At 38.7% G+C, this 56,927-nt stretch overlaps 3 protein-coding genes across 3 annotated transcripts; all 3 read right to left on the minus strand.

The window, feature by feature from the left end:
- Positions 1-10,462: 10,462 nt before the first annotated feature.
- Positions 10,463-11,161, minus strand: LOC122672008 (glutathione S-transferase zeta class-like). The gene is made up of 2 exons (XM_043869517.1): positions 11,134-11,161; positions 10,463-11,074 (listed from the first exon to the last, which is right to left on the minus strand). Exons 1-2 carry the CDS (start codon positions 11,159-11,161, stop codon positions 10,482-10,484), a joined length of 621 nt encoding a protein of 206 aa, XP_043725452.1. The 3' UTR covers positions 10,463-10,481.
- A 10,763-nt stretch (positions 11,162-21,924) lies between these two features.
- On the minus strand, positions 21,925-39,133 carry LOC122670598 (transcription factor MYB1R1-like). The gene is made up of 4 exons (XM_043867541.1): positions 39,123-39,133; positions 22,724-23,006; positions 22,432-22,640; positions 21,925-22,337 (listed from the first exon to the last, which is right to left on the minus strand). Exons 2-4 carry the CDS (start codon positions 22,998-23,000, stop codon positions 21,957-21,959), a joined length of 867 nt encoding a protein of 288 aa, XP_043723476.1. The 5' UTR covers positions 23,001-23,006; positions 39,123-39,133; the 3' UTR covers positions 21,925-21,956.
- LOC122670597 (pentatricopeptide repeat-containing protein At1g74850, chloroplastic) lies at positions 36,694-52,987 on the minus strand. Its single transcript, XM_043867540.1, has 4 exons — positions 51,065-52,987; positions 38,023-38,337; positions 37,836-37,943; positions 36,694-37,518 (listed from the first exon to the last, which is right to left on the minus strand). Exons 1-4 carry the CDS (start codon positions 52,912-52,914, stop codon positions 37,182-37,184), a joined length of 2,610 nt encoding a protein of 869 aa, XP_043723475.1. The 5' UTR covers positions 52,915-52,987; the 3' UTR covers positions 36,694-37,181.
- Between the last annotated feature and the right edge of the window lie 3,940 nt (positions 52,988-56,927).

Genomic DNA, 56,927 nt, shown 5'->3' on the forward strand with positions numbered 1-56,927 from the left:
AAACAGAGTAGCAAAGTTAAAGTGTGTTCTCCAAGAACTCCTTCGAAGAGAGAGGTCTGCAAAATAAAGAGAACCGTCTGGAATGAAGAAAAGTTGGTGAAATTGGGCCCTGAAGGTGGGAATGGGTTTCGATAGCAGAAGAAGAAGAAGAAATTAAGCAACACAGAGGATGACTAGAGACAACCAATTGATATTAGAAGAAGAAGAAGTAATTAAGAACAACTGCATGTGTGTGTTCTCCGCGCCTTTCTTCTCTAGCCGCAGAGCATAAGAGTAGGGGGCATATCGCGGGCGATTTCACGGTTCAGAGGTTTTTTTTTTTTTGGTAGAAACGGTTCAGAGGTTGAAGATGAAGTTGGAGATAAAAAGAAATGGCAAGTCATTCTCCCATCTTATTTTCGTTTTTTATCACAAGGGTAAATGAGTCATCTCACAGTGACCTAGGGTTAGTTTGGGCATTATAAAAGACTAACTACGACATATCAGCACTTAACAGACAAATATTAACGGCAGGGGAGGTCTTAGTAAACTTTCAGAAATTATAAGGGAATCGTATAAAAGGTGAGAAAATCAAGAAGAAGAACGTGTAATTAAGACAAAGCACAGGGGAGGTAGATGTAATTTTCCCTTTTTTAATTAAATCATCTTTATCACCTAATTTGATTGAATCTCTCTACACATGTTTTTGGGTTAAAGAATAGACATTAGTAATATTCAATTAATCTTGTATAAACAAAGATTAATGATATTATAATGATCATTAATAATAAAAAAATATTCTATTTATGCAAGAATAGAGAGGTTCCCGTCAATGTGGGGTTTGAGAGGACATAATGTATGTAACCTTATCCCTGCTTCGTGAAGAGGTTATTTTCTAACTTGAAATCGCAATCACTAGGTATTATAGAGATTTTTATGTAAGAAGTCTTCTCCTTAAATTTTTTTTTTGCCTGCTAAACACTTCGAAAACTGGTCATCGGTTGAGTCAATTTCAAGTTGACAGAAACTTATTTATATTGAATCCTAAGATATGTTTTCTCAATCACAATGCGTAAGTTGAATTGGTTTTGTATGGTTTAAAAATTAAGTAGTGTTAGTTATGCTATTTTTCAATGAAATTGTTATAAAGAAGAACCTTGTTGTGTGGATTCCTTTACACGCTTTCTCACAAACTATCAAAGGGCTACAGTCTTTCTCATTGTCAATTAAAAACCTCCTTAGTGTATAGTTCGAATCCCTCTGCTCCCATTAACCCCAAATTCACATGAGATCTTCTTTCAAAACTTGAAATCGATCATTCTAAATTAGATTGATGAAATCAGTTGGAATAGACTAAAAACCTACATATTAGAATCAAGAAGAAGAAGCAAAAAATCAATCTAATACATAATCGACTTGGAAGAAGCAAAAGTTTTTTATGAATATATATATATATATATATATTGAGTTTTTAGTTCTGTTAACTTGACGATTTTGCAATAAAAGGTAAGTTCAATTCATTGATTGTCTGCAATTTTACTACTTTAAAGAAGGAAACAATGGTTAAAAAAAAATTTTGAAAATTAAATATGACTAATGGCTTATTCAAAAAAAGGTTTCCAGAAATCAAATGGATTGAGGACGAGGGTTGGCCAATTCCGATTCGAATCGATCAATTCACTCGGTCTAACCCTAATTCCTCAAACTATGATAAAGTCTTTTTCGGTACCATACTTTGAAGCTACCATGATAAGGAAAGTAGGTAACATAAACTTTAGTAAGAGGATTACTTTAATTTTTAAATTAAGAAAGATCGTTAGATTGGCTTTTCTACATTTAATTGGAACTTTCTATTTCATAGTTATCTCCTTTTGTTATTGTCATTTTCTTTAAGATGTTTTTTTGTATAGAAACTATAAATACTACAAAGGAGAGGGATGCTTCATGCTAGTATTGGAATTATGGGAGAGCGTTCTTTGTGGGGGAGTATAGGGACCATACATGTACGATAGCCAATTAGAGTACGCGCACTAGCATCTCAATCGGGGGTGGAATTTCCACCTTTCATGGGGGTGGGGCGATCATTTTGCAAGGCATGCCTTCCCCCCGGGAAGGTCACAACATTGAATTGAAAAAGAGGAGAGAGAAATGTGAACTTATAATTTATTAGTTACAACTTACAAACCCATTATGTTTTTAGGGATAAAGTTCCACATAATGTACTATTGCCTTCTCAGTGCCTTAAATAGGATTCTTTTATTGTTTTTTCTCCTTATTCTGACGATCTTGACCATGTGGATGATACTATTCTTCGTGCCACCATTAGAATACATGACATCATGAGAAATTCCCCCACTCGGGCTTTGCGGGGAACCCTCTCCCCATATATTTGTTATACTATATTAGTTCTAAACCAAGTTTTGGTTTTGTTGTCTTATACAAATTTACTAAATTATTCATAACTTTATTTTTATAGTAGCAATATTATAATTTTGCTTTTACTGATTCTTTTATTTTCTAATTCCTCTAACAGTCAATGATTCAATATTCCTAAATTAGCCCTAGGGGATATTAAATTATCGTATTAACTTCATAGTATTGGATTTCATTTTGTGAAAGCTCATCACCTGAATTATGAATGAAAAAGAATTTCAAATGAAAAGAAATTTTGATCACAACATCATTACTCTTGAACACATTAAATAAACATAATTTGTAGCAAATACTGACATGTTAGATTCTTAGGAGTAGTGTAGATATATATAGGGATTTTCTTATTGACACTCCTCAAGGTGTCAAATTATTTATAACTTATTACAAAAAATATATATATAATTTATAACGTTAATTTTTTACCCTTTAGGTATAATACCCAATTTTTTCGAATGAAGTTGATAGAGTCATTTCACAAAGATCTTTGTCCCCCTCCAGTTCCTTGCCTTGTCCAGTTCCATCAGTGCTTCTAATGAGGGAGGGTACAATGACCACCCTACTCCTGCCCAATTGGGGCCCACCCCCCCTTATTACAGGTACTGGGGGAACTGGGCTGAGCAAGGAACTAGAGGTGATAATTATCCTCATTTCACATGCCTATTCGAAAATGTTCATCATAATGACATAATAATATGTTACTTTCAAATTATTTTTGAAAACCCTAATAGACTCAAAACTTCAAGAACTTTAAAGAATAAATCAAGGGGCAAATAAAAAAAGGTATTAAGTTCTAAATACACTTATAGGGGTTTCATACGGACACTTTTGTCCATGGCCATGAGAGAGAGAGAGAAATTTGAGGAAAGTGAACCTTATGTGGGACAGATAGAAATGCCAAACAGCAAAGATTGGTGTACCCACAAAGCCAAATCAAATCAGTACATAAGGCACTACAGAAGAATCTTGAATAATCACACTCCATTTCCTGAATTAAGCAACGTATATACAATGAATTTGATACAAAATACAAGTAAAATATGATTACTTGTACTACTAATTTAATTAGCTTAAGATTACTGATTAGCCATAGAAGTGACTGGAAGTAAAATATGATTACTTGTACTAATAATTTAATTAGCTTGTGATTACTGATTAGCCACCGAGGTGACTAGAAGAAGCTCACGAATCTATTCTCTACTTTCTTTGTGGGCTGGATATTCAAAAGGAAATGGCACAAAGTCTCCTCCTTTTCCTGTTTTTCTTGAATGGAAGTCCCATCTTAGCACTTAGTAGAATAAAGATTTTGAGAGACTTTAGAGAAAGAAAGGAACCTTCCATTTATTATTGAGACTGTCTCTTAGTTTCAAGGTTGCATCATCTGATGTATGAGTATATGCTTAGTAGATGAAACCTGAACCAAGTTAATATAATTGTTCATGTTTAATTATTCTCTTAATTTTAGGTTTATCTAATTCTAATTGTTAAAATCCTGATTCTCCACTGGATCAGATGTTTTCATGTTGGTCTATGAGAATCTAGGGGAGATCACTCACAGTCTCACAAAGGTTCCAATTTGGGGTGACCATTGTTTGTTGACCTGACCCGACCTGACCCAACCCGCCAAATCACTATATCACTACTTGAGAAACCATTCTAGGGTTCAAATTATTAATATCTGCTATAGGTCATGAGCAGTTCTTTGGCTAATTGACTAGCCTAATTCTATGTCGGGGGTTTGGGGAGGGTTATAATGTACATAGCCTTACCTCCGCTTCAGGAGAGAGACTATTTTCATACTCGAACCCGCGACCACTATATCGCAATAGAGCAATCCATTACCCCGAGGACTGCCCTCTAATGGGTTCTCTCACCAATCTATTGTCATAATTACCTCCAAATGAAGGGACTCCCGTATGATCGTAGCTTAATTAAAACTCAGTCCAAGAGTCTATATACTTCTAGTCGGACTAAGTTTCCCTCCATCCATAGAGGATAGTTCACCCACCATCCTATGGTTCACAAAACCCTTTCTAGGATTTTTGTATGTTTCAAAATACCCTCCCAATACCCTTTCCAACCCTCTCCCACCCTGCGGTAAATGGGATCCCATTCACCGTGGGTGGAAGGAAACTTGGTCATTTCTAACCAAGCTAATAAACAAATAGACCAACTTTTTCTTTTACCATGTGGTAAAGAGAATCTCTTCGATCTAATGGTTTGATTAGCATGAGAAAGGTATTTCAAAACCCATACAGTTCGGGTGAGAGTTAATGATGACACAAATGTCGAATCACATCATCGACGGTGATGGAATTCTTATTTTTCTACGGTAAAGAGAACCTTAATCCTAAAAGAGATCTATTCTGAATTTTGTTTTACTGTAATATAAAGAAAAGGGGGGGGGGGGAGATCGCTACCAGACTACATGGCCCCTAGGGGTGCAAGTTTGGCTTTGATAGCCTGAGCCCACCTTGGCCTGCCCTGAGCCCGAACAGGGCCTGGGTTGAGATACCTTGGCTCTAAGGGTGGGTCAAGGTTGGGAATTTCCACCCTTGAGTCAGAACCGGGCCAGATCAAGGTTGAGGCCTCGAGCTGAGCCCGGCCCAGCCCAACTCTGTCTTCTTTTTCCTATTCTTTTGTCTTTCTTTTTTTCTTCTTCATCTTTTTTTGGCCCTGAGTATCAAATTACATGACCCCTGCATTAGCATAGGATCAATGAGATAACACGTAGGGACGTCAACATGGATGAGATTTTTTATTTAAAAAAAACAGAACAATAATTTCACGCGCTTATATATCTAGGCACACAGGCCAAGGTAGGCTCCACGCATCCTGATCTTTTTCAAAAAAAGGGAAGAGAAAATAATATACATTTTGAGCTTCTGTACCCGACCCGGCTCAGACCTTTGCTTCAAATGGCAGCCATATGTCGGCTACTTGGGGGGTATAGATTCTTTCAAACCCTCACGATTGAAAAAAGAAGGAAGAAGACTTGGACTACATTATTGCATGGACCAGAGAGTCACATCTAAGAAAGAGAAGTATTAAAACAGTACTACTGGATCTACCTTTTGCTGTAAAATCGAAATAAAAAAATAAAAAAAAAAACCCTCATGAGCCAAAGAGAAGATACCAAACTGAAATTTAAAAAATCCAATCTTCCACCCTCTGTTTACTTGAAGAACAAGAATTGTGACTTATTTAAATACCCATCTCATCAGTTAATCTACAAAACTTGATATCAGTTCTTTAGTGTGAGCAGAGCAATGACCAACGAAGCTAGCTATGGAAAGAACAAGTCCCTCTGGGAGAAATCCATGAAATTGGTCATTAACATCACCAAGGTATCAGCACTAACTCTTGCAGAGAAGAGTCTTGGAACAAAACCAGCACTATTACCACCACCACCACCACCTCCTGCTGCTGCTGCTGCTGCCACAGTCTCAATTCCTGAAAGCAGAAGGTCACAAGAACCTGAGAGTATTTCAAAGCCTTCTTCATTTTTGATGGAGTTACCTGAGGAGATTTATGTGATCCGTGAAGAAGGAACTACTAATGTTGATGGAAAAGCTTCAGATTATATCAAATGGTTTCATGAAAGGATAAAAAATGATTCAATTGATGCATCAAATCTGCAGTCTCCAGTCACAGTGAAGTAATAGCTTTTATTTTGTGTTTGCTTGAAGAACTTCCCTTTGTTCTTTAACAGATTTAAGGATTCTAGCTATTTTGAATTATGGGTTTTCATTAGTGTCTTCTTCTTTACTGTTGGTTAACTTTATTCCTTAAAGATCAGATTAAAAAAAAAAAAAAAAAAAAACAGAGGATAATGGTTGGTCTAGAAATAGTAGAGCTCATGTGGTGTTGCTTTGGGTAATGGGTAGTCTCTCGCTCTCTCTCTCTCTCTCTCTCCCTTCTGTATATATATTCTTTCTTTAACTTATCCCTTTCTTTTGTTAGGCAATCATGTGAAGATCAAGTGTCTGTTATTGTTAAGCTTTTGTATGTATCTTGTCTGCTTATAATGTGAGCCACTAAGGAAAGCTGTTTCTGTCTTTTTTTTTTTTTTTGGGTCTCTGGAGTGAAATAGTACTTCACAGTAATGGGAGCCAAAGATTTCATGAATGAAATCTAGTCATTTTTCTCAGCTCAAATTTGAAGCATAGAAAATTCCTTTTAATTGCATGGCTACATGATTCAATAATTTGTGTTACATATACAGACGATATGGCAATTCTTTCTTTTTTGGATTTGGAGAAAAATGGATTGAATTAATCACATGTCAAATTTCATTATAGCTTAATTTAATCAAATATCTTTCTTAAATATCTATGGTATTTTGATTGTTGATCACTATTATGCATTCTTTCATAGTTTTGGATTTTCAAAGTTTTATTATCACTTTAAAAAAAAATCAAATTTAATTAAAATTTAATATTTTGGGGTCCTCGGGGTGTCAGGCTCCGTGATCCTTGGCCATCGTTTTGCCCCCCTCTTATGTTTAGATGCAAACACCACGCAACCTATAAGAATTTTTTTTTCGAACTTAATATATGAGGGGACCAATGAGTCTTCCAGTGAACAAATTCGGGCCCCACTAATCTGTCCTTTTTTTTTTATTTGTGTTGGGTAAATCAAAAATCAGATCCCAAGATGTGGCTACAAGTCTAGAACCAAGCTAACGCCCTTACCAACTGGCACAACTGGTACTTCCATGTTGAACTAAGAATTGGTTGGCTTAATTTTTCCTTGGTCAAATGTTTTCTGTGCAATAGCGCAGGTTACACCCAGACAAATAAGGGTGGACAAAATGATCAACCTACCCCCTTGAATGGGCAGCCCATGGGTCTGGGCGTAGCCTGCGCTATTGCAAGAGAACTTCCGCCCTTTTCCATTTCTAAATGATTTTGAATTTGTCATTTGGACGTCAAAGCAAGGGGGAGGAGGAATTTGTCATTTTGGTCAACACAAAATCGACACTGCTGGCTCCATTTTAGATTAATTAGGGTCTGTTTGGCAATATTTCTATTTTATATAAGTACTTTTTAGTCAGAAGTATATATTTTTGATTTTGTAATTAAAAAAAGGGTTCTGCAAGTTAGTAACGTGTTTGGTAGAAAAAATAAATTAGAGAAACACTTCTTTCTTCCTCTCATCTTCTCCCCCTCCCCCGCTTAACACTATAGAGACACACGGAGACCTCCCTCCTGCTTTTCTTCGTTTTTGACTATTAATACTAATTATTAACAATTACTAATAAGAAAACAAGAGTGGGGGAAAACTTGGCAATTCGGCTCTGCTCTAGCAGTGGCGGGAGCTGGAGCCCAGCCAAAAAAGGGGTGTTTGGGTTATTTCACATGTGGGTTCCCTGTGAAATGACTAACCCCCCCTGTTTTAACTGGACTGAATCCTTTAGCTCCTGCCACGGCTGAAGGAGAGCTTGATCCAAAACTTGGTGACTGTTTAAGGTTTCAGGAATCAATGAAACCACTTTACATCTCTGATCCAAAGGGAGAAGAGACGAAAAAAGATTGATGAACGGTTAAGGCTGACAAGTTTTGAATGTGGGGAAGGGGGGAGGGGAACCCTACCTTTTCTTTTGTTTTTCGAAAAATCAAATTTAAATGTATTTTTTTCAATCAACAATTGTGTTCTTTTAATCCGGTTCACTGCAAGAACAAAAAAATTGAACTAGTGTTGCCAAACAAATTTTTGTTCCAAAAGTATGGAAGAATGGAAATACTTACAAAGAATGTTATCAAACAGACCCTAAGTTGCAAGTAAGGTAGGGGCTGGGTTTTCTTGGTTGGGTCCACTAGGAAAAACTGTTGGGTAATTGTATTACAATTCCTTACAAATAATTGAAATAATACGAATTGCAATACAATAGATTAAGCAATAGAAATTAGGCTTGACCTTTGGCTGAAATGAGAAGACCAAAGCTTGGATTTGATGTAGAACCACACCCGCAACAACTTGAACAAGCTTGAGGTTGAGTCACACTTGTGGTGCTGCCTTTAAGGTAATTGATGCCTCCTACTGCCAAGGAGTGTTCTGCATCACTACCCCAAGATAAAACAACCTCCAACTAGAAGATGAAGCAGTCCTTCTAGTCCCTTGAAGGAGCCAAGAGCTTCAACACAGCAACCCTCTAACACAATTAGAAGAAAAGAGAGAGAGAGAGAGAGAATAATACTCTTAGTGATTGCTAAGTATGGGTATGAACATGTATCCAAAGATGTCTCTTACAAAGCAATTGGTTGGGTTTATATAGGCCCAAGACCAATCCTTGCACTCCCTTGGAATTCCCAAGAATAATCATCCACTTATGATCAAATTGAAGAATAAGATTTATGGACATGAATATGGACATGAATTGGAGGTTAATTCCAAATTCATGGTCATTCCCCACTAAGGGTCATGAATGACCTTAAAATTCATTCATTCTCCACTAAGACCATAAAGGCCTTAAAATCCCATAAATGGTCATTCTTCACTAAGGACCATAAAGGCCTTAATACCCCATAAAGGGAGAGACATCACCTATGGCCATGAATTGAGAAATCAATCTCATTCAATATCCTTAACCCACCTTCCCACTCATGATAGTGACCATGAATAGACTTTAGGGTACCCATAGAATGTTACAACCTTTGAAATTACTTCTTTGATCACATGGGTCCCACACCATAACAAAGCAATCAAAATATTTTGAAACTTAAAATAAAATAAAATATATATTAAATATATTTTAAATCTAACAAAAACTTCATCTTGATAAGTCCTTAATTTTCTTAAGATATATACCACCAACTTTCCATGGGGCAATTGCCTCTAGGTTTCAATAATTTGATCTTCAAATTTGTTTATATTGTGTGGGGGAAGGGAGGGGTGTTGTTACAAACCTACTTTTCCAGGATGTAGATAAAATTCGGTAAAATTAAGTTTTGTTTGATAGAGTCATAGGGTGCAAATTTGACCTCGAGAGCCCAAGTCCGTCCTAAGCCAGCCAAGGCATGGGCTGGGTTATGGTTGAGATTTTCAAGCCTAGGGTAGGGTTGGTCGGACTTGGGTTGAACTCACCCCGGCCTAATCCTTTATATATATAAATTATACATGATAATATCATACATACAGCCCATAAAGAGAGCTAGCTTAGCCTTGCCCAGCCCTTAAATAATAATAATAAAGGCTACCAGGGTCAATTAGGGTCGGGCTAGGATGGGTTGAGTCCACTATGGCTGGGCTAAGGCTGCGTTAAGAGTTGGGCCTAAGTTAAGCTAAAGGTACCTAGGGTTGGGTTGGGGTTTTAAAAAACCTAACCCAACCTAGCCAGTTGCAACCCTAGATAGAGATTATTTAATTATTTATTTTTTGTGATAAATCTGCACCACTGCCATACCACTTATATTATATTCAAGTAATCTACTCTTAAACCTATGGAGATTTTTTTTTTTTTTTTTTTTTGGGTTACATAGAAGCCTCACGAAGGGGGAGACCGTTGGTTTATTCTTCCTCAACGAGAGATAAAATTTGATTACAATAGACGCGAAAGACTAAGGATTTGAGTTCTCCCACCGACCAAACTCAAGAAAACAAACAGCCCAAAAACTCACAAATGTGGAAGCCTTGTTGAAGATGCCTGATATATGGCACAACAGACGAGATCGACAAATTTGGCAGTCGATCTGAATGAATAATACGAGAACAATGCAACCTTGTAATAACCCTTTGACTTAGTCAATTCAAGACCAAATCTCAAGGCAAGGGCTTCACCCAATAGTGTAGGAGTAGGGCCAGCTAAACAAAAATATTGACCTGAAACTTCGGATAGATTTGAAGGAAACTACAACTAACAAGTAACAACAACTCAACATAACACAACGAGGACCCTATTGCCAAGACACAGCAAGACAGAGAATGACCGCCTTACCCCTGCCTGAGCGCCTTATCCTAGTGGGAGTAAGGCGGTCATTTACTACCTTGTTGTGTATTGACAATAGGATCCTGCCGGGCAGCTCAACAGTAGAGGATTAAGGATCCAAATTGCACAAGGAGATGGAACAAACCTAGGTTTCCACAAAATCAGGCTGCTTTTCTGACATAGCAGCTTGGAATGCCGGTAGCTCACAATATGCCTGGTGGAGTCTGAATAAAATAGGGAATTGATTCATGTCAATTTTAAAACGTGTAATAGCTCCATGAATCTGTGGTGCCAGAAATAAATCTGCCAAGAACACTTCATTCCCTGTAGCATATCTTCCAGCAAATCCATTTAACAATTTTTCAAGTGCTACAAAACCTTTTCTGATATGTTTCTGAGCCCAAACAAAATTTCCATCTGGACTAACTTTTTCTTCAATGTATTTAAGAACAGAAACATTCTGAAGAGGTTGTATACTCGAAGAAACAATATTTGCTGCCTGGAAATTGATGATTCTTTTCTGAAGATCTTGAGGTAATAATGGACGTTGATGATGATATTTCTCTTCCAAATACATTAAGATGGCAAAAGAGTTGGAAATTACTATTTCCCCCTCATCCACCAGAACTGGCACATAATTAAGAGGGTTGAACTTTGAAAAATCAGAACTGAATTGCTCTCCTTTCAATAGGTTCACTGTCTTGTACTTGTACTTCAATTCTTTTATAGTATGCGAGCCTTATTGCTGAGAAACAGATCACGAACAAAATGATAGTCCACCTCGATATGTTTAGTACAAACGTGAAGAACTGGATTTACAAACATTTGTGTTAAGAAAACAACGCCCAAAATGGTGATTTGCAGAAGAAAAACGAAAATAGAGAGAGCACACAAAACGCCCAACATAGAGATTTACGTGGTTCACCTCCAAGATGGAAGCTACATCCACGATCGAGCAGTAGAACATGTTTCACTATCTTTCTCTAAAAATGTTACAAACCCTCATAACCCTATCTCAAAGAGATAAAAACATTATATAGGGAAGCCCTAACCCCAAAAAGTACACAAATACCCCTAGCTCAAAAAATGCCAAAAAATCAGAGTCGGATCAAAACATAACACATGGCTCAAAAGTACTCATTTCGAAGATCTCGACGAGCCCAACAACTCCAGCCTTTGGGATGGAGCCCCCCCATTTTTCGGAGGTCAAAGTACTCATTTCGAAGATCTCAACCGCACTTTCTGGGCCAAATCAGGCTTCGCCAACAACAATTTGTTTAGTGGAGAGACTATCACAATGAACCAGCATAGGGAGAGGTACAGCCACATGAAGATCACGCATGATATATGAACGTGAGACTGCCTGTTGTTTCTTGGATGACCAGGATATCAGGTTATCACTAAGATATGTACAAAACCCACTTGTTGATCAGCATGTATCAGGACAGCCAGCCCAATCTGCATCATTGAATGCTCCTATCAATGTTATGGTACTTGGTTTTATGTGAACACCAGCCCCTATTGTGTGCTTGACATAACGGAATACAAAGTTCTAAAACTCAGGTTTCAACTAGGTTTTGATCAACCAGAAAAACGAGTTCTTCTCGGTTTCGACCATATCTCGGTCGAAACTTGCGACTTTCTCCAAGTTAACTCGAACCTTGGTTTCAAGGCCCAAAAGTTGTTTTTTTACCTTGATTCTTGTTGTGCTGCTTATTTTTTACATTTTAAACTCAATCCATGCATTAGTTTCACATAGAGAACACTACATATATTACTTGTGGTTTTGATCCAAGTTTGATACTGTATATTGTTCTTGGACATAGTATCAAATAAGATTTGACCGGAACATAATTCCTTCAATATAAATGAGATTTAAGCAATCTTGGATTTGTTAGAAAGCTTTGTTTTGATAGCTTTCCAATAAGTCCAAGATTGCTTAAATTTGATTTATATTGAATGAATTATGTACCGATCAAACTTAATGGGTGTGTGCGAATGCTGTCAAAATTGCTCTGAATGAAAATACATTTTTAGACATCAAAACAAATGAATATTTTATCGCACTTTTGGTTTTTAGCAATGTTTTACTATATTAAGATTTATGGAATTTTTAAATTTGAGAAAAACTCCAGCATTTGAAAGTTGAAAATTGCACCTATTGTAGAAAATCCAGTTTTTGTTCTTGAATTGGGGGTTTGACTTTTTTTTCTTTTTGAAATTTTATTTTTTAACTATTTTTATTGGATTCAAATAGAGGTATTTGTAGGGGTGTCAATAAAGCCGGTGGCCCGAACCCGCCGAACCCGCCCGAGCCGCCCGGCCCGACCCTAATTTTTGACACCGAGGCGGGTTTGGGTTTAGTTATAGTCCGACCGGCGGTTGGGTCGGGTCGGGTTTAGATCCTCGGCCTAGCCCGCCCGCCCGACCCGACTGTATTAATTATAGGTATATAATATTACATATATATATATTATATACTTAATATAAGTATTTTCTGACAAAAAAAAAACAGAGGAGAATTGTAAGAGATAACTACTAGCTTTGTCATCATCATGAAGTGGGAACCCATAAAAGAGTAGATCATCTACTATTTTGATCGACCATAAAAAGAGTCACGACATGATTGTTATTTAGTTGTAGCCCTTATAAGGGCCTATTGAGGGGCTACAACGAGAGAGAGTTTATACACACGTCATTTTTTCAACATATTTATTAGTTGTCCCATAGGTTGAGATCCTATGTTACAAAAACATGGTCTAATGAGACACGTGGCGGTGCCATAAATCAAGACCAACCGAGCCGACCCCGGGTCGGTCGGGGAGTTTCTTGACCCGCGTGTCGGGGGGTCGGGTTAAGGCCTCTAGGTCGGGTCGGGTTTAGCGCGGCCCACCGACCATTGACACCCTAGGTATTTGCTTATTTATGAATAATATCTTAAGTAAATGATGCTTTTGTATTTGTATTTCATTTTTTTTTTTTGATAAAGGTATTTGTATTTCATTTATTTAAATGATATTAGACATAACTAAGTGTCTGTCCTGGTTTCTAGCAATTTCTGGCATAAATACCTGTCTATCCTATTTTTGAGCAAAGTTTTCCCTAGTTTCGATGGGCATATGTGTCGAAACCACTGAAAATGGGTCGAAACCATCAAAACCCGATCGAATCCAGGGATTTTAAAAAATCCCCTTTCAACTGGTCTCGGAAACCTAGGAAACCGAGTTAACTCGGTGGTTTCGATAGGTTTCAGTCGAGTTTTTGTTCCACGACGTAATATACGTTTGACAGCTTGTAAATGTTATGCTTTTAGAGTGCATTTGTGTGCATGCAATTTTTCAATTAAATGTTTTAACTTCTTTTATAACGTCTTTCGGCTTTTTCTTTAAATGGGAGAGAGTTTTCTATATTGCTAATGTGTGGAAGGAATTTGCATGCCACAGTAATGGCTGTCTTAAAAAAGGTATCATTCACATATTTTGAGTAGAAGAGAAAAAATAAATGGTGTAAGAGGAAGATTGCACTCTAAAAATGCCGGAAAGTTTTTCCCTTTTTAAATATAATATGTGTAAACTAAAACAAAACATAACCCAAAAAAATAAAACTGGTAGCTGCACTCTACTTCCATCATAGACTGGATTTTCATCATACCATGTATTAAAAAGTGGGAAACAGAATGTTAGCTGGTCACGTGGTTCCAACACCTAGACATACGAGGGGTCGAGAAAGTACCACCCAGCCCCATGAAATGAAAACCGCATCTTTTGCGCTCTCATTTAACCCATGCGCTAGAGCATAGGCTACACAACCAGACAACGATCTCTTGTCCTAAAAGAAACGATTGATTTCCACTAATTTGGTCATCTTATGAGTAGAAGTTGGTACATAAGATTTGTATCCCGGCCTTACTACCTCGAACAAGGCCCATTAGGTGTATACTAGACTTTTAATATTGGCTTAACTCTACTCTAATAGAATTTAACGAACATAGGCTTGTGGACTGTAATGGACCGAAGCCGAAGCATGGTTTAAGCTTTAGTTTACCCTACCAAACATAGATTATTGAAAGAAGGGATAGCATTAAGAGTAACAAATACATCATCAGGCACAAGGTCCAGCTGGACCCGGATCCTCTGTGGTGTGGCAGGGCGTACAGTGCAAATCGAATAGTCAGGAGCACCTAGGCACGCAGCCCAACACACAGGCTGTTGTGCCACAAAGAAGCCCAATCCGGTCCGGCTTCGCCTAGCCCTGAAAATACAAAGTAGGGGCTCTCAAGGTCAATCCCCTAATCAGGGTCAATCAAAACCGGGCTAGGTTGAGCTACATGGCCCTAGGGTTGGACCGGCCTGGGTGTACCCCCTAGTTTGAGCAAAGTAGGGACCATTAAGTCATTGCTGACAAGGGGACTAGTTAGGTGATTATAGTTAAAAAGAAATTGAAAGTCTCTGTAGGTTTGCATTAGAAGGCTATGTGATTTTGAGAGTTACCTGAATTTTTAGAGTTAGTGCCCTCTCTGACTCCCTCACCAATAAGTGCACAAATTATTGTAAGGAAGCCATCAAATCATTTGTTGAAACTCCTCACTTAAATCATTAGGCCAAAGCTTCCTGAAACTTCCCTTTCTGAGCTTTTATAAACTTCCAAAGTGCTTACTTGGTCAGAAACGAAATCCCACTAGAAAGAAAAAAAAATAAAATTATGTGAGCCTCAATTTAAGGACATACAAACACAAACAATCTTAGGCTCTTAGATTTAAGAGCAAGAGATCGTTGTCTGGTCAAGTAGTTTGCATCAGTGTAGGGTTAATGAGAACCCACGAACGCTATCAACATCGATGATATTTTATATTTTATTAGGAATAGAATGATAATTTCATTTGTTCCTGTTTGGATGCAAGATCCACACAACCATCAATGTTTTATGAAAGAGGAATACGAATTTGTAAATCGGGTGTGTACAATCTTGATTCACATCCAAAAACCCTATCTCTGTTTTTGGGTTTGAAAACAGATCCTAGGGTTCTTGGGGACCGATCCAGATCGGATCTGGCACTGACCAATTCCATCTCTACTTCCACATTTTAAAACCATGGTGACCAGGCAGCTTTTCTTTTTCTCAGTCTTAAATTAGATATTATTAAAGAAAGAAAGGCTATGTTTGATTGCAAGGGACATAAAGGGTAGGGAAGTAAAATTAACTCAAAACAAAATCGAAATTTTTGTAATTGCTCACATAATGTTGTAACTAACTCGAAAACCTGACAAATTTGGTTATCAAATTTTGGGGAAGGATTTGCTGCCCACTCACTTGGTCCTTGCACCAACGCAGGGCCAATGGGGGTTGCATAGGGGCCTCCAACAGGAGGGGCACGGTGGTCATTTCACACCCTCTTGTGTGTGGGCACAAAAAACGTAATCCGACATCATTCTTTTTCCCATAAATTTTATCCTACTTTATAGGGAAAAGTTTTCATATACTCGTGTAAACTGTGTATGTGAGAGGGTGGGAGTTTCAAGGCATTAGTTAATGGGTGGGGATTTATGACTTTTCCAACTCTTTATGAGAGATCCTCTCACATACATGGTTTACACGACCATGTATGAAACCTTTCTCCTACTTTGTATTCAAATTCCTTTGATATAAAAATATTATAAATTTACATTGAAAAATACATTTATCAAATATAGTAAGAAATTTAGGTAGATTAAACGATCATGATTACAAAACTTTTCTATTGATTTTTAAAAGTGATTTCACTTTTCTTTACTTGCAACCAAACGAAGCCGAAGCCATGTTAAATAACAGGGTCTTGGAGATTTAAATATCATGAGGAGAAAAGTGATCGATGCTCAGTTTGAGGAGAAGTTGAAACTAAAAAGTATGGCAAAAGCTAATGAAGAGGACATTGTGGGCTTTGTTGAATGTGTTGGTTGTGACCCCCATAGTTCGGATCGGTTTGAATCCAAGTTTGTAGACCTTAAAGTCCAACCAAACACTAATGTTGTGTTTGGTATGCATTTTAGATCAATTTTGCATTCTCAGATGATAAATTTAATTGTTTTCATTACCCAAGAATGCAAGATCCACCTAGAATGCATGCCAAACACTGCCTAAATGTTTATTGACCCAAGCCCAATTAAAGGTTTACAAAATCTACAAACCCAATCAAATCCCAAATTTCACAACGCAATCAAAATATCAAATGAGCTCGTATTCCTTTATCAAGAGGGTGTGTCTAAATGACACCTCTATATGTGTGATTGGAATTTGATACCTTATTTAATTGGCCCTTCTTTTATTTCTAAAAATATTTAATGTAATTTTTCAAGATAGTAAATCCTTCATTTCACATAGGAATTGCATTAAATGTTGTATTAAATGACTTTCAATTTTTTGAAAATTCCTTTTTTACCTTTATGTTAACTCGTTAATTACTGAATTAAATAACTTTTGAAAATAAAATAAAGGGCAAATAAGTAAGGTTACAAATCTAATAGGTGTCAATAAAAAAATCCCTTACAATAGACAGTGAATATAATTATCAACATTTAAGCCCGTTGAGCGCAAGTGCCACATAGCCTAAAAATCTTTTTTTTCCCCCAAAAACAAAATAAAAAGGTTTTTAACCACTACGAAGAATAAGTATATCTGGTTTTTCAGACCAAATAAATTTACTATTAACCTAAGCATCGACTAGGTTTCCTCTACTCACATGTCAAGTTTTAATCTGAAAAGATTTTACCATGTGACAAAATAAAGTTTTGAAAATCCAAAACAATTGTTGCGATTGAAACCTACGATGTCCAAAAACCAGAACTTATGTGGGGCCATTAGCTGATTGATAATGAGGTTGGAATGCGTTCCAATCAAGCATGAATGTGTTCCTGTTCTTGGAACACTTTTGAGTAAATGTCATGGTTGCCTTTCCATTTTACAAGCACACGAATGTGCTAATATGCCTCTTTAATAGTACTATAAAGGGAAAATAAGTTGCCATTACTACTACCACTATCAAATTCAAACCATTAAATGCGGGAGAACTTCTTTCTTAAAATAGATTTTGATTTGATTATGATTCCCTTGTCAACTCGGCAACTACACCTCCGGTTGATGAAACAATCTATCAGTACTTCAACAATAATTCAACAATAGTTGATGGAAAGTGAAGAGTCATGTCTTTTAACTTATCTCATAATAGGTTTGTCCAGCCCAATGCCATTGCCTAGGTTAGGGTTGTCAATTTCTGGTCCAAAATTATGGTACTGATTGAAACCACCCGGTCCAGCTTGAATTGAATTTTTTTCGATTTGGGGTTTTGGAAACCAATACAAAAGAAATCGAACCCTAAAAAACTGATAAAAAAATCATGGGAAGCAGTTTTCTATATGGGAGTGTGACCTACGCCAGCACTCCCATGAGTCTATCTCTCTCCTTCTTAAAACAAGGTGGTAGAGGTGTCTTTTCACATGGGGAGGAGAGAGACAGACTCATGCGAGTGCCGGCATAAGCCACACTCCTGGACAGAGATCTTTTTCCCAAAAACCATATTCCTTTTTTTTATGTATATGTATACTCAAATTGAATCGGTAATATCCCAATAAGAGCCCGTTAAGCCAAGTCGAATCGGATCCATAACAACCAAAATCGAACTTTGGCTTAACAATTTGGTTTCAATTTAGTCTATTATGTAAAGAATTAATGACGCAGCAGAATAGCGATTTATTGAAGAAATTCAAAGGAGATCAAACATACATAAAACAGAGATTTACGTGGTTCACCCAAAGTGGGGTACATCAACGGCCAAGCGATAAGATGAGCTTCCACTATTCCGATGATAAAAATTACAAACCCTCAAACCCTATATATAGCGTCTCGCGCAGTACAAGATAGAGATGAGAAACCCTAATCCCCGAAAGTATAAAATTACCCCTAGTATAAACGACTCCCAAAAATTCGAAACCACCAATATTGGGGAAGAATCACCAATACTTCTTGGATTAAGTTGAGATCAGGCTTTACTAATAACACATTATTAGCTCAAAATAGACTAAACTGACTAGTTGACACCCCTAACCTAGATTGAGTGACAACTATGACCCAATTTCTTTGAAAATAGCTCAATATATATCATGCCAAGTAAGGATTCAATCTCTTTTCACCCATGGTGAAGAGCGAATCTCTTCAATTATGGGACCTGAATACGATCTTCGATAAGATTAAAAAATAATATTTTAAATCTCGTGAAATAGAGGATAGAAATTAATGATGAACCAAGAATCCAATCAGAGATTTTCATCATCATTGGTGAATGGAAAACTTTATCTGACCAAGAAATTAGTTGAAGAGAAATCACAAACAATTGAAGCAATCACTTTGATAGATGATTAGTAATGCAGTTAACTAAGAAGAGACAATTTTCATAGGTGGATAAACTAACGATTGGTAAAACAAAGAAGTCTACTTTGTGGAATGGAATGCAGCCGAAATCCTTAAAAGAAGCAAAAACTTTCTCCTTCACCTTTTGATGAGAGAGAGGGAGAGGCTTTATGAGTGGAGGAAAAACAAAGTTGTCTGGCAGAACATGGTGGCCCATATGCTCCCCTCTTTTCTTTTCTTTTCTCATGGATTCTTACGTAATCAAAGCCCACAAACCACACAATGTGCAATTGTGGATGACCTTTTTCATCAGTTCCCACCACCACCACCACCACACCACTACTAAAGCTCTACAAGCGTTTTGGGATTGAGAAGTACTTGAAGAAGGAAGACCATGCACGCACAACGAACTCATAAAGCAATAATCACTATAGATAGAAAGAAAAGGTTGATCATATAGTCTTGTCTTTGCTTTTTATGCATATTAGGGGAAGGTGTTCCTTCTCCCGTGGTGAAGAAGGAAGAACTTTTTTTTTGTTCTTTGGTGATTTTGACTCTGTGATTGGATTCCTATGTTATTATATATTCCCATCTTTCAATATACAAGGTTGAAAACAATTTTTCTTAATTCAATAAGAGAGACTGATGGCAATGGTGAGGGGATTCTTCTTTGCGATGTAAAGGAAGACTCGACTTTAGGCTCAAAATGCACCAAATTTTAAGTAGTTAAGTTGCGTATTATTCACATTCTAGATCTTTTCATGGACTCTCTCTCTCTCTCTCTCTCTCTCTCTCTCTCTCTCTCATTATGATCGAGTTTGAAAGCAAATTAATAATCTTATGGATACAGTTTGGATCTTATTTGAACGGATATGGGAACTAGGGGTGTCAACTGGTCCGGTTCTGGGATATCGGTCCGGTTCTCTAATGGTTCCGGTTCTAAGGTGTCAAGACCAGATCCGGACCAATAAGCTCACCGATTCCAAATCTGAGATACAGGATCATTAACGGTTCGGTTCCAGTTCCGGTTCCTAATCGGGTCCAAACATGCCCTTGTTGAACAGCCAAATGTAAAGCATTTTTCCCATTGGAACGAGAAATCTCAAGCAAGCTAGAATCTTTCAAAAGCAATTCATTAACTATTGGTGTGTGTCCTTTATGTGCAATAGATATGAGAGGGCCGGTAGAATACTAGAATTTGAGGGGCCAAGTATCTTGCATGGTCTTGGGTCATGTTCCAATAGCAACTAGACAACAACTGTGTAATAAAAGTCACTTTAACTGTATGTTGAAATAGCAAGGATCATCTCTTAACATTTTAAAACATAAAAAATGGTGTAAGACAAGTTCAAGTGTGCATTTCTTCCGGTTCTAATGGTTCCGAGGACCAGACCAGATCTGAACCAATAACCTATCACTAAGACCAGATCTGGACCAATAAGCTATTGGGTGAGTCGGTTCCGGTTCCTAACGGGATGGTTTCGGTCCGATTATCGGTTCCGGTCCAAAATTGACACTCCTAATAGAAACGCAGAGGAAGAAATCAAAAATCAAGTTTTTGATTGCTGACACCACTAACACGAACGATCTTCACAAAGCTTCTCCACAGAAAACTTGACACCACAAATCCTTGGGGAAAAATAGAAACCCACAGAGAACACAAAGATTTTGGAGAGCAAGAATGAGATGAGAGAATTAAACTCAAGTTGTGGGACCTTAGGGCTTTAGGAGGTGTTTATATAATCACACTCAAGCCCCCCCCCCCCCTTGCATAATCATTATTAGAGTGGGAAGGAGAGGAGGGGGAGTCGGTCACTTAAAGTAATCGACCCTCTCTCTCTCTCTTTGTCGCTGGTAGCGGGCAGCTGCCCCGGGTGGGCACCCCGAACCGGACTCGGTTCCTATTAACATAGTATCCAATCTTTAATTGGTTTTAGTCTAAGACCAAATCGAATCGAACCGATTGAATCCAATACCCAAAAAATGGATAAGAAACTGAATCCAACCATATATAGAATATTGGTTTCTGTTTTATGAAAAAAACATTAAAAAAACAAAAAAAACAAAAAACAAAAACTGTATCGGTTAGTTTGGATCTCAAACCAAAATATCTGAAACCAATTGAGATCGACCATTTGAAACCCCTGCAATCAACCCCCCCGAGTGCCTTTACTATAAAACTAATTCCAAACCAAACACACTCCCTTCAAAGATAATAATAATAATAGGGAGAGGGATAGGCACACCACCCAACACTTATCTAATGGAAGGCACCATTGGAGAATGGGGAAAACATCATGTAGGAGAGGCAGAGAAGAGAGAGATAGACACATAGGGTACTTTCTTATGATACGCCAGTGATGTGTTCAATCTTTTCCCATAATAATAACACTTAGATGGCTTTTCGCTCATGTGGGAAGAAATCTACACGCCAAACCAATAGTTGTCCAATGATTATCCCAAAAAATTGTAGAGATCATTCACGTTGGTCATATACTAAGAGTAGAAGAGAGAAATTTTATTTATAAAAAAAATCACATATGAGAGAGAAATTGCACTCATAATGAGGAGTTTTCCCTAATATAATAAAGGGTTGATGTTCTCCCACCTCCATGTGTCTGGGCGCAGCCTGCGCCACCGGCACAGAAAACATTCTCCCTAATAAAACCTCATCCAATTATCCAAATCTAATGCATTTTATAGGCTAATTTAAGTTTTAGAATTGCAGGTCGTACGTAACATTACTTAAACCAGAAATTTCTAATCCACAGAAACTGAAAATGACAGGAGCTAAAACCTCCATCACAGGAAACCAAAATAATGCTTTCAATGGAAGAATTATTAGAAGCCCAGTTGATATTTTTAGTGAATCCCTCGTTAAAGGTAAGAACTCCTCAAAGCATGCAAAAGCTCACCAACCAGAAAAACAAAAATAACAAGATTGAAGGAGTAGAAACACCTCGACTGTTAATTTTGTTCCAAAAGTAACAAACAAACACCATTAAACAACATTAAGTCATGAATCACCATTTCCTTCTTAGCTTCCCCCCAACAACACTGTACAACCATGGAATCACCTAACCTAATGTGATCTGATCTGATCTGATCTAATCTATTTTAATCTAATCTAATATAATCTAAATTGATACCTTATCCCCACCACTTCCCCACCTTCCAACTGTGATTTGTTCTTAATTATTAATTTTTTCCCACTTTTCAAACAAGAGAAAATTATTTATTCTCAGGCAACACTGATAATGCTTCCACCATTGGAATCAAGATCGCCGGCGTTAAAGTTTGGCATAGCCTGGAAAGCAGAGTGCCTCGACGATTGCTGCTGATCGGGTGATGTGGAAAGCTTAAGAGATAGTGGTGAAGAATCTACGGGTGAATTCTGGTTCAGATTAAGATCCGCCATTCTCGACGAAGGAGGAACCGGTATCACAGGTGTCGGACGGACTAGCTTCGTAGGAGTATCGTTGCTACCGCTGCTTCCAGTAAGCGTCATTGGATATGCCGGCACCGGAAAACCCATGTTGCAGTTTATCGGCGGTGGTGGTAAGTCTGCCTGAGTTGTGTTCTCCTGGAGGATTTGTTCTTCTTCATTCCCCGATCCCATGAACTATCCACCAAGAATAAGAAGAAAAAAAAGGTTTTATCAACATAAGATTTAGGTTTTGAAATTAAAAAGGGGGAAATTTTTTTCTGAGAAGTACCGTATCGGGGGTCATGTCAAAGAGGCTAGATCGGCGACGTCTCCGGTTGAGGTTGCTTCGCCGGAGGAAGTACTTCTGGGCATGGCTAGCGACCTGTGTAGGCGTACGAGTCTTGACGAAGTTTCTAGAAATACCTCTCCAGTCTCCCTTCCCAACCTTCTGCAAACCTAGTAGGAAAAGCCTGTGTTCTTCCTCTGTCCATGGAACTCCTGATAATAATTAAATTAATTTAATTAACTTTCAATAATAATAAAAATTGAAATTGAAGATCGATCTGGAAGTGAAATCACACCTCTCTTGCGCTCGCGATGGCCGGCGGAAGAGTGGACAACATCGTCAGAGGCGTAGCCAGAGGCAAGATCGGCGTTAGGATCGTGAGGTTGTTCGTATTGCGAGAGGTTGTTCATACTGACGACTTTACGCATAGAATTGTTGAGGGAATTGGAGTTGGAACCTTCGGTGACTCGTACACCGAAAAGCATGAACCCACCACCATCTCCACCGGCGGTTTCGGCGCAAGTGCGAGAGTTGTGGCCGTTATTGCCGCACTGAGAGCAGCAACGCGACATCTTCTTAGATTAAAGCCAACCAAACGAAGAGGACTTTTGACAAACACAGAGTTGGGTTGTTTCTGAACTGCTTCTCTCTTCGTTTGCTTTTTGGGTTTCCTCAAAACAAACGAAGGAATCTCAAATCGTACGATAATAAGCGAAGGGTACAGAAATAAAGGAAGGAGCGAGAGAGAGAGAGATGCAGGGAAGGTGAAAGGATGGAGAGGGTGATGATATTAGTAAGGGGAAGAGGGAGGGAGGGACTAGGGAGGGTTTTGATATTGTCCTTTCGTGTTATAACCAGAACATGAATCAGGACCGTTCAATCAAGCATCAAAATCTACAGCTACTGCTACAGTGTATCAATTTGAAAAATAATCCAATGTTATATAATGGGAATAGTGGAGTTTATGTGTTTAATCTCTGACCCTTCGTTTTCACAAGTGGGATGGAAAGAACGTGATTTAATTATCTTGGGAACGATGTTCTGCGGCAACTTCACCCTGCAGCACGGCTTCCTTTGACTGGAATGGGATACGGTCCTTAGGTCCTACTGAGCCGCCGCGGCAAAGCCCAATTCATGCCATTGCTTGGCCAATCCAAGACGGTTATTTCGTGGGTCCATCTCTCTCGCCCCATTCGATACGGCAGAAGAGATATGTTAGATTTTTTTTATTTATTATTATTTATTTAATATTATTCGTTGCGAGTGGAGTGGACTTGAAAAGAAAGAGAGAATAAAGAGAAAATAAAAAGTCTACTTGTTGTGTGTGTCTGAGTCTCTGAGAATAGTCAGAATTTTGTTTTTTTTTTTTAATAAATAAATAAAATTTCTGATCAAAGATGTCTTCCTCAACAGTTGAAAGATCCCACAGTTGTACGGCTGAGATAGAAAATTAGATGAAGAATTTAGATGATGTAGGAGTGAAGACTGTTCTCCAACGCACCTAGTACGAGAGTATGTCCCCACCACAAACGCAACGGCGAAGACTTCACCTTCAGGCTTCATCCCAAAGGCTCAATTCAAACCAACCCCCATTGATGGCCGAGTGTGGTAGGGGTCAAGAGGTCGACACCTGGCAAGTGCAACATCTAATGGTCCAAAGTCGATTGAGTCAGGTTTTTTTTTCTTTTCTTCTCAAACTTTGTACCGTTAAATGTCAAGCCTGCCAGGTGTTGAGCTCTCAGTCTCGAATTGAATTGCACTGCACTTTGTGTAAATCCATCGTCATTGGAAAGACTTCACATGCTTTGTATAAATCCCTCGTCATCACCTATGGGCATCATGTCATTCTCGTGCAGACATGGTTTGAGGTATCTGTATCATATTGTATTTTATTGATACATATTGGTTTTACTAGTCATCGATCTCAATACCGTGTCAATTGTCAATTGTCAATAACATATCGGTGAAATAGTTCAAACAAGGGGTAAAGCAGTCAAAATCTATTTTTAAGGAAAATCAAGGGCAAATTTGTCTGATCTGTACAAATAACATATCAATATCGTATCGATTTTGTAGGTGACTAATACCTGATCTGATACCATGCACTAGAACCATGTGTAGGGGGTTGCGTTAATCGGTTCAATTTCAATTAGAAGGTTCAAGTATCTTGTTTTGGAAAGAATAAAAAAAGTTATAGTTCAAAGTTAACAATGTATATTTAATCACTTGGATTCATAAGCATGAATATTTAACAAGTGTTCCAAATTTGCTTATGACTTAATGAAACTTTATGTCTTTTATCTTTGAAAATCCAATTGCTTCTTTTTTTTCATCATATATTCATATCTAAACAAGTTATAAATAGGATTGTTCCACATAGAACTTTCCTTTGTGGACCTTTGGCTTTTACAATGCTTTTTGTGGCAGCCTACAAACCCTAACTCTAAACTAGTAATACAATTTAGAGTAAATTAGGTTTTGTACTAACTGAACGGTTTCACCCTTGAAATCGAACTGAATCGAGAAAAGATTCCTTGTTTTAAAATCAAAATCAAACTAATTCTTCTTCAATTCAATTAGATGACCTTTTTTAAACTGATGATTTTACTTTCAATTTTTTATTTTGGTTCCAAATTGACACCCTTAGGAGAAGCATAGGAGCTTCTAGGCCAACGCAAGCCACGTGTGGTATTCCAAATTAGATTGTATGTATAATAAATCCACTGTCTTTGCAGTTATTCAGTTAAAATCATTGTAGGAAAATCATGTTTTGATTCGGATGAATGAGTTAAAAATAAAAATATATTCAAAATATAGTTAGACAAACAAGTTTTGACTCAGACTAATGGATAGACTGAATGTTGATAAGATTGACAGTAGATACAACCACTAAATGGTGAATGAATGAGACTCAAATTTTCATTTTGGAGAAGATTGCAACAACAGACGATGGAAGCCAGAGATGAGGTGATTCTCATTCAACAGAACAATTTCTCTTACGTCAAAAGGTTTTGAAGAGGACGAGTCGAATTGAAAAACATAGATAATTTTCCAACTATGATTCAAAAGTCTTGTTCTCTCTCCATAGTGTTTAAAAAAAACAAAAAAGCACTTGGACTCAGCTTGATTCAGCCGAATCACTAGATTTTATTCAATACAAGTAGGGTTTAAAAAACATATATGATTATTCAAGAATGTTTAAAATTTCTACAATAATTTAAGGGGAAAAAAATAGTTTTCCACACAATCAATGTATTATATACATCCACACTACCTCATGAATCTTTTATTATTTTTTATCTCTTTCCCCAATCAAAGGGGTCTCAGATGGATGGTATAGTTCTCTACACAATCATTGGTAGTCCTTATGAAGGATTGGGCTCCTCTCCCGCGTACCAACAAGCTGGAGATCATCCAACATGACAGCAGGCATCAATGCATAACCTAGGTGTCATTACGGCACAGATCGATGAAGCACAACTGAGATGTGATGGATATGCAATGGAGAGAAAGATGGAAATCCTCATTCCTAGCTCGATCCGTGCCATCTAATTGACACCTAAGCTACGTGTCGACGCCTGCTGTTGCGGTGGACGATCTCCAACTTGGGGGTGCATTGAACAGGACCGGAATCCAGTTCTTATGAATCTATCAGAAAAATTAAAAAAATTAAAAAAGATGAGAAAGGAACGAAAAGGAATGGTTGGAGGAGAAGAGTGTGTATGGACCGTTGGCTCCGAATATTCGGGGATGGTTTGAGAAATATCCTTGTCGCTATGGTGACGTCTCTCATGTACTGGACATGGGCCGGGAGGATAATGGGTCGTGGTAGTTAGGGCCCACTATCAGTCTCTCCTTTTCTCTCTCTCTCTCTCTCTCTCTATCAATGGTTGCATGTTTATGTGTGTGTGTGTGGTATTAGTGGTACCTTTTTTGCTTATTTTTTTAACTTTGTTTAGTTCCCTTATTAATAGTTAATTATATTCTAACCAAATATCTTAATAATAATAATTTACCTAATACTAACAACAATAATATTATATTGTATTTGAGATACGCATATGTGAGGAAGTGTGTTTTACACATGTGTTATTCACGTTCTCTCACTTTCTTCAACTTGAGAACTTTTTCTTTCTTTCTTTTTCCAATGGAAAATGGGCCCTTTTTCTATGGTGTTCTTGTAAATCCTGTCTACTACTTTGTTTTCTTTTGGATGGGCTTTTGTCGCGGCATTTTCCTATCCATATCGATGGAGGGTTACATCATTGATTGACACTTGAGACTTCAAAGAATCCACTAAAAAACTTTCCTTTTCCATTCAAATTTTTTTTTAAAATAATTTAGATTTTTCAGATCCACTTCACTCATTCTCCACCGTTGTTTCACACTTAATTAATCATTTGTTTAGTATTAATTTTCGGTTTGACAAAAATCATGGGCCCCCATTGGACCCTCTCTTTTACTAGTGTTTTCCTACCCAAAAGAAAATTATAAACAGCCAATAACAGGGAGCGAAATGGTATATTTTATGAGGAGTGAGAAAAGAATTCACATATTTAATGAGAAGAAAGAGATTATGAGAGAAAAGTATACACTGACACCGTGTACTTTCTTTTTCTTTAAACTCTTTGGACCACCTTTCCTATTGATTGTGACTTCATTTCTTTTATAAAATTTGTGTTAGATGCATTTGGATAAAATTAAATGAAAAAAAATAATAGAAAATAAAATATTCCATGGAGAAATCCTAACATTAATGAATTAAAATATTATTTAGGACTTGTTAATGTTTGTGTTACTTATTTTTATATAATTTTAGTTGGATCAAATGAAGGTATAATCAATTTGATCCATATTGGATATTATTCAGTAAGATTAGTACCTTATTTGAAGGCTATACTTGAATCGGATTTTAATCAAAATTTAATCTTTTTTTTTTGTAGAAAATTTTAATCTATTGACAACCCTAATTTTGGATTAGGTCCTCAAGTCATATATGAATTAGGATTTTATAATTCTTAAGTGCACAAGTAGCCAAGATTTATTCCTAGACTATTTAAGGGGCTTTTTGATTAGAAGTAAAGTGAATTAAATAGCCTAGTAGAGCGAAGTAAAATCAACATTTTTTATGAGTCCTTCTAGGTGGCACTATATCTAGTGAAGTATAATGCTTCACTATTTGCTACGTAGCGGTATATGAATTGGTCAATGTAATAGAAGACCCCACAAACATCTCAATGATCAAATTTTAATCCAAATTTTGTTGTTTTTTCTTATGAGGCGAAGATGGGATGAAAGTGATGGAATTTTCTTGAATGGCCAAAAATACAAGGACAATGAATAAAGTAATAGAACAAAACTCAAATAATTTGGATGGTTTGAGATCATCTAATATGCATCCAATGTAGTGAAAGTTATATACATCTTTATAAGAATAAGGATCGTTGTGTTGTTTGAGGTGGCATGGCCATGTCCAACGTAAATCTTGGGATGCTCCAATACAAATGAGTGATTTGATTCAGATTGAAGGAACTAAAATAATCCTAGAAGAAGTGAAGAAAGACATGCATAACTTAGGCTTCGTATCATGTATGACTTCAAATAAAATTGACTAGAGAGCAAGGATCCATGTTACTGATCCCATTTAATTGGGATAAGGCTATATTATTGTTGTTCTGTAACACAAATAAAAATTTTAGAAAGGCAGGGGAGGTCCGTGTATTTAAAGCAAAGGTCAAGGGAGGTCATAGTAATATACTAAAAGGGGCATGATTATCTGTGCCACAGTGCAGGCTGCCCCCACCCTCATGACCACCCTGCCCCTTTGAGTGGCAGGCCCATGTACGTGGGCGCACCCTGCACTGCAGCACAGAAAACATTCTCCCTCCACTAAAAAGAGATATATTTTGTTAAGTTCATAATTAACACATTTCTAATTTCTTTATTAGAAAGAAAATTAAAAGGGGGACGGGGGGTTGGAGGAGGTGGTTGATGTGGTTCATTTGCCTGCTCAGCTAGCATAGGGAGTAGGTATGACCACAAGTGTGATGGCAGTGGAACTACCTAATGTTTCCTCATAAGCAAACAGTATTGAAAGGTACATGGCATGTGAGTTCTGAATTCTAACATTATTTGTTGTCTTCCATTTCAAGCCTAAGCCTCTCTTTCCTTCTTTTATGCACTTCCCACCCACTTCGACCCAAGTACAGGGACAAAGAAAGTGATGCAAAAAGGTCATGGTATAAAAATATCAAATATGTATGGTTATGGCAAGGGTGTTGCATTTGGGGATTTTGGGAAACAATCGTGCTCATATTCAGAGCCAAACATAGGAGAATAAAATATTGGGGAAAATTTAAAGGAAAATTTCTTTGAGCCGTTGGGGTAGGGTACAATAGCATCTCTATGTATATCTCTTTCTTCCTCATATGAAATGACCTTACTGCCTTCCAATGTACAATATCATTTCTGATGCGGTATTTTCCTCTATGCCGCTTGCTCAGAGAACCCTCACCCAAGATATAAAACCAAAGATGGCAATGGACTAGCTTTAAAACGATTTGATTAGGATAAGGGGTGAGGGTTTCTAAAACTGTCAGTGTAAGAAAGAATCTACACATTACCATCAATTAGTGGTTTGAAAAATGTGTCATCCATGTGAACCCAACCCTACATTTTCAAAACAGATAAAATAAAAATACATTTGTGGAGCTCTCACTTTTGTGAAAGAGTATGAGAAAGAATCCCCACATGGACCTCCTACCCTTAAAGTTAAAGTTAGGGAACTTCATCCATAACCTTTTAACTATTGTTTTTACCTTTTTCTGATCATCGAAAAGGAATGTTTATTTCGATAGAAGGAATATGTAGCCATTCATTGATTGGTGTATGTTTGTACACCCATGATATCAACAACATATCCTTAGAGAAAGGCAGCCTCTCAATGTTTTAAAAATCGGACGGATATACCTAAATCTAGCCATCCAATGGCATCAAACCACGTCATCGGTCAGTAACAGCCTAGTATGGCCAATGGTCCATTGGATCATATCAGTACCCACTCCAGTAAGGAGTTCAACTATGAAACGGTGCAATCTGCCACGTAGGGGTGGATCAATCCACCCTCGACAGTGACTCACTCCTACAAGGAAAATACAAGAGTAGCGCCCACGGTTCTCATCATTCAAGGATCACACTCTTAAAAGGACTCCACGATTGATTCCCCTACCAGAAGGAGGAAACTTACTAAACGGGACTCTCCACTACTCACACTATATATACACAGGTATAACCCTTCACAAAGGTATCTTGATTACTGTTACTCTTAACTGTTGCTAAGAGAGATCTGAATTAGGCATCGAAAAGTCCCCCATCGGAACTAACCGCTTTTCTAATGTTCACTTTGTTCTTCTGTGCAGGCAGACTTGCAGGAAGACCCCCTTGACGGTTTCTTGATGCAACAGTAAGACTGATCTGAATCTCAATTCTGGGTTTTTAAACCTTCTTGTCTCTCCACAATCTTAATAGATTTTTTTTTAAAGTAAGATTGATAGATCAATTGGTGGATGGTGTAAGTTGCTAAAACTTAAATATTTCTCCATTTATTCCATTTACCCCCTATTTTATGTTGGTTATTTTGAGAAAAAATTTATAATTTTTTTTTCATAAATGTCCCTTAAGAAAAAAAATCCAATAATCGAAACCAATTGACGCCTTTACAAATACTTATAAATCTTCCACATTCTCTTTTCATATTCGATGTAGAACTATTTTTTTTGCCTTCAATGTGAAACCCCAACAATTCTTACTCTTACCCTTGTTATCTTATTAAAAAAAAAAAAAATTCCAAAGAAGAATTTTATCACTGTCATTTATTTTTATCAAAGGAAACTTTGAAGAAAAAAAATTATTCTAATACTTAATTTTTTGAATAGAATTATATTAAAATGAAAAAATTATCAGGATTTCAAGAAGTATTATGTAAGTACTTTTCATATTTTTAACATGTGGAGAAATTAACAGAAAAAGGGTAAGCTTTTTGCTTTGGGTCATGAAAAGGGTAAGCTATTAATGGTATGGTATGATATTATGCTTTTAGAGATTGTTACTAATTATATAGTTTGAATCATAAAGATAATAGAAAAGGTCACTAGTGTGTATTGTTCTCTCTCTCTAATATGTGGGCCTCTTGCATATGAACTGTGTGATGTTTCTTCTCTTGCTCCCATTGATTAGGTGTAGATTCCATTATACACCTATAGAACCATAAAATGGGTTTAGTTTCATTATTTTCCCACATTTTTTTTTGGTTGATATTTTCACACATTGTGTCGTTCCTTTAGATATCGTAACTTAGTTATAGAGCAATTATTATATTATATGATGAAGAAACAAAAAAAGAAGGCTAGAGGATCAGCAAAGGAAAGAAAAGCCTAAAAACTAGGTTTTGATTCGGGCGATTCATTTGAGTTAAATATAAAAAATATAAAATTTGGTTAGAGTCATGAAGACTTGCCCTGGTTCAAGAAATCATCAGGTTAGGTCTAAATCAGTCCGAGTTTTTATTGATTCTATGTTTTCGTTCGAATCATGTGAAAGTCATTGAGTTTGTTTTTTTTTTATTAGATCATATACTATTCATAGATCATAAGTTTGGTCTACAACTAGACAAAACCTTAGAATTTTTGTTTGTTGCCGTCAATCCTTGTCACTCGTAGAAGGAGAAAAAGGAAGAAAACATACAAAAGGGAGAGGGATAGGCACAATATTTGCATGTCAAATGCTAGCAGGTGGCACCAATCAGGGTGCGGGATGAGGCATCATACAAGAAGGGCAGAGGTCATTTCAAAGCTGAGGGAGAAAGAGATAGAAACATCGCCGCTAACGTATTAGGCATGCACACGCATACCCAGCCTTTTCACTTATCAGTATCACATCACCCGGTACTGGTTTTGCAAATGATCGATCCCAATATCGTGCCGATACCGTATTGGTGACACGATATAAACAAAAGATAAAACGGTCAAATATGTGAATAACCCATTTTTAAAGGAGAATTAAAGGTAAATTTGTCCGAAACTGATCCGATACTAATCCAATACCGTATCAGTTTTCGGGTTGACTGATACCCGCGGAGACTCAGTGAAGACTTTGCTCAAACTGATTGGTATGTATATAATCAGAGATTACGGAAAGATGCATGAAAGTGGGGACTACTTTCAGAAATAAACAACACGGCAGGACACCACATTAATTGCCAGTCCTTGTAAATTGTGGATTGAGGACCTGAGGTGCCTCTCTTGAGTCTTTTGATCCATGATACATCCTTTTCAAATTTTAATCTTAAATCTCTCTCTCTGTCTGTCTGTCTCTCTCTCTCTCTCTCTCTCAATGTCAGACAAGACTAATGTCCATTGAAGAACCTTGAGAGGTGGGGGACCCTTGAATCGTTATCCTCTCTTGTTACAGCACGGTGCTGTAACACAGCGTGCGGCGGTTACAGAGGTCATGTGACAACGGGTCCTACATGATGCACATGATCTCTGCAGCCGCCGCACGATTCGTTACAACACCATGTTGTAACAGGAGAGGATAAAAATTCGGAGACCCTTAGCTTTGAATCTCATTAGGATTCTAATTGATAAATGTTCCCTAATTCTCCACAGCTAAGACACCTTGGAGTCATGCACTCATACCTTGGGACCCTTTTCTATTCCCTGCCTATAAATCATCTCATAATTGTTTTGATAATGTTGGTTTTGTTTCTGTCTTTTATGAACCATAAGGTATAGATAGACCAGGTTTCCTATCATGGGGAATTCTCTATTTAGGTGCCAAATCACTGTATCCACGTGGTAGAAAGGAAATTTTACCAAGTGTTATGTGTAGGAATCATTTTTTACTGTTCATGAGGAAGGGAGATCACTGTCAGGTTGTGTGGTCCTTGCATCAGCACGTGCTAACTTATGCTATGCAGCCGGATAGAAAACTCAATCCCTTTTTTTCTATATAATTTTCTTCTTTGGTTGAGGTTGTTAGATGTAACTATCTAACTAAAGGAATTGTGGAGGAGGATTTTTGTTTGGATCCCTCCAAAGTTGGAGTAGACTTTATGAGTTAAGAGTTGATTTCGTCTTCCTTAACAAAGCCTATCATTCATGAATGTTACTAAGAAATAAATGTGAAGAACTCTTTAAGGGAAACAAAAGTCTTAACACCCCCCCCCCTCCCCCCCAATGGTTCTTGGGTTGCTAAGGCTTTCAAAATTACAAAACAACACGTTTTCAAGGGTATTTGACAAAGGAGCTCAACAACTAATTCTCCACTACTTGTCCCTTTCCTCCTTGATTAGTAATCTAATAATTGAAGGGTGAAGTAGGGCAATCAATGGATCAAATTTTGATCAGTTGGTAGATACCAATCTCCAAAACTTTACCACCTGCATGCACATCATAGCATCTTGTAATGCTTTTCTTTTTTGATCCATTGGTGGAAGCCACATATGCACTTCCATTTGCTCCTTTTGGTTTTCTATATAAAGAGCAGTCGTGAAGACACTTCTTTTGCTTTTAAGACGAGGAAAAATAGATAACATATTCTATTTAAGCAACCCATAAAGAAAAATAAAAGTTAGGACTGAGTTTTCCTTCAGCCAATTCATTCACCAAGGCGGGTTCAGATGCACGGGAGAGGAGATATATTGAAAGGGTATTTTAAAAAACATACTAAAATCCTATAGGGGTTTGTGAACCCTAGAATGGTGGCTGAACATTCACCAGGCGGTGAAGGAAAACTTTGTCCTAAAAATTATGTGAGAAATTAATTATCCTCCTTTGCTACTGTGGCTTTGGCAATATAAAGGCAATCAAATTATGTGATTAATATCTGAGACGAGATCCATTCAATGGTGAGTGCTAGATATTGTTCTTGATGCACCAAGGTCTGGAGAGGGTCTTGGTTCTCCCACTCCGCAAGTCAGAGAAGGTTGTAATTTTGTGGATAGGTGGATCCCAAGGGGATCTCGCCAAGTGTCAAAACAAAGTATTGAAAAATACGAAAAATCCATTAGTTGTTAAGTACCAGTAGATGCATGTATGGACAGAAACGAAATGCATACCAATACACAAGAGGGTAGAGGATATTTGATTGAGGCACATGACCAATCCAGACCACTCCTTTGATAACCAACTGTCACAACTCGCAATTGCTAAATCAGATCTCCAAGGTGCAAAAATAGTTTTTTTTTTTTTTTTTTTTTTTTATGAAAGTGTAATCATACAAACCACACACCAATCCCAAAAGGTTAAGTGCAGAAATAGTTGGCCCACTTAGAAAACCTCTCGAAGCAATCCCACCTAGAAATAACTTTCACTAATAGTAAAAACATAAGCTTGAGGCTGTGGCTGGAAGTAGGAAGAACCATTACAACACCTGCTAACATTTTCTCCACAGAGGCTGATCATCATTCTGACCATTGGATGGTTGAGAAGATTTAAATATGTCAAACATGATGACGAATCTCTCTCAACTAAATCTTTATTTCAAGAGTCCAAACCTTTGTTTTGACAAATTGTTAAACGGCTAATTTACACATACCACCCCTGAGGTTTGACGAAAGTATGATTTTACCTCCTAGTTTTGAAAAATTCTGCGTAGCCCTCTGAGGTTTGCAAACAATAACAAATAAGCCCATTTCATCAGTTCATGACTAACAGTGTTAAAAACATGGGGTGAAATGACAAAATTATCCTTATAGAAAAAAAAAAAACCTACAACTACTCATCTTCCCCAAAAAAACCTGCAACTCACATATCTTGATCCTCAAGCAAACCACCCTGAAACCAATCAAATTGGATGGTAATTGTAATGGATTAGTTTAATCAACTGATACACTATCAACCTCTTCTTTTTTTGGTTTTAATTTGTTCTTCTTTTCTAGGTTTTTGTTTGATTTTTATCTATCAATCACAAATTCTGGATTCTGAAATATGACATTTGAGGCAGCAAATTAAAATCGATAAAGAGGTGTCACTCTCCGTCCGTCCCCTACAGTTCTACTTCTACCTTACGAGTCGACTCATCGTCTCATTAATTGATATATTTTTCCTGAGTTCCTGACTCGAGGCTTTACTCTTTACTCCTTGTTCTCTTTAACCAAGAAGGAAACCAGAGCTCTGATTTAACATCAATGGCGCCAGCGTAAGATCTCCAAATCTCAATTATGTTTTTCTTCATTGTGTCTATGGGGGTTGTCATTGGTGTTACCCATTTTCTTTCTTCTGGGATTATCTGAATTTCATGCATTTTCCTTTCTGGGATTCTCTTTTCTGCATCTTCTAGATGATTGGTAAGCTAATAGTGATTTCCCCCCCCCCCCCTTTTCGACCCAGAAGCCAACGAATGGATCCACCTCCCTTCCAACCTCTGCCTAATCGTACATTTAGGTTACGATTGATCTTCAAAATAGGGGTTGATTTGGGTGGTGGAACCCTTGGATTAGGATTACCTATATGCATGGATACTGTCTCCAATTAGGATCTCATGTCAAAACCAAAGAGCAGCAAGGAGTTCAATCACTTCCTTCTCAGCTTGGTATTATCAACAGTAACACAAACAGTAGTTGGGTAGAAGAAGAAAAAGAAGAGAAGAAGAAGAGAAGAAGAAGTAGAAATCAAAGGAGGATAGAGATGCACACAAGGCTCATGGCAACCATTGGTTGACCTAACAAAATTTCATTCCAAAAACTCTCAAATCTAGTTTGTCCAACGCCTATCTGCATCATTTGGTTTCCTAACTAGAGCGGGACTCTCCAATATCTCCAATTATTAGTCTCAGATTTCTGATTTTGCTGAGATATTCTACTTACATGATCGACCAATCAACCAGAGTTTTACGCATAACTGAATTGTTTGGGTTGAGTTTTTGAACATCTCTCTTTGAAACCCTAATTTAGGGCAGAAGCAGAAGTGGAATGGGGAGGAAGACGAGTTGCAGGTGAGCAAAGGGTTCAGATTTGGGGTTTTTCTCTAATTTGAAACCCTAAATTGCCAAGGGCAATTCTGTCAGTTCAAATCTAAATTTTAACGCAGTTAGTCATGAACTGACAGAATGGGCTTATTTGTTACCGTCTGCAAACCTCAGGGACGTACGCAGAATTTTTCAAAACTGGGGGGTAAAATCATACTTTCGTCAAACCTCAGGGGTGGTATGTGTAAATTACCCATTGCTAAAGTCTAATTGAACTGAAATTTGACAGATGAGAAAGATTAATCAGTCAAGTCGCATGAAGGAAACCTGCTCCTAATCAGCATTCAAGGAGCATCCCCTGGCTGGATGCTTGGGATTCCACCTTCCCCTCGTGTGCTCTGGGTGCCCCCTTGTGTGTGTGTGTGGGTGGGGGGGGGGGGGGGTAAATAACAGATTTAATTGAAGGGAAAAAAAAATAGAGGAACAGCTAATATACTTTTGGCCAACATAAACATGGTAATTACAAATCAGATCCAAAAGTATTTGAATTTTTTTATCCAACCAAGCAAAACAGAATAACAGGTGTTGATCCAACTAAATATCAATTGATCCTGAAATCAGAACAGGACATAGAATAAACCCTAATCAAAATCTTCTGCAATTTCACTGAGGATAATGAATCATGTTTGCTGAGGATTAAAAGAAGCAAATAGAACTAATTCACAGTGACTTCATGTGAATTGAGGAATTTTTCACACTAAATGATTGAAACTTCCACTGTCATGTTCTAGGAAAATGAAGGGTTGTAAGGTAAATAGAGGCTAAAAGACATTGAAATTTGGAGTTCCCATCAGCTCCTTCTTGAAGCCCCATTCCATGCTTTTTCATGTTTTGACCTGTTTCACTCCGATAACAAAAAAAAATTTGATCCCTCACTGCCTATTTTGACAACTAATCAATCTCATGCTGAGTAATTAACACCTTAGTTTCCTCTTTGACATGGCTTGAAAATTTTCCTTTGATGCTAATAAAATAGATCCAATGTTGCACTTTGTGCAATGAATTGAGGAATGAAGACCTTCACATCCAAGGAGACAAAATCATGGTATGTGGAGATAACTCTAAAGACAACTCACATATATTATACCCCATTTGCACTTCAAGGACCCCAGTCACCTTGTTTATTGGTCCATAGCAATCTCTAGCACAGCACTCCACCAGGATCCTTAGGGGAATGTTAGCAACTAATTTTTAGTCATCAAAGAATTATGCATTGTTTATATAATGGGATCCATATTATGCACAGGTAAAGCTCTTTAATTTTTGAGAGAAATACTTCAACAGAAAATCATAGGATTTCAGAAAATGCTGACAAAAAATTTACTTACAAGTGTTGATAAAAGAACTGCTCTTCTCCAGCTAGGAACAGAAGGGAAACCTTCTTTTTTTCCAACTAGGTGGATAAATTAGTGAGCCAATCCACTGGGGATCAATCTAACTGAGCGTGGTGACCAAACGCTGCAAGCACTTGATACTTTCAATATGCGTTCATTTGGGATGACTGTTCAGCTCAGATACATTTTACACATGAGAGACTCTCTCTCTCTCTCTCTCTCTCACCCCCCACCAACCATACACAAAAAATATGCCTCAGCCATGATTTAATGTCCAGCAGAATTCTTTCTGGTGTCTAACTGATCCTGATTTCTCTAAGTTCTCTCAAGGGGGTGACAATATCCCAACCACAACTGAGCCCTGGAAAACAAAGCAGTGCTACTGTTAATCTGTCAGATTGCACTTGTCACAAGCTTTGTTCTTGTCCCAATGCCTGTTTCAGAATCTATATTAATATGCTGGCCATTATTGACATCAGTCATGGATATTCTCATGCCAGGAAGAGGAAAAATGGAGTTATTAATAGAAACCAACTCAGTTCTGGACTCATCTACTGATGATTCAGAACCTGTTAGAATTCGTTTGAGCTGTAGTCTGTGGCAGATTATTCGGCCCCTGTTCCACCCAGGGAAACAGAAGGACGCTGACACATTATCCTTAAGAAATGAATAGGCCAACTTTGCAACAGGAATTTCCCGTGCCATGGAACTTTTCTCCATCACCCCACGCCTGGTAAACAGGAAATTAGAACCATCAGCAAAGGTAACCAGAACCTGCAGAGACATTTAGCTAAAAAACAGATGTTATCAGATGACACAGCCATCCACTATTCTGATGGACCTTCTTTCGCTTTCTCAGACAAATTCTCTGATGGTCCAAAAGGCTGCACATATTGCATGGCTGTGATCATCCAATCAGATCAATTCTAGGCATACAAAATGCCGGATATCCTGTGTGTTTGTCGTGACTATGTACCTCACATGGGCCATATTTGTTATCCAAGAGAATGACAATTTGAGTATCCAAGAGGGAAAAGAAAGACTTACGCAACTACAACTGCTGCCAAATGAGGAAGATCTTCCCCATTTTTGAACATGCAATATACATTATTGAGCCAAACTGATATGGCTGTAAGAGCACCACCTACCGACATCCTGTGAAGAAAATGCAGTTCAATTTTAGAGGAAATATTCACAGGGTACAACCTGCAACCATGACTATCTGATACAATACCTGTGGACATCTACAGACCACATGAGCTTGCTTTTCCGGAACAACTCAGGAAAAAGGCCCCGCTTTGTTGCTTCATTGAGCACTCTTGCTGCTCGTTCCTTCTGGCCCAGCCACCACAATGCTTCTAGAACAGCATTATAGAACCTCAAACCCAAGCCACAACCTTCAGAGTTTAATTTGTCAAAGACATACTCAACCATCTGCCAATTAGAGTCATCATCATAAGCTCCCTTGATCATCTGTCCTATCACTTGATGCATATTGGATACCCTATTAGTGGCCATCTCCTCCAGTAGCTCATGTACACCATCCCACCTGAAAGCTTGATCAAGTTTAGTAGTAATCCAAATCGTAGTAAAAGTAAACCTGAAAAGAATACAAGGACAACACACCAAAATCGAGATTCATATAGTATAGGCAAACTGCTCATTGTATTTCAGGACGTTGCATGGCAATTCTAATATAGAACAAGAAGTATGTAGCACAGCAATTCTCATGTAGAACAACAAGAAATGAGATGCTCCAATGAACAGAACCCGCCTCCATGTAAAGCATGACAACAAAGCAAAATCATGCAATAATGTTACTGAGTTTGAACATATAAAAGAGAACTGATGGTACTTTTCGATACGAAAATCTAAAAAAAAATTTCAACTACCCACTTTCAACTTGTACTGTAAAGACTAAATTACCACTGCAGGACAGGTGTCATTCTATCTGTTTACTAAAAAATGAAATTAGAAGCCACCTAACCGCCCCCCCCCCCTTTCCCGGGGGTGGGGACAGGAAAGGAAATGCTCTTTCAAGCTCTTATTGGTGCATCTTTCTTGTCAATTACTGCATTTGAAACAATTGGCGAGTAAGTTCATAAAGAACATTAGAACAAAGATCTCCATTTTCATTCCTACTCATGACATCATAAAGTATTTTTATTGTTCAGTGTACTGATACGAATTAGCAAAAGAAACAGTAATTATACCTGCAGTATTTGACTTTGAATGCCAAGAAAAGAAAAGAAATACACAATAAGACAAAATTCATGATGACACAATGATTGTTTTATGTGTCTATCTCTATCCTCATATTCAAAAATTTTTGAATTTTTTCTTTTCTTGGCATCCAAACATAGCCTAACACTAAATTGTTTCAGTACTTCTAAAATAATTCTCAAGACAGCTCCAATATTTGACTTTGAATATCTTTGACCCATTTGCTGCAAGTAAACCCTCCATCCCCCCCCCCCCCCTTATTCCCTCTCAGGAGTTTTTTTTTTTTTTTTTTGGGGGGGGGGGGTGCAAAGAGGTTGGGTTTGTATGTTCTCATGCGATGAAATGAATAAGAATAGTGCCAGCATATGGGTGAATCGCTTTAAAACCATTTGGTCAAGTCAATGACTCTTGTTTGATGGCGGTTTAATTGGGTAATCTAAGGAGGTGGGTCTAGAAGGTGAGTTCTCAGAATTTTGTTTATCTATATAAGCAAAAAATTCACTCTATGGCTATGGAGAGGAGCTTCTATACACGACCCACCCTTTTTTAGCCACATTCCATGTCGGATAGGGCCCAAATTTTTGTGGACAGGTAGACCCCAATGTGGCAAGATCTCATGCTCACATGTGAAGTTTCAGCTTTGCCATGTAGCAAAATGAAGTAATTGAGAATTTCAGGAGCATGGAAAGGATGCATGGACAAACATGGGAGGGTATATGATTAGATTTGTGCCTGAGATTGACACATGAGTACATGACCTTTCCCTCTCTATCCAATGGTCAGAACTGCCATATCCTTTGTCACGTAGCAGAACTAGTTGGACCATGAATGCAGCAAATGGCACCATTTCAATTATAGTACTCAATAAAATAAAATGAGATATATTTCTGATATTCCATTTTAAGTCATCATCCCCCAGGCAGGAATTCGAAAGTTTATCTCTTTACTTTGAGTGATCCCTAGTAAATATTTTTTACCAATATTAGGTTATACTCGTTAGGACCCCATTCTAATGGAATGTTATACTTGTTAGGTTTTAGAGGAGAAAGAGAAGAGAGGAGAAAAGCTCCAAGGGAGGCAAAGTTCAAACACGATTTGGTGTAATGTGTTATATCTCTCAACTTGAGACAAACAGCCTTATATTGAGAAGAATATCTAATTACACTCAGGCCCTTAGCCTAATACAAATAGGACATAAAATACATAAGTGTCTAAGTACAAATATACCCCTGAAACTAAGTACTCTTAACACTCCCCCTCAAGCTGGGTGGTATATGTCATACATACCCAGCTTGTCTAACATAAAACTGAAGTGATGAGAACTAAGTCCTTTGGTGAATATGTCTGCCACTTGTTCACTTGTCTTCACAAAAGGGGTACAAATAGTCTTAGACTCTATTTTCTCCTTGATGAAGTGCTGTCAACCTCAACATGCTTTGTCCGGTCATGTTGGACCGGATTATGTGCAATACTTATGGCTGCCTTGTTGTCACAGATAGACTCATAGGTTACGCGTCTCAAACCCCAATTCTTGGACAAGTTTCTTCAACCACAAGATTTCACACACACCATGAGCCATGGCCCTAAGTGCTTCAGCACTTGACCTAGCTACCACAGGTTGCTTCTTGCTTCTCCAGGTGACTAAGTTTCCCCCAACAAATGTACAGATCCGGAGGTGGACCTTCTATCGAGAAATAGACCCGGCCCAATCTGCATCAGTATATACTTCAATTCTCAAGTTACCATTCCTAGAAAAGAGAAGACCCTTTCCAGGACATGACTTCAAGTACCGAGGATCTGTAGAACCGCATCAAGATGTCCCACCTTGGGTGCATGCATAAACCGACTCACCACTCCCACAAGATAGGTAATGTCAGTGCAGTGAGGGAAAGGTAGATTAACTTGCCTACTAATCTCTCGGTATTTTTCAGCATCCACAAGCGGTTTACCACAATCTTCCCCTAGTCGTGATTCTCGCTCAATGGGGAAGGAGACTGGTTTACATCCCAAGTAGCCTGCTCTGTAAGGAGATCAAGAACAAACTTCCTTTGACAAACATTGATCCCTTGCTTGGATCTAGAAACCTCAATCCCCGGAAATACTTCAATGGACCGAGGTCCTTGATCTCAAGCTGTCGAGACAAGTAAAGTTTAAGCTTTGAGATTTCGGCTTCACTATTTCCGTGACCACAATGTCATCAACATAAACAATGAGAGCCGTAATAGTGCTGTCCTTCCTTTGTATAAACAATGTGTGATCAGCTTGACTTTGAGTATATCCGTTTTGCAGGAGAGCTTGTCTAAATCTTTCAAACCAAGCCTTAGGAGACTGTTTGAGTCCATAAAGAACCTTCCTAAGACGACACACTTTCCCTGTCACCGGTATGCTTGAACCTAGGAGGAGGATGCATATACACTTCTTCTTCTAGGTCACCATGTAAGAATGCATTCTTCACATCCGGTTGGTACAAAGGCCAATCAAGATTTGCTACCATTGAGAGAAGTACCCGGATGGAGTTGTGCTTGGCCACCTGGAGCAAAGGTTTCCTGAAAGTCAATGCCATACACCTGTGTATAACCCTTAGCGACAAGTCTTGCCTTATATCTCTCCACGGTACCATCGGACTTGAACTTGTGTGAATACCCATCCGCACCCAACAGGGACTCTCCCTTTAGGGAGCTCAACAAGGTCCCAAGTATGATTCTTCTCAAGTGCCAACATCTCTGTGTTCATTGCTTCTCTCCATTTTGGACCTGCCATAGCCTCGCTACATTCTTGGGAATAGATATGGAGGAGATAGCCACGAGAGAAGGCTATACCTATAAGGGAAATAGAATCATAGGAAACAAACTTGGCAATGGGATTAGTACATGCCCGAGTTCCCCTACGGTGGGCAATAGGAAGGTCCAAGTCCGAGGATATAGGGGTAGAAGAAGGTATACTGTCTCGATGGATGGAGACTCGGGGATGAGGTGATGAAGAAGGATTTTGGCAGTCTTCTTTATAGGCAGCCATGAAGGGGATTTCTCCTTTCCTTCGTATACACCCCCCCCCCCCTCCCCCCCCCCCCCCCCCCCCCCCCCCCCCCCCCCCCCCCCCCCCCCCCCCCCCCCCCCCCCCCCCCCCCCCCCCCCCCCCCCCCCCCACTACATTCTCTATACAAGGCTCCCCTCATGTAACTTCTCTTTCCCTTGTCAATCGAAAAGGTGAAATAGGAACAGGATAGGAGATAGGAAGTGAGACAGACTCGGGAACCTCTTCACCTGCAATACCACTACCAAGCGATAAACACTCCCCCGAAGAGGTGGTGAAAAAAAGGTATGGTTTCAAAGAAACGGACATCTCTCGGAGAGAAGCCACCGACGAGTGGGAGGATGATAGCATTTATATCCTTTGGAGGTGGAGGAATACCCGAGAAAGATGCACTTGAGCCTTAGGATCCAATTTAGTGCGGGCAGATTTGCTAACATGTACATAACAAATACAACCAAACACCTTTGGAGGGAGAGAGAATGAAGAAGACCGTGAGGGTAGGGACAGAAGAGGAACTTGAAATTGTAAGACACTAGACGGCATGCGATTAATAAGAAAGACAAGATGAGTAGAGCATCGGACCAAAAAGTTTTGGGAACATGCATGGTAAACCAAAGGGACCTAGCACTTCAAGAAGGTGGCGATTTTTTCTTTCACCACCCCATTTTGTTGTGGGGTATCAACACAAGCCACCGATGAATAATGCCATGGTCGAAAAAAGGTTTCCAAACCACTATACATATACTCCCCACCTTTGTCGAACGAACAATTTGGATCCGGGTTTGAAATTGGGTATACACTAACTCATAGAAATTTGTAAATGCAACATGTACATCACTTTTATGTTTCAACAAGTACACCCAAGTAACCCGAGAATAATCATCAATAAAAGAGACAAAGTAGCGGAAGCCACGCAAAGAGGTAACGGGAAGGCCCCCAAACATCAGTATGTATAAGATGAAAAGGTGAAGTCGATCTATTACCATTGGATGTATAAACTGTTTTACAACTTTTGGCAAATAGACAAGGTTCACAATGAAAAACATGAGAGACTGGAAAGGAAGTAAACAAGTGAGGTAACTGTTTCCTCATAAGAAAAAGAAGGGTGTCCCAACCGACGATGCCAAAGCAAAATATCCTCTTGAGTACGTCCACCTTCTAGCCCACAAACATAGGATTGAGGTTGTACAACAGAGGAAGCACCGTTTCAAAACATATAAGCCATCGCTTCATGACCCATCGCCAATCACCTTCCTCGTCACCAAATCCTAAAAAGACAATGGGTAGGAAAGAAGGTGACAAAGCAGTTCAAAGATTTAGTCAATTGGCTAACGGAAAGAAGGTTAGTAGCAAAGTTGGGAACATGAAAACAGACTTCAGGGTAAGCAAGGTGTAACCTGGATATCTCCCTTACGGAGATGGAAGAGAATGTACCATCGGCAATTTTTACCTTATCTTTCCCGTAACAAACAGAGTAGGAATTATACACTGGGACCTACCACCATATGATCCGTGGCGCCCGAGTCAATAACCCAAGGTGTGATGCGGAGGAGGAAGAGGCCTCGTAGTGCAAGAGAAGTAGGAGCCGCAGTGAACCGTCCGAGGTGGGCTACAACCGGCGAAAGGCAGCAATGTCACCGGGAAAGGGAGGATGAATCGCTTCAATGACCCCAACATGAGCCTTAGGCCCCTTTTTCCGCTGTCCCTTCGATCCCCAGTGGAACCAGTGGGGCTCCCATGGAGATCCCAACGAAGTCCTTCGTATGTCCAGTTTAACACAATGGTCACATAAGAATCGGCTCTTCGAAGACCCCTTAGCAGCCCCCTTATCGCCTCCTTAGTGGAGTCCCGAGGGATGGAAGAAACAAGAGCAGAAGCACTCAATAGTGGTGTTGATACTAGTCTCCATGGCACCCCTACGGGTTTCCTCACTCTGTAGATATCCACACACCTCCTCCGGTGAGGGAAGACTAGGTCGGCCAAGGATTTGTACCCTTAGAGGCTCAAATTCAGGATTCGAGCCACCAAGAAGAAATAGTACCCTCTCCTTCTCAAACAACGTGTACCTTGACTTCATCATCAGACACAATCGAAGATCTCTATAGTGATCATACTCCTCCCACGAGCCCACAACAAGACAATAGTAGTCGAGATGCTTCTATCACCCTGGCGTAGGCTAACAACTGTTGGAGAAGTTGGTACACCTTTGTAGAGTCTCCAACACGATCAAAGATACGGGCTACACTGTTCCAAATATCTTTGGCAGTCTCTTTACCCATAAACCTCCGTAGTCAATCTCGAGGCTTCATTGAGAAAAGAAGCCAAGCCATCACCAGTGAGTTCTCGGTGTCCCATTTGGAATACCCTTGCTCGGTAGGAAGAGGTGCCTTGATGCTGCCATTTATGTACCCCATCTTTCCCTTACACCTAAGGATCGGTTTCATGGATCGAGACCAATCTAGGTAATTGGTATTGTCCAACTTGACAATGGGAAGTGCACATTGGTGTTCTCATATGAAGGGACAGAGGATGATGCGCAAGTGGGTCTACTGACAAAGGCAAGGCTGTTTCCTCATTTTTGTCACCCATATTTAACTCAAATCAAATGCTTAATAAGTCCAAACAACAGTATTTCAACCACAGCCACTGCTCCTTGAACACAAGCAGTAAAAGCAGGCAAAAATAGAGACCAGAAAAACTGAAAAAAGGCTTGTAAAACCCAAGCGAAGCAGCAAACAGCAGCAGAGCAACAAGGGTAAGTCTTCCTTACCCAAAACGATGCTGTATGGCCCATAGAAAGCAGCAAACAAAGCTCACACTAAGAGCTGGATCACTCCAAGAGCTCGATGCGGAACCGGGAGAAAAAACTGTCTGGCCGAAACTCAGATTCTCTCCTCTCGATGCTACCAGCGAGACTTGAGAGGATCAAATGATAGGAAGAAGACTTCCAAACGATGCTAGAGCATCTGGTTGCTCCCTATTTGGTTGTCAAACAAGGAAGGAGAAGCTTGGTGAAGATACCCCAAGGTTTCCTTCGCAAACCAGCAAGAACAAGGGGATTGCAGCTCACTCCAGCCTTCCACACAACCTTCAAACTCCAGGAAGAAAGTGCTCGATACCATGTTAGGTTTTAGAGGAGAAAGAGAAGAGAGGAGAAAAGCTCCAAGGGAGGCAAAGTTCAAACACGATTTGGTGTAATGTGTTATATCTCTCAACTTGAGACAAACAGCCTTATATTGAGAAGAATATCTAATTACACTCAGGCCCTTAGCCTAATACAAATAGGACATAAAATACATATGTAAGTGTCTAAGTACAAATATACCCCTGAAACTAAGTACTCTTAACAATACTCTCTCTCAGGAAAATGTTTAACACAAAAGAAGACTGATATCTGAGCAAAAGCTCTTAGAAAGTCTTCCTTATACCCTAAAATAGTTAGTCTACAAGGCCTGCCACCACCCATGGCTACAGTTTACAGCCTATACATGGTGCATAGCCTGACTTTCATATAACTGTCCCTAGAGAATCGAAAGGTGCCATCTTGAAATGTGGCCACCTTCAGAACTTGGTGTCGTATACCAGTGGTTCAACTTGTCTCCTCATGGAGAACAATTTCAAGCCCAGTCTCTTTGCACAATCCCTTGCTCTGTTAAAAAAACTGCACAACATTAGCATCTAAAACAAAGGAGTTGATCTAACTTCATTAGGCCATCTGACCCTCATCAAAACAAAGGCTGGGTGCAATTTCACTCAAAGAATCCTGTAAAAGTAAGAACAAAACATTAAGAAATGGACTATAATCAGGATCACCTTCTAAACAGTTTCATCACCACCATTACCATTATTTGACCAAGAATGTGGGTCTATTATAAATGATAAATTTACTATTCTATTCCTAAAGAACAATGCAATATTTCAGAATTTGTCTCATTATACTTCAAGATCTGAATTGATAGGTATTCTATTGCTAAAGGGGGATGTTATTAACATACAGATAAATATTCATAAACGAAATTAACACGCACTTGTACGATTATCAGAACATAATAAAATTCAATTCTATGAGTGAATAAACGTATCCTTATACTCAGAATAGAAAAAAATAAAAATGTATGCAGTCGTGGAAGAGCATATCTCTCTGTATAAGTAATGCATGTGAAATGTGATTTCCAATTGACATTGTTTTCTTGCATTACAATGACAAAATCTTATGTTTCAATTCAGTATACTATGGTCTTTCAAAACACGCGTCACCAAATCTAGTAGATGATATCTTCACCAAGGACCATTAGATTGAGTTAATGTGATGAAGTTACTGGCAGGATTTCAATACTCAAAGCCAGCACTTAGCTATGTAGCAAGTAAGTCAGTAACTGTGATAGGACCATAGTTCAAAATCTCGCGAAATTTCGGCGATATTTCGCCAAATTTCGTATATCTCGAGCTGTCCAAGATATGATACCAATCCGAAATGGAAAAATACCATATTTCGACGATATCTCGTGAGATATCGTCGCAATATCGTGGACTCACGATATATCGCGAGATATTGAAAAAGTCGCGTGCAATATTTCGGAAATTTCGGAAATCTCGGTAATTTCGGTAATCTCGTTTCGAAAATTTCGGAAATCTCGGTCATTTTGGCATTTTACACCCACAGAAAAATACCATATTTCGAAGAAATTTCGGTATCTAGGAAATTTCGGTCAGACCGAAACACCGAAACGAAACGAGATTTAGTACCATGGATAGGACTCATGATTGTCGCAACAGCCTTTTGAAAATTGTTAGAGAATTATAAGAGAATTACTATAAGAAGTGCATTTTCCAATTCAAAATCAGATAATACCATTCAAGGAAAATGCCAGATGAATGGAAAAGAACCATTGTGGTTCTCATTTATAAAAATAAAGGTAATATTTGAGCTTCAATAACTATTGAGGCATAAAACTAATAAGTCACACTATGAAATTATGGGAGAGAGTTATTGAAACTTGCCTGAGCAATAAACTACTATTACAAAGAACCAATTTGGTTTTATGACAAGAAGATCCACGACAGAAGTTATTTACTTACTTAGGAGAGTCATGGAAAGATTTAGCGATTACAAGGATCTCCATATGGTCTTCATTAACTTAGAAAAAGCTTATGACAAAGTCCCTAGAGAGTTAATCTAGCAAGTACTATAGAAGAGAAGTGTTTCAAGTAAATATGTGGACATAGTTAAATATATGTAAATTGACTACTGTAAGACCTGTGGGGGTCAAGGTAGTGAATTCCCAATTACAGCTTTAAGCCCTTATTTGTGTTGATTATCATACATGATTTAACTAGAGACATTCAAGATCAGGTTCCTTGATGTATGCTTTTTGCTGATGATATTGTTTTAGTGCATGAGACAAAAGTAGGGGCTAAATCTAAGTTGAAGTTATGGAGATCAACTTTCAGAATCAAAAGGTTTTAAGACAAGTAGAACGAAAATGGAGTATATGGTGTGTAATTTTAGTTACACTAAGATGGATAATGAGGTGGTGAATATTGATAAGAGGGAGATTCCGCAAAGCGGTTATTTTAGGTATCTAGGCTCAATCATAAATAAAGGTGATATAGATGATGATGTTTCACAGAAAATTAAATAGAATAGATGAATTGGAGAGGTACGTCCATAGTGTTGTGTGATTGATGTAAGCCTTTAAAACTTAAAAGAAAATTTTATAGGACTGTCATACAACTAACTATGATGTATCATGCGGAATGTTGGGCAGTTAAGAAGTATCATGTAGATAAACTCAGTCCAGCTGAGATGAGGATGTTGAGATGGATGTGTGCTAAAACTAGGAAAGATAAAGTAAGGAATGATCAAATTATAGTTGATTTGGGAGTAGCTCCGATACATGATAAGCTATGAGAAAGTCGTTTGAGGTTGCATGGCCATGTTCAATTGATGCCTTTAGATGCTCCAGTATGGAGGAGTGATTTGACTCAGATGGAAGGAGCTAAAGCAGCCGGGGGCAGACCTAAAATGACTCCGGGAGAAATAGTGAGGAAAGACATGCATAGATTAGGCCTTATATCAAGTATGACCTCGAGTAGAGCTGATTGGAGGGTAAGGATCCATGTAGCCGACCCCATTTAGTTGGGATAAGGCTGAGTAGTTGTTGTATTCTCGATTAGTTTCAACATACAATTTGCTAAGGTTTCTCAAAGTACTCTAACATCAATGAAGTGTGACACAACTTGTCAAATATTTTTACTTGCATAACAATTGTGTTGTAATACGTAGGAAAATGCCAAATGAATGGAGGAGAAACATTGTGGTCCCAATTTATAAAAACAAAAGAGATATTCAGATTTGTAATAACTATAGAGGCATAAAGTTGATGAGTCATACAATGAAGTTATGGGAGATGGTTATTGAAACCCACCTGAGGAAGGAGATTACTATTTCGGAAAATCAATTTGGTTGTTCGGAGCCTTGAAACAACTCTCGCTAGGTCTTTGGATACTATTCGACCTCTCCTAACATACTTGAAAGGCCTATTTACATATTAGGCCTTTTCCAACCTACTCCAATCATAAGACAACATGCTCTTCAATCCAAGCTATCATTTTTTCTTAGTCCCATTCCAATTCAGGAAAGGACTCTCCCAGTGTTAATCCAAGTATGACTGCTCTAAACTTATGTTAGTTTCCTGGTCAAAAGCCTTCTATTTCTACCTTTATGAAGTTGCTGCACACTTATGAGAGAGATACCGGCCTCGAGTAAACGCTAGAATAAAGAAGTTGAATTTCTTAATAACTTCCCTTTCGGGAATCTACTTGACGTTCATTGGGACAAGCTTACAAGCTCTTCTTTCCGAGTTAACGCATCAGCCACTAGATTCATGCATCCTGGATTAACCTTGGAATCAAAAGGTCTGAAGGTAAGTAGAACTAAAACATGGTGTGCAATTTTAGCAATTATGGGATGCATAATGAGGTGGTGACTATTGGTGAGAGGGAGATCCCGCAAAGTGAATACTTTAGATATCTAGGATCAATCGTAAATAAGGAGGGTGACATAGAAGATGGCATAGCCCAGAGGATTAAAATAGGGTGGATGAAATGGAGAAGTGAGTCTGGAGTCCTGTGTGATTGGCGTATCCCTTTAAAGCTTAAAGGAAATTTTTATAGGACTATCATTAGAGCAGCTATGATGTACGGTGCGGAATGTTGGGCTATGAAGAAGTGTCTAAATAAACTTGGCGTTGCAAAGATGAGGATGTTGAGATGGATGTGTCGGAAAACTAGGAAGGAGATAAAGTAAGGAATGACCATATTAGAACTGGGTTGGGAGTAGCTCCGATTCATGATAAACTTAGAGATAGTCATTTGAGGTGGCATGGCCATGTTCTATGGAGACCTTCAGATACCCCGTTTGAAGGAGCGACCTGATTCAGATTGAGGGAACCAAAGGAGCTAGAGGCAGGCCTAAGATAACCAGAGGAGAAGTGGTGAAGAAAGACATGCTTAGCTTAGGCCTTGCTCCTTGTATGACTTCAACATAGAACTGATTGGAGAGTGAAGAACCACGTGGCCGACCCCATATAAATGGGCTATGATGTTGGGATGCTGTAGTTGTAATACACGCCTTTCTCGAGGCCAGGAGCGGAATGTTGAGCAGTTAAAATGCGGTTCATAGCTAAGTTGAGTCGATGCCTCAGAATTCGTGTCTTTGTTGTGTTCTCCTTTCGTTACTTTTATATTATTAATATTCTGTTTCTCCTGGGATCCATGTAGCCCACCCCATTTAGTTGGGATAAGGCTGAGTTGTAGTTGTTGTTATTGATAACAATTGTGCTGTAAGACAGTAAATTAATAATTTGATATTTACACCAGCTGTAATACAAGAACAACCCTACCAAAGACTAATTTATGTGGATTGACATACACTGAGATAGAGCAAATACTGATTTATCAAGTCTGTTTTGACATATTTTTACTATATTTATACTCCTCTCAATAGGTTACTGAAGAGAAAGAAAACTAGTTACCATATGGTCACTACGAACCATCAACCCTCCGAGCCCTCTTCTTTTTCAATGATCTGTTAGCCAAGATACAGTTCTCTGTCAGTTTGTGCCCTCTATTGGAGTAAAATATTGATCTCTAAAAGAGGTAGAGCACCTAATCTCTATCTGAAAAGGGCATAACATACTATTTCCTCTCTGCCTCAGACTCACATGACCACAATTTAATAAGTAAGCATTAACCCCATCAATGTAAAGATAAAGAAAGATATTCATCATAGTTACATTTGCCCACTAATAAACCAAGCTATGTTGTTCTTTTTTCAGTAAACCAATATATCTGGTCCTAGCTTTGAGACACTGATTGGGTACATAACTGCTGTTTTTTCTCTCAGAACAACAATGCAACCAATGTCCATCACAGATCTAAAATCTGGTCAATCAATCATCCATTGCTAATCTCTATTCAATTGGGATGTTTTGCATCTTTGGCAGGAGATAAACAGAGCACCTAGACTCAAAAGCAGCCTCCTCCTCTTGTAGTTTTCTATTGTTTAAGTTTTTCAATATTTGGTACCCATCAAATTTCACCAAAGGGAAAAACTAAAAATAGTAGTATTTTTACGATCAATCATTCTGCAGGCTGTACATACTACATACTACAGAATTCCCTCCTTGAAGACCCCAGGAGAGGGTGTTATCATGGTATAAAGTGTCATCAAGAAGATACTATAGTTATTTAGTTTTGTAACCCAAGTACAATTCTCTCTGAACTAATGCTATAATGCATAGATCTCCTGCTCCATGTACATATTAAAATGATCTGGCCACTTCGATCGTACTTTGGTGTGAACTAAGGTATATATCTTTAATCATTTTGTCAGTGTGAGCAATTCCATCAATGGATGATGGGAAAAAACTATATCAGTGTGAAAGAGTAGGGAACCTATCCATCTCAAGGGAAAATACAATAGAAGATATAAGAGAATAAAAGGATAGAACACTGACCTATCACTCTTTGCATAAACTGATAGCAGAAAACAGTAACATATAATACTAGGCATGATTCCTGAAGCTTTAATTTCCTGGAACTGCTCCTCACTCTCATCAACAAGACCTGCTGAGCAGTACACACTTAAAACAGCCTCAAGGGTCTTTTCATCAGGATCACATCTTGCTTTCCCCATCTCGACATATACCTTGAGAGCTTCTTCAAACTGCCCTCCTCGTCCAAAAGCTTCAATCATACCATTAAAAGAATCCCTGTTCCGTCCAATACCAGCCTCACCCATTTGCCACAAGATGGCTTCGGACTCCTTATAAAGTCCACCACAGGCAAATGTGTGTACCAAAGAATTGTAGGTTTCAACAGTTGGTTTACTCCCCAGTTCATTCATTGTGTTAAATGCAACAAGAGCTTCCTCATACAATGCAGCCTGTCCATATGCTTCAACTACTCCAGTATACACTTTAGAACTTGGCACCACCCCTTTCTCATTCAGGTGAGAAAGAATCAGCTTGGCATCTGCATGAAGCCCACCCTTTCCACAAGCAAATATCAGACCCTCATAAGTCCCCATATTTGGCTCAATATTCTCTTCTGCCATATCATGGAACAAAGTGACCACCTCCTTGAAATAACCACCCTCGCCAAACACCTCTATCAGGATGTTGTAAGTAGCAGCATCCGGCTCCGTATTGCTCACCTTCATCTCAAGAAACAACTCCCGAACATCTCCGTACCGCCCATGCCTCCCATACAAATTCAGCAAAATACTATAAGTCGTGGCATTTGGCATACACCCAGCAGCTTGCATCTGCCTAAACACACCCATAGCCTCTTTAATTGACCCCGACTGCCCGTAAGCCTCTAATAATACATTATAAGATGTGATATCAGGCAAATTTCCTGCAGACTCCATCTCCTTAAGGAGTTCAGACACCTTCTCGAGCTTGCCCAACTTTCCAAATGTCTCAACGAGGTAAGTGTGGGTAGCAATATCCGGAACAATTCCTGCCTCATTCATGCTTCTAAATACCATCTCTGCCTCTTCACCAAGTTCCCTACTGGCACAAGCAAAGAGAAGTGTGTTATAAGTTACAAGATCCGGTTGAATTCCCTCATGTCGCATCTCAGCAAACAAACCCAAAAGCCCTTCCCAATCCAAACCGCCCCTAGCGCAGGAATGGATAACAGTATTATAAGTCAAAATACTGGGAGAAACCCTTTCTCTCTTCATTCGATCGAGAAGCTCAAGGGAAGTCTGGTACTGACCGTTCCGCCCGTAAGCGTTAATTAGAGCAGTAAAGGAGAAGACGCTCCGGGCAATGCCGTGGGTGGGCATTTCTTCAAATATCTCAGCGCACTTGTCGAGTAATCCCTCTCGACCCAACACGCCAATCATAATTGTGTAAATATGTTCGTTGGGCTTACACCAGATTTGCCGCTGCATGTATTTGAAGAGCCGAAGCGAGCGCTGCCAATCCCCACGCTGCGCGAACTCTTTGAATACCAAAGCGAAGTCGTTAAGGGAGATCTTGTTCTTGAAGACATCAAGACATCGAGCGATGCTGCCTCGAGGGGGTAAGCTGCTGAGTTTGTTGATTAGGGTTTCGACGTCGTAGCTGTACTTACCTTTCTCGACTGTGACAGATGGGTGTCCCAAAATCAACTCTTTGGCCTTCGCTCTGGTCCTTCCAACGCTGGAGAGGAATCCCCTGTCGCCGAATAAATTTGTCCTCTTGGCAGGAAAATTGCCCCAGTGAAGCCTACTATATCTTCGTTCACCCTTTAACGATTTGAGTAATGAAGAAGATAAAGCAGGGTTAGGTATGGAGAGGGAGTACACGAGATTCATTTCGATGTGTCCTGATTCGCATCAATCTTGGTGAAAACTCTGATTTTTCGCCATGCTCAAGAGGAGAAAGATGAGAAAGTAAACCAATTACTCCTGTTTATCAACAAAAAATCTACGAAGCTTTTAAGGAGCTCCAATGGCTCAAGCACTTGCACGTGACTCCTGCCGTTTTGACGACTCTGTGGATAACAAAATTTGTCATTGTCTACTGGATGAGTAAACAGGAGTTGGAATTCTGTTTATGGTGGGAATTAGTGTGTAATTCTTTCAAAATCCGAGTTTTGGCTCAGAACTCAGAAGTAACTCTTTTTAGCAGGTTTTTATAGCCGTTAAGTCGGTGTAGAATCTCGATGTTTAAACTGAAAATAACTGTAGAAAACGGCGAAATACCAATTCACGTGATTCCCGTTCTATAGGATGGTCGGAAAACCGGTTTCTGGCCGATTAAACGGCAAATGGCGAGCTGTCCGTCCCGCACAGACACATTAAGGCGCGCAATGACCGCCTTGCCCGAATGGGATAAGGCATTCATTTCGTTTCTTGCTGTGACTGCTCAGCGGGGCAGTTGGGGTTGCTCCATCCAGATCCACTATTTATGGTTAAACAATCAAACGGGGCAAAATCTGGAATCGATAGTGTCGGTATGATTCCTTATTACTGAATTTTGTGAGGGTAATTCTGGTCAATTCTGATTAATTTTGATGAGAATCGGATAAAAATAATTCGAGAATTTGAGATGAATTTAGCTCGTCTCCAGGGAACCCAACACACCTAGAGTGCTGCCAACCGTTGAACTGTGCCATATACATCCTTAGGCATACATTGAGATGTGTGCGATATAGTTCAACCGTTGAATGCCCCTGCCAGCAGCCTAAGCGCACGCCGCCCTAGAGACGATCCTGATCCATCTGAGACGGATATTTGAGATTCCAATACTTTAAAGTTTAAACCTTAGGGAAAGGAGGTTTAGGCAAAAGTTTTCAAGGTTTTGAAGTCGTAATCGGTGCGGATCCACCGTTAGCTAATTTTAAAATCAACCTATATTTGATTTGGAATCCGTTAGACATGGCCGAAATCGTCCTAACCCTGGTCGAGCCGCCTCTTTGTCCACCAAGTGACAATTTCAAATGGGCAATTTGATCCTATGAATGGAAAATGACATGTATTAATAGTCAAATTTCGTGTCCAAAGTCCTATCCAAGTAAGTTGCCCACCAATTGTTTGTTTGGTTGTTTTAAGTAGCCCACCGATTGTTTGTTTTACCCCCCAAAAAACCAAAAAACTGTTTGTTTGTTTTTTGATTTGTCAAAAAAAAATCAAGAACATGAGGATGAAAATGTACAAAATTATTTTTTTCCCATCATTGTATGAACATCGAATTTCTTGATTAGAGTCATATAGTTAAGATCCTTGTTAGCTAAAAAGACATGACGCTTAAAATTTATAGTGGCATCAGATAATTGTAGAAGCAGAGGTAAAGTTTTCCATGGCCAAGATGTGCCAACTTGGGGCGGTAATATAGACCAAATGTCCTTGTTGTTGCACCAAATTTTTTTGGTGTTAAGTCTTAGTTTTCTGGCATATTTTAACCCTTGTAAAATACCAAAGTATCCATTGCAACTAAAAAGCCTGCAACTATCAAAACATGATCATCTAACAAAATGCATATAGCCCAACCTGATGAGTTTAGACTTGGATTACATGCTCCTGTGTAAGTTAAAATAGGGGAGGTAAACAAAGGGTTAGATTCATACAAATAAAAAAGAGAACATGAAGATGGAGAAATAGAAGGGAAATCTATTATGTTGGAGGAAGGATGGATGTTGAGTTTTGATAACCATCTTAATACGAACTGAATGACCAGATTGGGATCAACCTTTACTAATTCCTTAACAACTTTGTACCTGCAGGTATGCTAAACATAATAACAAGTGATACAAAATTAACAGAGAAAAATATCCAGAACATTGGATGAGAGACCAATACCGATATTTCAATCTCTTCCTCCTTAAATTCCCAGTAGAAAATTATGCCCAAGGTACCTTCAATGGAAACTCAACCTAGCAGTGTCTATCTTACCTTCATTGTATGCTTTGGAAAGATCTAATTACCAATGCATGAGTTGTAAGGGTATCAGTTTAGAATCGAAATTGAAAACTAGGATCAAAAGCAGTCGTTTAAAATCAAATCACATTGAATTAAAAAAATTCGATTCAATTTTAGTTTTGAAAATTGAAATTTCATTGGACCTTTGCTGACCCCTTGGGTTTCTCATTTGGCCCCCAATGGGTCCTTGTCTATTCTAGTGTGAAGCTTAGTACTAAAAATAATAAGGAAAAAATAGTTTCTCTGAGAAAATATGCAGGCTGTCTAAACACAGAGGAGAACAAAATGACACCCCCACCCCATGAAAGGCCGAAATGCTTGTCCTATTGATACTTCCATGCACGCTCCCATTCCCCCTTCTATGAGTATGAGTCACTGGATCTAATCCCACATGGTTAAAGTATGGTGAAGTACCTTCCCCCCAAAACCCCATCTCATTATGTCCCATCTTGCTCCGTTGTCCAGAAAGCCATTGTCCATAATGGTATTTTGATCATGTTCTTATCTTTGATGCCATTGACTAAAGATAATCCTTTTTATATCATATACTTCAGCCAGAAGAAAGGAAAAATATATATATATAAAAAGATATTTTCATATGGATAATGCGGTGCACTGCAGTGCAGGCTTGCGAGCTAGACACGTGAAAAGAGCTTCATCCAACGTTGCAAGCTCGATGCAATACAATTTGTTTTTTTCTTTCCTCTCGAGCTCGATACATTGGATGTCTCAACTTCCACATGTCAAGCTCTCATGCTCGCACTGTAGTGCACCGAAGATTAGAGCATTACCGAGGATTTTATTATTTTTTTTCCCCATTTACTTATGCCTTCTCCCTCCCCATCCAGGGGTTTGTTATCTGGATTGGTTTGCAAGGGATGTCTTGCAAGAGAAGAAGCCGCACGGTTCATCCTAATTCAATTGGGAAAAATCATCACGCAATTAGGTTTTGCAATTGCATGAGATTCTCATGCATTCAATTTTACACTAGTAATTTACCCGTTTAGGTTTATTTATCAAGGGTTAAAAAGGTGTGGACCAGCGTTTGCTCCCAACCCACGGTTAAAGCCATAGACCTTTATTGTCTACCATTAATTTAGAATCTTCTGTAATGGAGCATCAATAGAATAGATTTCGGATTCAATATCAAAATAATCGATGCTTCGTAATAATGGTGGTAAGTTGAGTAAACTGACCCGGTTGTCTATGTAAACGGAGACATATCGTGGTAATGCAAGGACACGGTGTGTCCGTTTTCCACTCGAAAGATTCCCAAGTTTGTATATTTTAGTAACCCGAGTCTATATATGGATCCGGGTCTGCTCCAACGTAACCAAACAGTACTTTATAGGGTAGCTTCAAGCTTCAAGTCAACGTCTCACGGTCTCACCTCTAATGACATCCGCTCCCGCCAAATTGCTTCGTTAACTTAAATAGTCCTTTCCAAGTTAACCCACTGGCCCAAGGAATGGACCCACAGATTTACCGCCAACCTGTTACAGATGGAGTGGGCTTAAGAATCGGGCCCATTAGTTAAATTATTCCAATCAGACGACACAGTGCAAATCACAAAAATGAAAAATAGACACGTCAGCACTTGGGATTTCCTTGTGCATGACGACCAACTCAACCATCTCGTACACATAACACGTAGACGTGGCACACATGCGCTTGGTGGTCCCACCGAAAGATGTTTTTTTCCCAAAGACAAACGACATTTGTTAGAGTGCTCCAATAATAGTTAGATCCCGTGTTTATTCTGATCCGACGGTTCGTAAACAAATCTCACGTGAGACTTGTCTCATGGAATTAGGACTTCGAAGTCAAAAGGACGAAAGAGTGTAGACGCTACACAATACGTTTACGGTTTATCCCATTAATGATTAAAACCGTTTCCCGTAACGCAG

The sequence above is a fragment of the Telopea speciosissima genome, chromosome 8, assembly GCF_018873765.1.
Source record: "Telopea speciosissima isolate NSW1024214 ecotype Mountain lineage chromosome 8, Tspe_v1, whole genome shotgun sequence".
In the NCBI taxonomy this organism is placed as follows: domain Eukaryota; kingdom Viridiplantae; phylum Streptophyta; class Magnoliopsida; order Proteales; family Proteaceae; genus Telopea; species Telopea speciosissima.

Coding starts and splice junctions, on each gene's coding strand:
- LOC122670597 (XM_043867540.1), bottom strand. CDS start 52,914: ATGAATCTCGTGTACTCCCTCTCCATACCTAACCCTGCTTTATCTTCT. Junction 38,338..51,064: donor GTTTATGCAAAGAGTGATAG/GTCAGTGTTCTA, acceptor TCAAGCTTTCAG/GTGGGATGGTGTACATGAGC. Junction 37,519..37,835: donor TTGGCAGCAGTTGTAGTTGC/GTAAGTCTTTCT, acceptor CCTGTTTACCAG/GCGTGGGGTGATGGAGAAAA.
- LOC122672008 (XM_043869517.1), bottom strand. CDS start 11,161: ATGTTTGTAAATCCAGTTCTTCACGTTT. Junction 11,075..11,133: donor AAATCCAGTTCTTCACGTTT/GTACTAAACATA, acceptor CTCAGCAATAAG/GCTCGCATACTATAAAAGAA.
- LOC122670598 (XM_043867541.1), bottom strand. CDS start 23,000: ATGTCGCGTTGCTGCTCTCAGTGCGGCAATAACGGCCACAACTCTCGC. Junction 22,641..22,723: donor CCATCGCGAGCGCAAGAGAG/GTGTGATTTCAC, acceptor AATTATTATCAG/GAGTTCCATGGACAGAGGAA. Junction 22,338..22,431: donor TTGACATGACCCCCGATACG/GTACTTCTCAGA, acceptor CTTGGTGGATAG/TTCATGGGATCGGGGAATGA.